General features: G+C 38.8%; 1 long non-coding RNA gene across 3 annotated transcripts; it reads right to left on the bottom strand.

The window, feature by feature from the left end:
- Nucleotides 1–50,265: 50,265 nt before the first annotated feature.
- Nucleotides 50,266–59,130, bottom strand: LOC124167114. 3 transcript variants are annotated; one of them, XR_006866614.1, is made up of 6 exons: nucleotides 58,859–59,130; nucleotides 58,190–58,402; nucleotides 57,925–58,058; nucleotides 55,675–55,838; nucleotides 55,357–55,599; nucleotides 50,266–50,717 (listed from the first exon to the last, which is right to left on the bottom strand). It is a non-coding gene; the product is annotated as an uncharacterized LOC124167114 (long non-coding RNA). The 3 variants fall into 3 exon arrangements; XR_006866616.1 differs by having other exon boundaries at nucleotides 55,357–55,573; XR_006866615.1 differs by having other exon boundaries at nucleotides 58,226–58,402.
- Nucleotides 59,131–72,089: the final 12,959 nt, after the last annotated feature.

Genomic DNA, 72,089 nt, shown 5'->3' with positions numbered 1-72,089 from the left:
AAATTTCTTTACTTTTTTTTCTCGGATGAAGCAATTTCGCTCGGCCTCCGCAGCGTTCCAGGAACGTGAGCGACTGTATCCATTTCCTTGGAATTTTTCCCCTTACCTCTGCTACGCTGTTCCAATTCCTATTCCGCCCTCGTCTACACTCAGGCCACGAGAAGTTTGGAATCGTTCTGGTTAACGACCAGACTTTGTAGTATGGAGTGCATTAAACACAGGCTTTTCTTCTTCATTTTACAATTCTCTCCGATAGTTCGTGCTGTTACCTTCCTATTCTCTGGAGACGCGAATGATTTTTTCCCACGATTAGGTCTACAATTGGGTTTAGACGCTGAAAATTTATTTAGCATTTCATGAAAGTGTGAGAACCTTGCAATTATTTTCATCTAATTGAAGTCATCTTGATGGGAGTGAGTGATACGCATGACTGTCACTTACTGGCCGCGCCGAAGGGGCGTTGATATTTACTGTACCGGTGAGTCAAATCTCACCTCAACCAGTCAGACAGAATTACAATAATACAGGCGACGTGCGCATATGTTCTGTTGTTGTTTGAAGTGTTGTTTGTGTGAAGAGGAAACTAAAAAACTAAATAATAGTGCAATTGCAAAGAGATAGTAATACAATATAATTGATTTCTTTTTTTGTATTTATTTATATATATTATTATTTTTTCAAATATATTTTTTATTAATATATACATATAAAATCAGAGGTAAGGAAAGAAAGGGATAGGAACATGGAATAGAAAAAGGACGAGGACAATGATGCTGTGGTAGAAATTTTTTACTTTTTGAAAAATTGTTCTGTAAATAACAATTGATATTCATTTTTATTTTTTTTATGTTTTTTTCACAATAAGCTCATGCATAATTGCTTGTATTTTTAGACAGAGGGCGTCCATATTGAATATCCATTCCGCACCCGTCTCATTCAATCAGTGGGCTTATTTCGACCGTCCTAAAACCAGGGATGGCAAGTGAAACGAAACGAAAGTCAAAACCAGTAAAATTTCAATAGTTTCGTTCCAGGGAGTGGAATGTGTAAACAAAACTAAATGGGTTTAAACACAGAGAGCTAAACTAAGGATTGAAACGGAATCGGAGTGAAAACTACTTCGGGTCGAAACTAAACTAAAACTCTGGGACGAAACGAAACGTAGAATATGTTTCACACCGCAGGGACCACGTGCTTCACCTCCGAACAGTTTAGTTTCGACGCACACACCGAGTACGAAGTATGATTGAATGAAGTAGAGGTTCGGCCTACCGGCATTAGATGGATGGGGCACACATATATTTACCACTAACAGGAGAATGGTGAACGCAAACTGGCCATTCGATTTTTTGCTCAATGTTTTAACCTCTCCACTTGTGTGTCGAAACTATTCCCTCTTGTCCCCCTCTACTCAACTTCTGGGATCGAAACTTAATTACGAGTATTGGATTTTCGATTAATTTAGTTTAGTTTAGATTCCCGGAAGTTGAGTTTCGTCCCGGGTCGAAACTAAACTCCTTGGTGATTTTAATTTCGTGCGGGAGTGAAACTAAACCTAGGCCTAAAGGCCTCTCATTTTCATTTCCCTTCGGATCGAAACGAATCATTTTCGTTTCGTTTCACTTTCAAACCCTGATTAAAAATAAACTAATAATTGGATGAAGTTATTGCAAGCTTCCGCAACATATTTGCGACAGTTTAATAGCAAAAAGGAGTGCGGTTTTTTTTCAAGAACCTCATGTTCTCAGAGTGGTGGGATGTAGCCCTATTGTAATGGCTGGGAAGTATTTTAACAAATACGTATTTTAAACACGTTTTTAATTTGTATTCGTATTTAAAATACACGACCTGAATGTATCTTGTATTTCAAATACAGATTTTTGGTACATTCCCATTCTAAAATAAAAAAAAAAAATTCTATAATACTTTTGAAGTTTCTGTTATTACTTCTGTAGCATAATGCTTGAGAGATTACTTCGTTTTCGTTATAATCGTTTTCTTCATGTTTGTAACTATTCATAACGTGTTAAGGTAGGTTATATTTTTTAAATATCTATTTTTTCCGTGCAAATGTATTTTGCACTTTAAAAGCTATCGAAAATACTATTTAGTAGTTTGTTTTTCAAGTAACCAAGTCAATGGCATTTTGTATTTTGCATGCCAAATATTCCTCGGCCTGTATTTTACCTTGACCTGCGTATAGCTACCGCGGACGGAAATGGGTCAACGTAAAAAATCCTCGTTTCCAGATGGTAAAAACTCATGTCACTACGTTCTTGTGCTTCTGAGGAAGGGGAGTCAGGCGTCGTCCAAATTTGCATAGGTTTGATTGTGAGGGAAGGAGATCACGAGGGTAGGACGATTAACTGTTTGCAATGTCGTCTCCTCTCTTACCTGTCTCCGCGGAATCAACGAACTCATGGGAATCTGATCGTGAGCTCCCGATAAGTACGCCTTGAGCGCAAGATCCCCACGAGGATAGACACTAGGAGCGTCACGGTGCTCACTCCTAATCTTGCTTCCTTCCCCACTTAGGACCTCTTCAAGACGAACTAGTTCAAACACTCTTAGGCAAGCAGATTTTAAGCTAGTAGGGTTTGGCATTCATTCGGCTGCTCCCTCGTTTCGCTGCTGGCACGTTTAAGTGACTTCATTCCACCGCTAAAGTGTTAATTGCACGATCAATTCAGGTGCCTACCTACCTTCCAAATGCTAAAGGCATTTCAGTGTCATACAATTGAACCAGTGAATGCTCCGCAAATGGAAACGGAAATTATCTCTATGATTATGCTGTGCAATTAAGTTCACTCGATCCGAAGTGCATTGGAATCGATTTTACATGTCAACGTGGTACGGGCCCCCCTAAACCCCCCAAAATGAGGAATACAATGAAAATTTAAGTACCGTAGAGTGGGAAAAGTAAAATTATGTATCGAATAAAAGAAGCAAGGTCTTCTTTTGACATTTATATCATGCTCAAGACCTTGATTTTTACATAAGTGACGAAACCAGGGTCAGTAATAGTTGTCATTGTGGAGCGTAATAAGAGAATTTTATTTTCATTTATCGTGGTTCCACAAAGCTTGGCTATACCTAAACATGTAACAATATTCGAGTCTGGATGAGTTGAATGAATCACGTGTGGAGACATGTCCGCGATGCGCAGTCATATGTAATATATGTATATAATAAATCACGCCTTTGTAAATATAGGATATCGTAGGGTTCTCTTCCTAGAAAAAAAGTTGTTTTAGCCTTAGATTGATATTGACCCCGCTCCTCAAGATAAAATCAATGTACACCACTCCCATCTACTACTCTCACGTCTTGCAAATTCACCCCTGAATCATCATGACACATGTTTTCTTCATGCCAATCAATTAGAATTCCCCATGGTGTCATTCCTCAAAAAAAGGAGTCTTCTTAAGGCTGAAAATGTTAGCGTTGAAATCACGAAGCAGTCCATTAAGGCTTACATATGGTCCATGCTTTTTTATGGTAGTGAGGGAAGGATGATGACAGCAGTGGAGATATGAAAGAGATAAGATTTCGTAATGTGGTGCTATAGAAGAATGATGAAATGGATAGACCTTGTGAGCAATGGGGATGTTACGAGGAGAGTAGGAGAGAAGCCTTTTGAAAAAATTGGGTAGATAATGGGAGAATTTTATAGGCCATATCATGAAACACGACGATCTTATAAAAAGTATCGTTTATGGAGAGGTGGAAGGGTAGAACGGCTAAGTGAGGCTTCACGATCGAAACACGTGTTGTAAGCTGTTATTTTAAAAACAGTGGGCAATTTGATACCTTTTATCATGCGATATACTGTTCCACGACATCTCCCCGCGAAAAGTTGACTTTAATATACAAAAGTTGAAATCATGACTTCATGTACCGGAATCTATGTTTCTGAGCCGTGTAGTGACACACTCCATAAGAAACCATTAAAAAACCTTTCCCTGCTACCCTACATACAAGATTAAATCATCATGTAAAAAATATAATTGTTTTGGAGATGATTTTAAAAATAGCCGCGAGTTTTTCCAAGGAAGCCTAATTGGTTTGAGACTACGGTATCATGTTGTTCTGTAGAGATGGAATTTCCATGATTGTTTCCGTAAAGAGGGGCAGCTTATCTCCCGTATGGATTTTCTGAGGCGTTCATATCCAACCTGCTGAACTTGGCCAGACAAACTTGGTCTCCTCCTACAATTTTTCCTATGTATGTTCCTATGTAGATACCGCCCGAGTCCACTCGACTGCTGTTGGTAGGAATTGTTTTCATAAAAATACCTATACATATATAAAGATTTGTCATTCAATAAATCAATTTATAACCAGTTAGCCATTTTTTTCTTTAAGCATGTAATCTGATCCTTGATGAAGCGAACATAATATGAGCGAAATGTTGGCAAAGGAGTGGTAATTATGATTACTCATAACAAAAGCTCGAGAAAAATTTCCTTTATTATAAATTGGTAATTTCATTCGTATTACAGTAATCCTAAGATTAGTCTATTGTAGCTCTCCATTTATCATTTTCCAAGCTAACTCCTTCGGTCCCCTGATGTTCTCCTTCCCTATCTGCACCAAATAATTATCTCCTAGTATTACTGGGGTTTCTGTTATTTTGAGATTTCCCTCTATTATACTTCCTTGTTTTCACCGACAAAAGTTGACACTGCCAAAAGAAAATTAGATATGTGACTTAAAGACAGACTTTGTTTTCTCCACAACTGAAGTTAATTCATTCATCGTATGCCAAGGAATGCAATGCCAATGTCAATATATACAATGTCTAAAAACTGATTTTAACGTTAACAAATCTTAAGATTTGTAATCTCTGAGTATCTCTATCACAACCCAAATCCCACAATCAACCGTCTTCTTTTTCAACAACCTATTCGCAATAGCAAATATACCCGTACAATGGCAAATGCAAAGTATTTAAGTATACCGGGACTAGCCACGGTGGTAACTTTACGGGAGTCACCCGCAATGCACAATTGTGCGAAAAATCCACAGAGAGAAAATCATTCGCCTTGACCGGGATTCGAACCCGGATCCCTCGATTTCCGGCCGAGTGCTTTAGCCAGTTAAGCTACCGAGGCGTCATTCTTCCTTGTGGAATGGAATGCTCGGCAGTCCATACCACCATGTCCGGTATAGTCCACAAATTTCCACAGGGAAGAATGACGCCTCGGTAGCTTAACTGGCTAAAGCACTCGGCCGGAAATCGAGGGATCCGGGTTCGAATCTCGGTCAAGGCGAATGATTTTCTCTCTGTGGATTTTTCGCACAAATGCAAAGTATTCAGACAAAATACCGCAAATAAAAACAATATAAAAAAAAACAATTTTTTACTAAAATCAAAAGTTTTTCGGACGATAGTGTCAATACCGTAAAAAAATTGAGGGGGTGACAAGTACGGTGTTTGCAAATGCGAGGAATAATATTGAAAAGTTAAGAATTTGATAGATCACATTATAATGTATGTAAATTTCGATGTATGATCTTAGGTTTTCCCGGCGTATCAGGTGCAGAAAAGTTTCTCGGGTTTTCCGCCAATTGATGTTTTCCACACCTCCCGACATTTCGAGCAGCGACTTGCTGATTATCCTCAGGGCATCTTCCGAATGCCGTTCTTCGAAATTTGTCCAGTATATATATACCCCATCCGTGGTCAGTTGTAACATGATTGGTTCACGCGTGTTGTGCTTTTCTCGCCATGTTTGTTGTGTGTGAGGGACTTCATTATTGTTCTCCAAGTATTGCTTATTTGGAACCGTGTCTTTGTTGATGTTGTTGCGGTTGATGTGGATCTGAATGGCTTCCTTAACTAGGCGGTCCCAGTAGCCATGTGCTCAACATAGCAGTTTCCTCTCCTTCCATTGTATGGCAAGGTCCTCACTGATGCTATATATACTGGACAAATTTCGAAGAACGGCATTCGGAAGATCCCCTGAGGATGATCAGCAAGTCGCTGCTCGAAACGTCGGGAGACATGGACGACATCAACCGGTGGAAAACCCGAGAAATTTTTTCTATATAAGTTTCGGTTTACACCCCTAATTATACCTAATTTCTCCATGAAACTTGGATTACTTTGTCCGTCGGCGACGCATGTGGTGACTTCCGTAAACATTTTTAATTCGCGGTGAGTGACAACACATTCAGAGGCTTACTCCTCTATTGAGAATCCTCTATTGTAACATTCGTGATTTCTTCTATCAATCTATGTACCTCACTCTGTTTCCAAAAAAATCACTTGTATTCCTTGGCTTCTCATCCTCTCAATTCATGTCACCAGATTAGAGGTATCAGCCAGTGGCGCAGCGAGGGGGGGTTTTGGGGGATAAAACCCCCCCAGAGCTCAGAGAAATTTTTAAGTTTAATCTATTTTACTTATTTGCACTAACATTACTTGTAGAATACTGTAAGGATCAATAAAATATCCCTCAGAAAGCCGTAAAACTCGCCATTTTGAACCATTTATCTAAAAACTTTTTGGAGGAGGGCCCCTGCACCTCCCGCTTACCCTGATGGGTATGCAATACCCCCAGGCTCCCCAGAATTAATTGAGCCGGAAACCCCCCCAACTTGAATTCCTAGCTGCGCCCCTGGTATCAGCGTCGTGTTGATATGAGAGTCGATCGCCACTGGCGACGCAGAATGAGGACTGTTTTGGACCGTAACGATAGCAACATGCACTGAGGGGAAGGACAAAGGTCCTGGAGGCCTAAGAGCGGGAGCAGAGGTTATGCGGAACGAGAAATGAATGCGGGAAGTGTTTACGCTCGCAAGGAAGGAAGGTATGGGGTTCAGCGTCGAGGGGACTAATTGGAATGGGTAAGGATTGGATTGGGAAGGAATGCGGTTGGAGTGGAGCGAAATGGGTCAAGTGAAGACGTGTGTTGAATGGGAGGCAGGAGTACTCGCAGGGATGGGTGCGTTGGCACGTTTTGTTTTAAGAGCCAACACATCGGTTAGAGCATGGCTCTCACAAGTACGGCCCGCGGGCCATACGCGGCCCGCGGGTTCCTCACATGCGGCCCACGTTGACCACTTTTATGCAGAAATCTAACTGGTAACTCGTGCGAATATTTCGCACTTTCTCGCTATCGGAGGATAAATATAGTTTTCGCAGGTATTTTAAGGAAACGGTGTAATTGGATTTTAAATAGGTAAGAGGGTGTATTATGAAGTCCTTTATTAATACTTTTTTCTTGAAAAAATATACAAAACATACGAATAAAATAAAGAAAAAAGAGTTTGGTACCAGTATAGATTGTTATTGAATAATGGCACGCAATTTACAACACTTCTTTCAAAAAGACAATATTATAGGTAAAATTATTGTCGTCTGTAGCCTTTTAGCTCTGAGTTTCTTAACACAAAAATAAATATCACGGAAAGTGCGCACTCCAGAAAATGCTACAGTGCATTTCGTACTATTTTCATTTTTTGTTGTCAATTCCTTCGTTTATAATAACTCTAGAATATTTTGAACAACATATTTTCATTTATTCTTGATACACGTTGGTTTTTTAAGTTCCTTATATACGAGGTCTCTTTTAGAGAAAATTTAGCTTTATTCATACTTCTTATAGGCACCTATTTTATTTTCTAACATGCTTATACTTATGTTATGTTTCTTAGGTTTAGTTTTGTATTTAACGGGTTTTTAAACCTTTTTTAAATTTAGAATAAAAAAATTATCGTAAGCCAACTTGTAATATAGATAAAAACATGAGCGAAACGTAGAAAATAAAAAAGTGGACACTTGCATCCTTTCCATCTGCGTAGACGTAACTCCGTATAGTGTTCAAAAAGTAACTCTTCAGGAAAGCATACCGTGCGAGCGGGAGGTAACCATGAAACCGATTCTTCGCATTCCATTCTACCATCCAAAACAAGGAATCGGCCATGATTAGAGCGTCTTTTCCATCATAGGTGGCAGTGGGAGTGATGCATCCTCTTAAGGGGAGTTTCTCATAAGTGGACCAACCACTCCCAGTTGGACCGGACATTTTGGCGACGAATTGCTTGTTTTAGACTTGCATTATCATCTCGAAGTTTTCAGTGTGTATAATGATAAATCTTATTCAAATTTTCCTGTATCTCAATTTCAAAATTTTTCTTATTTTTTTTCTCATATTCAAAATTTGTTACATTTGAGATGCAGGCAGGTGTTCACAAAGACGTCATCTCCATTATAAGAACATCAGGACGATAGACTAAGTTAAGTATAAACGTGTGAGTCGTTGCAGAAAAAGAAAAAAGAAATACGCCCTGTTGAGGAGGGAGGGTGGTGCGTTCTCGCCAACCTGGTGTTGGTGCGCTTACTTTATTACTTAACTCTAAGGAAATGATAGGAATTAATACTGTGATTTTCAATGCGGCAGTGTTTCCCCCAAGTCATGTGTACTGATTTAAAACTCACATTTTAGCTAGTGTTTGGAGAACTGTGACCTGATGTGCAGCGGAATTGCGAAATATGATTTGAAGATAAATAAATGAACAAGGAACGCGGAGAACTCTTGATAAATTACCTGGAGTGTCGAAGGTTCTTTACAATTTAATTTATATTTTTAATTCAATTCATAAATTAAGTACATTTACACTGACAATGAGATTAAATTTTTGCCCACATTTCACCTTTTGCGGCTGGAAAAATTGTCAAGGTTGACACACTTTTTGTGGTTTTTGAAGGACTGTGACATGTTTACAAAGATTTGTAGTGAACTCAAATTTCTTATTACTAATTAATGAAAATGATAGAAAACCGCTTCAAAATAAAGAAATTTCCTTGAATCTAGCCGTATTATTGTCAAAATAATAGGTGTTGGACAATTGACAACTTACGACTAACTCTCTAGGGTATGGCAATTTTTGGTGTTTTCTATGGCTATAACTTAATGAAAAATTAACATAGAAAGGTCATTAACTTTAAAGTGGCGAATTCGAAAATCATTAATATAGGCCTAAAACAAATATACTCGAGAAATGTCCACGATGATGACTTCACACCACTTGATTAAATTTAATGGAGAGGAATAAAATCCCAAGACTCAAGCGTGATGGAATAGAATGCCTCCACACTGAAATAATATTTGCGTTTTTTCACGAAGCAATCATGGAAATTTGCAAATATATTTTTTTAAACTAATGGAACGGTCCCTTATCAATTTCGTTTCGAAACTTGCAAATTCGTCCATCATTCGAGTGCTGGAGCGAAGTGGGAGCAGGTAATCTAGAGGACTCCGGGTTCAGCCAGGGTCGCTCCCATTGGCACAAGTCCTCGAGTGGACAGCCCTCCGTGTTTAGAATTCCTTGTCCTACCCCACCTTGGCCCCTTGACCAGTCCTACCCCGTCGCCAGTGCTCTTGTAAGCTCAAGTAGACCTCCCATTCGAGCTCTCGAGGGGCGAGACCAGTGTTGTGGAATGATACCGTATTGTTGCGGGTTCGATGGGTTTTGGAGTGTCCTGGTGGAGAGGTCCCCGAAGATAGTAGGGCAGCCCACAGAATGCAGAAACGGGGGCAGAGAAAGGTGTGCTGGACATTCATCGTAACGCCCTCTTGCAGGGACCTGGAAAGAACATATTTCACCCAAAGTGCTCGGCGAACATGTCGTTTTTTTTCGCTTCTGCCCGTGATTTTCATCGCAGAAATCCTCTTTAAAAAGAGGGTTGGTGGCATAAATTTGCGGCCATTGAATGTCTCTCAAATTCTAACTCTTATGGGCTGAGAATTTGTGGCGTCGCTATAGGGGGGATGAGGGGAATAAAACTCAACAAAACCCTATGAGTAAATAAATAAAAATATACGTAAAGCACTGCAAAAACAAGCGACTTTGTACGCAGTCACGCACACGGATGTAAATTTAAATACACCACAGGTAGAACCCATCCCGAAGTTTGCTCTGAGAAAATGGCTTGGTGGTGCAACTGGCTAACAAAGTTGATCGGCAATAGGAAGATCCGGGTTCGAATCCCGACTGTGAAATATTTTTATGGCGAACTTCATCCTTTAGTGTATTTAAAAGTATACGCATGAAAGCAATTCAAATCGTTTGAATTTCATGAATAAAATATTTTAATTTTAATGTAGACTATGTAATGTATTAAAATTTGTATTTTATTTTTATAATCAACGAATTGTTACAAATTTCATCGATTAATACACCTATTATGAGACTAAAGTCCCCGTTGTGTTATTTATATAAGTGTATATGTGTGTTATGTACCTATTATTTCCCGGCGAGGTGTGCCCTTCAATCTGACCCCCCCTAGCCGAAAACCAAGTCCCAGTTACGCCACTGCTGAGAGTCAACCATTAACTGTGAGATAACTTTGGTTATTTTGCGATCACTCCATCCAGTGAGGCCCAGCAAGAATTAGGTGCCAATCCCTACCCACGATTTTCTTTGACCTTTCTATTCCTGCCCTACAATGTAGTCTGAGGATTCGGTGAACATCAGAAAGGAAGGTAAAGGTATAAAAATTTTTAATATTTTGATTATTAATTAAAATAAATAATTTGCTGAGCCTTATTGTTACGCCGGCATAGATGAATCGAATGGAAAGAAAAAGGATAATGTGTACTATGATTTTTTTATACCTTTTTTTTCCCGGCGGACAATGACAGTGAAGTCTCACACCGGGTATTATTCTCCACATCTCCTTCCGACGTTTCGATGTGCAACTCGCCCATCGTCCTCAAGGATTTAGAAATTCAATACAATTTTTAATTGGATTCCTGAATCCCCGAGGACAATGAGCAAGTTGCACATCGAAACTTCGGAAGAAGATATCGAGGACCATACTCGGTGAGAGGCCTGAGAAATCTTCACCGAGCAGTGAGGTGCATATCCCTAGTTACGCCCCAATTTCCTTGTTGCTTTTATGTAATATACTATTATTATTATTTACCTAGTAAATTCGACGGATCTCAGCGTTATACATGTTAAAAATGGCGATAGGATCTGAGTGTGTTTAAGTAATGGTATGCAAAAGAGCATGTTCGGATTATCTTCCTCCCATACAGGATAATTAATACAGGATAACAGGATTCCCTGTAATATGGAGAGTGATTACATAAGGAACCTCAACAATTGCACGGAAATAGCTTAAATCAAGTCCTTATTAGGATAGAATGATTGCTAATGTATGTTGTAGTAGCGCCACGACGTGACATATATTTGAAAAATAAGCGGAAATAGTGCTTCGTAGGGAAGATTTACGATGATATAAAACATGAACTACGTAGCAAATGGATTCATAGTTTCCTTGAAAATTCAGTGACTATGTAATTATAACAACATTTCATTTTATAAATTATGACTAACGATACCTTCCACGGGAAATGACCATTCGTCAAAATCCTTAAACTTCGAAAGAAGCATAAAAATTATATGATACCCATTTTGTGAAGGTGGTAGCTGCATACTCCCTGTCTATACATTAGGAATTTTACAGTTTTAATTATTTTATGATGCGATAAATTTATGTTTTTAGTGGAAATGTTGTTTGCAGTCATATTTGCCCCTTCAAAAAATCAGGGCCGGATGATCAGGGCCACATATCACTGAACTTGACTCTTTGTCGACGACGTTAACCAACATCATGCTTTGAAATAGATACTCAGGTAAGTCACAGAGAATGCTGTAGTGTTACTTGTACGTTAACTCTGCAAAACGATATTCCTATCCAGGTGACGATGACGGCGATGAGCGATTACACTAATTAGTGGATAAATTTGAGAAAATACTTCACCAGATGTGCGCTACGTCTTTGAGAATATAATTTTTAGAAGAGAACAAAAAAAAAAAAAAAAAAAAGAATTAGCTATATGATCATAACATAACAAGGTTCTTTCACATTATTAACCTACGGCTGAGTTTAATTATTCCCATAAACTTCGTCCATAATCTTATATCGTTAATCATTTGTTTTCAATACGGTCGTGGTGGAAGAACGAGTTTTTTAGTGTAGTATATTTAAATGCTGTATAAGAAATACACAGTATTTATATAAGTGAACAATCTTTGGAGCTACTTGTCCCTTTCTTCTCCAACCGAAGAACCTCATGAACCAGCGGTTCGTACTGATCGTAGGTTTAAATGCTCAGATGCTCCAACTCGCTGGTAGGACCGTAGGTTTGGTTTTCACGTAGCGAACATCATTTGGTAAGGAAGAGGAAAAAATGCTATACTTATAGTGCCTGATAGTGTTTCAAAGGGCAATAATAAATAAGATAATAAATAATAATAAACATAATAAATAATAAATAAATACTGAGAAATAATATATATTGAATATTCAACATTGAACATTCAAGTTTATGGGAATAATTACATTCAGCCGCAGGTTAATAATGTGAAAGAACCTTGTTATGTTATAATCATGTAGCTCATTACATTTTTTTTAGTTCTTTGCTAAAAATTATATTCTCAGAGACGTAGCGCACATCTGTTGAAGTATTTTCTCAATATAAATAATATATATCATTATTATTGCAATAATAATGATAGCGCAAAAAGTGGTAGCACTGATGCTTCAGCTAGATTAACTAGGCCAGCTAGTTCCATGTATCGATGTGCGGGGCGTTGAAATTTCCAAGGTCGCAGAAACCCCCTGCGGGCCTCGAAAAACATTCGCTGATAGCTGAGGCGTTGGAATTACTTGGGACATAAAGTCACGCAAGCCATGCGGCTCGTCGCTGTGGGAACTCTGGAGATTTCCCCCTTGCACGCTGTCTCCTGTGCCTTTTGACTCCCGAAATTCAGCGCCCTGTTTGACGGACAGTTCACCGATGTGAATCGTGGCCGAGAGGGGCGCAAAGACACGTGTATTAGTTGTTGGTGGAAAGTGGCCGTGGACGCATCGTCACGTTTACGGAGAGCTTCGGGAAACAGCCGGTTGATGTTACCAGTACTTGGCGGTCGATTGAGTTTTCAACCACTGTTAAGTGTACGCTTTAAATCACTCTTATGTACGTGTATAATCGGCGGAAACAGGTTGGATACTTTATTTACATATTTATAGCTTGGAAGGCGGAGGATGAATAGCTTAAGATAAAAGTGTAATCGGTGAGGTTCTTGTGAAATTAGTGTCTGCAATTATCCACCCATGAGGAACAAATACGTATTACGTCGGAAATGTAATGATTCAAGCATATATTCTAACGTTGGTGTTGATGCAACAAAAAGGCGTTCACGGGCGTTGGAGCTATTTCGAAGCAGCTATGGGTTCGGTAAGTACTTTTCGCATGATTATATATTTGTTTTATGATGTTTTTATGCTTTGGGTGACTCTTTTGTTATTTTACATTTGCGGAGTAAGACATGCCCTTCTCCATCTCCGGTCACTGATTTGAGTCTGCGCGTTGAATGTTCAATTAATCTGTTACCGATTGTATTCGTGTAAAAGAAATATTTTTGTTTAATTTTATGGTCTAAGAAATCTTCTCTTATTGATATCGGTGTGCCAATTTTTTAGTCTTCTCAATGCTGATGCTTATATCCCGTATCCACTTCTGCGTCACGTCCAAGGTTGTTGTTTTCCTCAAAAGTCACCTCTGCTTAGACGCCATGACGGTAGGGAAGGATAGTAACGGGAGTGTTTGAAAGAGAATGAGGGCTCAAGGGGAGCCCTTCGAGGATACAACTCACCGGGGCCGGGAACCAAGTCAGAGACTCATACGCCCGATCAACCGGGGAGGCGGAGGAGAGGAGGGAATAAGGAAAGAGGCGCCGCCGCGATAGGAGTCAACGACACCTCTGGGGTAGGGAACGGGTTGGAAGGAACGGGACGGGGAAAAACATCTTAACGCTATAGAAGCGTAGAGGGCCCAACTAAATAGCGAAACCAGGCAAAGCCATTAATGTGCCAGCGATTTTAGAGGATTATCCTATAAGGAAGAATAATCCAACGATCAAATCGCTAAATGGAGTGTTTGAAAATGAATTCTCATGCATTTCAGTGATTGAGGTGGTGATATACAAGGCCGGTTTAAGCGGTAAGCTAAGTACACGGCCGCGTAGGACGCCAAGCAAAAGGGGGCGCATAAGCGCTCAGTCCAACGTTCAGTACTAACCAAATAAGGAGAGTTAAGGTTGAGGGTTGATTCACTCCTCATGCCTCACTAATGTCTCGTTCACATTACGATTGTCCGAGCGATCGTCCTAACGATAGTTGGCCGAACTAGCTGCGTGAATGCATGTCCTGACAATAGTTCACGTAGTTCCGAACGTTGCCACTTTACGATGGTTAGGCGCTGGGAGACCGGAAAAGAAAGCGACAAGAGAAAGACGAAAAGCTCGTGAAGCTCTCTTCGCTCAATTTTTAAATGGATTTATCCTAGGAGAGAAGAATATGGGCGGAAGAAATATTATTCGGTAAATACACGTTGAACACAGTAATATCTTGTCCCTGCATACCTCAATAGCTTTGCGAACCAACAATTTCCCGTTCGATTTAGATATCAGCACTAGAGCGCAGCACAGATTTTAACCATCGTCGTGTGAATGCACTATAGTTCCGATCGTAATGTGAATGAGGCATTAGAATATGGACCCTTATGAAGTAGGACTAATAGCTGAAATCAATCGAGTACAGCGCAGGGCGGCCAGTTTTGTGATGAGTCGTTACGACAAAAAGTGCAGCGTTTCCAGCATGTTACACGATTTACGATGGGAATATTTACAGGAGCGTAGATCGAAGTATAGGCTTAATGTACCTAGGAAATTCGAAGATGATGTTTTCTCAGACGACGGGAATCATATACTTCGTTTACCATCGTACTATGTAGGTACGTAGACGTGATCACGAGAAGAAAATAAAAGAAATAGACTGCAAAACAGAGAGATTTAAAATGTCAATCTTCCCAGGTACTATTAAGGATAGCAACGTTGTCTCAATGGATAGGATTAATGGCGTCACTCGCTAGGATAACTCATTGCATGTTTTTTTCCATAGTTCTAACCTTGCATGTGTTTGCTCTAGGAATTACTGACCATTAGCAAGTTTTTTAAATGAACAAGCATGTATATTTTGCTAGTATGCGTAATATTTCTATGACCGTGCGGTGTGCATGTGGCAGTCCTCCTGCATGCTGCATGTTGGTGATTGGTCACCCACTGCCAAACACCCTAGAGGTGGTTTGCAGGGTATTATTTAGATGTATTATTGCTGTATTACGAATATATCGTCAAGTATAGATACCCATGTCCCCACTACTCAGGTTATACTTTTTCCCAAATGGACTCGTCCAGACCTCCGTCGCTTTGTCATTAATTCGTAACAGTACTCTGAATTTTTATATATTATTGGTTTTTAAGCTCTAAAAATATCACATTCAATATATAAAGGGAAGGAATTTATAAGTTCACGCTGATATACGCTTAAGTCTCGCCCCTTATTCCTAAAGTATTTCAATTTATTCAAAAAAAACATATCCAGAGAAAATCCCTAGCACCTCAAATGTTATTTTTTTAGGGAAGGGGCGGAATGTTGTTCGCTTAGATTAGAAAATTATGTAGAACCAGCCCTGGGAGTATATTTAACAAAATTTGGTGCCCTCGGCTCGGCCTCATAATGGGGTCCTCCTTACCGGGGGATCCGTCCCCCAAAAATTTTAGGAAATTTTATTTCTGGAAACGGATTGTGACACTATTCTGGCTCTTAAGAACTAGATAAAATTTAAAAAATAGCAATTTCGCAAGAAAAAACTAAATGCACGGTCGAATATTTCTCTTTTATTAAAGAAAATATTATATTGCTTTGTGTCCAGAGAAAATCCCTAGCACCTCCCATGTTATTTTTTTAGGGAAGGGGCGGAATGTTGTTCGCTTAGATTAGAAAATTATGTAGAACCAGCCCTGGGAGTATATTTAACAAAATTTGGTGCCCTCGGCTCGGCCTCATAATGGGGTCCTCCTTACCGGGGGATCCGTCCCCCAAAAATTTTAGGAAATTTTATTTCTGGAAACGGATTGTGACACTATTCTGGCTCTTAAGAACTAGATAAAATTTAAAAAATAGCAATTTCGCAAGAAAAAACTAAATGCACGGTCGAATATTTCTCTTTTATTAAAGAAAATATTATATTGCTTTGTGTTGCAAGAAAAAACTAAATGCACGGTCGAATATTTCTCTTTTATTAAAGAAAATATTATATTGCTTTGTGTTGCAAGAAAAAACTAAATGCACGGTCGAATATTTCTCTTTTATTAAAGAAAATATTATATTGCTTTGTGTTGATAGCCTTCATAGATGACTTAATAAATAGTTGGGTTGTTTTTCACCCAGAGCCACAGCCTGTCAACATGAATACTGGCAGCAACACCCATAATCCTCCTGGTTTGCCATTTTCACTTGTCACGAAAACAACATCTGGACGATACTAACAACCTACTAATTTCGCCTGTCGCTATCACTGCACGGTACGTGGCTGCGATCTTCGCGTATACGCAGAACGATCTGTCTGAAGCCTTTTTCCTCACGGACGAAAACTGAGGAGGCAGTACAAAGCTCTGTGCGGCGCTGCTTCGGCTTGCCGTGTCCGATGCGGAGTGCGGCACCTCCATTCAAAGCAATGCAAACCACGTCGCACAAGGCGCCATTAGGCAAAACACCAGGCCATATCCGCTGTGTGTCCGGCCTTACTCTCATTTTACTATTGGGGACAAATTTTAGATACAAGTTTATATTAAGTGTTTTGAAATTCTTTGAAAGAAGAACCTGAAAGAAATTAGACAGAAATATTAGAACTTAGCGTTTTATTTTCAACTTTATAAGCTGTATTGATTTTCATAATATTCCGCCTATGATTTTGCATTAAATTTGAATATCTCTACGTAATTTTGATGTATAGAATAAATAAAAACGGAATCACAAGTTAAAACAGTCTTAGTAATTGGGGGCATCTATTAATTACTTTAGGCGTTCATGGGGGAAGGGGTTCAAGTTGATTCTCACGTGGGGTAGAGTGGGGGTTTTGGCATGAAAATCGTAACTATTTTTGCGCAATGAAAAGTGTAGTAGTGACTCTTGAGACCGTATATGAGTCCTCGTGGACTTAATTAGAATGAATGACCTTTTACCATATTGTGCGAAAAATCCACTGAGGAAAAATCATTCGCGTTGACCGGGATTCGAACCCGGATCCTTATGACGCCTCAGTAGCTTAACTGGCTAAAGCACTCGACCGGAAACCGAGGGATCCGGGTTCGAATCCCGGTCAAGGTGAATGATTTTTCCTCTGTGGAGTTTTCGCACAGTATGTGCATTGCGGGTGACTCCGTAAAAGTTATCACCGTGGCTAGTCCTGGTATACTTAAACAACCTTTTGCCAATTTCAGTAGTGTGGCGGAACATGAAAACGCCACCTATTTTACTGGGTGGGGAGGGCATCAATGGTCCCGAGTACGGAATGATCGAACGATTATTGAGTACTTTGAGACATAAAAAAAAATATATTTTCCACTTCAGACATAGCATACACACACACTTATCGAAATTAAATACCCTGATGAGAATGAGGTGAACGAAAAGTGCACAAGATGATATGGTTCAATTGCCCCCCCTCCAAAAGAAATACAAAAAGCAACAATTTGTGATTGGTAGAATTCGTGGGCCGAGTTTACAATTTGCCCAAATTAAGTTTTTAGGCTGCTCTCGTGGTAACACTGAATCAGATTTCTGACAAGGAGTCAACAGTTTGGTGATTACATACGGCGCACCGGGATAGAGAGAAAGAACCCAAATATTTTGGCTACACAGTTTGGGGATTAAATCGGGTCTGGGCGAACGAGCACGGGGACGGGTCGCTGACTGCGACGTTCTTACGGTTTCGTCGGAGCCTTGAGCAGTAGGAGCCGTCGATGATGCGACACGTTGGACCCCAAATGTCCGTGGGATCGGGGGCTGTCTTCCTCCCGACCTCTGGGCGTTGGTCCTGCCTGTCGCTCGTCTGCAATCTTGCTCTCCGCTGCTGGCTACCTCCGTAGACAATCTCGTCTCGCTAACAGCACTCTTTGGGTACACCCAGAAAAATGACGACCAATCTGGCACGTCATCAATCCCTTTCTGCGTCGATCAGGATAGCGTTTCTCGCCCGTCGACCAAACTAGCATTTCTCGCCAGGAGGCTCTCTCCGTCCGCCGCTTTATAGTGATATTGGAGGGGGATGATACACAGGGGATGGGTTTTTTGGGACAAGAGGGGTTACACTTGGGCCTCACTGTTGGGTGGGGCAACCACCGGTCCGAGCTGACCAAACACTGAACATTTGTGAGTCACTTGTACCTCATGCCCGGGGCATGACACACTATTACGCACACACTCAGACATACCCACGCTCATCCACACATATGTGATCATCCCCTACTCGGGTCATTACATAACGAGAGAAAATACGTGACATATGGTCGGTATGTCACAACTTAAACAACCTTTTGCCAATTTCAGTAGTTCTCGTTTAAGTATTTTTCTGTTCGCTTTTTTTGCTGTGATTTTAGACTCCGATATTAGTATTATGAAATACTAGTCTTAACTACTTTTAAATAAAAATAATTAAATGATTTTTTCAATAATTCCAACGCAATGAAGCATAGATTAACGTACTAACACTAAAAATATGAATTTTGAACGATATCACGTCAGATTAGAGTTAGAGAAGGTGACCAAATCTCACGATATCTCACTGTGGGGTGAGGGGGTTGTACAAAAATCGCCAAAATCACCTCTCGTAATTAATGAACACCGCGCCCCCATTACAGAATATCCGCTGGACAATAGTGAGCTCATCACTATGGAGGCATTGAATGCATATGGTCACTCATTTTGGTACAGGCTTACCCACACTGCAGAATGAGAAAGTATTTTGTGTGCAAAAACGTAAGCGCTGCCACCGGACGTTTTCCTTGGGGAGAATCACCATGGTGATCGCATGGGTCGGTATTTATAATAATGATTTACCTGGGTAATTATTTGAGGGCAGCGTGGCCTAGGGTCAGTGTCCCGTGGAGTGCGGAGGGATTTATGACACCGGAATGGCACCGCCTCTTGCGAGAGGCAAGTCAACTTGCATAACCATGCCAACCTCCAATTGGACGCACTCAGGGTTTACACACGCTGTCCTCACTAATTTTTGGGATGGATTTTTGTTTTATTTTCATTTTTTATCCTTTGACAACATGAACGAGTCCTTGATATTCAATATGGAGGTCACCGGTTCGAAGCCTGATGATGACTGGAAATTTTTTTCTTGCATTTCTTTTTTTGAACATTATTGACGGTGTTGCCTTTAAAATTTTTCATGTAATCTTTTTTCGTGGACAATTGCTCTTTAATTTCATTTAGGGTATTTTTGAAACACTCTTGAAATGAAAATACGAATATCCCAACGTACGTGAATCTGTATATAAACTCTCACTGTGCAGTGATGTCGATTGCGTATTTGTACTGGAACCACTGTCCTTGTTCAGCCAAGCAGCCGAGTTAAAAAAATATTATTAACATCTAAGAGTTTTTTCTTCTTCTCATTTATTTTCTGCGCACCACTTTTGAAAACACGTTTCTTGTTAATACTTCAAAGAACATAGAACTCTCTAACTAACCGATCCAGCAATAATTAAACTATGTTGGATTTTGCGATCTATAAGAGAGAAAATGCAGAATAGTTGCGCCGTGCGCGCGCATCTTCCCCCTCAAGAATCAAATCAAAGACGACAAGTGAGATGCGTAATGGTACCCATACAGTGGCGGATCTATGGGGGGGCCCGAGGGGGCTTGGGTATCCAATTTACACTAGATAGAATTGAATTTTGTTCGGGCCCCCACTACTGCCGAATTTCAACCCCCATTTTGCCCCCCCCCCCTTGTTCCTATCCTGGATCCACCACTGTACCCATACGTTGTAGTCTGATATTGTTTCTCAGTGACCTAATTGGGGTCTCAACTACTCATATTCATTCGTAGCTCTGATGAAGGTATATAAATATACCGATACTTTGGCAAAAAATTCAATTTTTATTCTTCAAGACGAATACTTCAAGACAATAATCAACGTTATATATACTGGTCAAGAGAAAGGAAAAAAGCGTAATTCTTGGCGTTAACACGGTGCAATTTCAATTGTTAATAGGTTCATGCATCCAGCTGTGCACATAAATGTATTGTGAAAACACTACTTAAAAGTTTGAATTGTCCATTGTTCATATGTATGGGGAGTTTTTAGAATTGAACTGTCGTGTAAAACATGTATAATGCTATAGTTCATGGTTAAGCGTTGAAAAGGAACGTAAATACTTTATTTCTAGGCCGCATAGGGTTCGTATTTCAATTTTTTCACGATTTATAACACATTTAAAACGTGAGTCATCATATTGAATTTTTTTCTGGGCACTAAAGAGTCAACCAATATCTGTATTTCAAATGTAATAATCTAACAGTTAAGGAAATTGTTTCGATTTTGAGGTATAGTAAAATGCTGAAAAGGGTTCATTTTACATGATCTGAACATTTCAAGACTATTCCATTCGTTTCAGAGCAGTACGTCATGAATGAAAGATATACAGTAGAAGGAAGGAAAGATGAATAAAGAGAGCGACGCGAGAATGAAGGAGTTCCTTAATTATCGGTAAAAAATAGTGGTCTGGTGTATGATTCTTTTTCAAATTACTTTGGCATACTCTTCAAGATGGGTCGCCTTTTCCACTTGCCTGTATCTCAGGGTGGAGGAACAACAGTGGTTGGTACTTCTTACTTCTCAGTCAGCATCAAGCTGTAGATGCCTTGAAGAAAATGTATAGCTTTTCTCATTCCAATGCGGTTCGATGCAAATAAGGTTTGATTTTAGTGATAGTAATGGAAAAGACAGCAATTAGACACTTTTTCAACATTTCATTAAATCACATTTTTATTCGTCGATACTAATACCAATTTTTATGACCCATCCCTCGTAGAATAATGAATCCTCTGTTATTGTAGTGTAATCGCCCTTTGAGTTTTTTTTTTAACGTTTCAATCCTCGAGCTTTTTAATGACTTTATTCATCTCGTTCATTTCCCATTGATTCCGCTGGGCACCAGCTGAACTCGCTGTCCCTTGGCAGAATGCCTTCATTATTGGAAAATCAGAGTAAGTGGCTTGCTGAGCTTCCCCATGCCAGCGGTGATCACTCTCCCGCATAAATCTTTCGCCTGAAGCAAAGAGCCTTCCCATTAAACAAAGCGCTTACCCTTAGTAAGTTGTAACCAGGAATTTCCACGGTCGAACATCTTATGTCTACAAACGAGCTTATATTCTATATGAATCTGTATTTATAAATGTATATTTTTATATCTGGCTGTCATTTATAAACATAATAATTATATTATTCTCATTTGCTTAGTTTGACATTTTCTGTGGGCGAATTAATTATTAAATCTAATCTAAAGCATCCGACTTTAAAGAATTCAAAGAAGTGGTAGAGAACAGCCGCGAAAGTAGCGGGGTGAGGTAACCATTTTGTTTTATCCAACTCATCGATTTCAATTTGAAGTAGACATAACCGCGCAATATATAAAGAATGAATTCGGGAAGATAAACTCACCGTGGAATAAAATCTTTCCGCTCTGGCGTACTGCAATTGGTCTTAAATTCCACTCGATTCTGAAGATTGTGGGAATTGATTTAAAAATTATACTTGGGTTCCGAAGAAAATGCGTATTCTCGTAATGGGGACTATGCATGATTCAAAGACTTGTGGTGGCGAAAATATCGTGTTCAATAGTGACTATAACATATTAGAAAAAGAGATAACGTGGTCTAGAAAACTGTTATTATATGAGTAGTATTTTTTACCGAAAGAAATGGTTGCAATCGCGCTTAAAATCCTCTCCGTAACGACGTCTCAATTTTGTTCATTTGTATTTTTCACAATATGCTTCAACGAGAAGTAAGTATTTCATCTTTTAATGGCGCGTGGCTCAGTGAAACGTAGTTATTTATATGCAGTCGCGCAGCTAGGGAGGTTTTAGGGGATAAAACCCCCCAGAGGTCAGACTGTTTTAAAGAGTTTTATCTATTTTATCAAACTGGATGAATAATTCTTATAGAATAATGTAAATATTTATAAGATATCCCTCAGAAAGCCGTAAAGCACACCATTTTGAACCATTTACCTTTCTGGGGGATGGCCCCCGCACTTACCCCCCAGACTCCCCTCTATTAGTTGCAGCTAAATTCCCCACTAGCCTTAATCCCTAGATGCGCCCCTGTTTATATGTATGTTTTGTGAAATGTAACAGCTTACATTGAGACTCGTTTATTCAATATTAATTTCCTCCTCCATGCATCACCCGGCTACGTCATTTACGCATTAAATTCCTTTTTATGCGTAATATATTCACCAGTCATTCTCAAATATTCTCTACCCCCCTGTTTCGTTCATTCAGAGCTTGTTTGACTCAACGGGAGGACCTATCATGAAATTTAATTCGTCCAAAAATGTGACCGGTAACTCCTTTTTTACCTGAAGACAAAAGTTTCCGAACCAGCGTCCAAACCTTTTTCCTCCCTCCTTCCCACTTTCTGAGGGAAAAAAATGCATAAGAAAATACTTTAAAATTAAGAAAAAACTGATCCTTAAAAGTTGGTGAAGAGGCAAGGAAATCGAATAAGGAAGAAAACTCGGCTGAGGCCAAGGAAAAATTCCTCCCCCACAAAAAGGGATTAACCTAACGAGTGAGAATGTAGGAGGGAAAAAATGTAAGATTTTAGTTAAAATAAAAAAAATACAAGTGAGGAGGAATGGGATGAATGGATGAGGAAAGTGATTTCGGGGATGAATAAGTAGTGGATGTTAGGGGGAGGGGGAGGGGCGGTTGCCATGGAAGAGGGAGAGGGGATGGGATTTGGCAAGATGGTGGATTTCTGGAGGCAAGGATTTGGAAGAAGGGAAAAGCCGGGCCGGGATAAATGGGGCCAGAGATTAAGGCAATTAACATGGCGAGAGGCGGAGGAGGAGGTAGTGGGATAAAGGGATCCCCAAGAGAAGATGGCAGTGCGGCCGCGAAAAGCATCCCAGAGGGCGCCAGTTGTATCTGACTGACACTCCAACGATGCTAGACGACGAGGACAGTTGTAGCGTATGAGTGGGTGGACCACGAATATTAAATTAGAGCATTATACGTAATATTATTCTTTTCCCCTGCGGAGTTATGTTGACTCAAGGAAATTTTAGGAGCTTTATTGTGGGGGTCGGGGTTCAAATCCCCATGAAGTAAATAATTTTTTTGTGAAATTTTGCCCCCCCGAGGTTCAAGGTGGTTAAGGGAAAGGTACTCATTCTAATTCGAATATTTGAATTTCACACGCCTGCGGTTAAGCCCTGGGGACTAAGTTTAAGGCCCTGGTTGAGCTCTACCCCCGCCTATCCAAACGAACTTTCGGGTTGATTCATTAAGGGAGTGACTTAAAAGTAAACAACACTTTTAAAAGTTAAACATCGTATATGGTGATGGTGAAAGCAGGGGGTAGCCAGGAATTTCGTTCGGGGGTACAAAGCAAGGATGGAAAATTTTTGAAAAACGGAATTATGTAGAGGGTTTTAAACTACCTAATTTTAGCACTTTTCACTATCGGAAAAACTTCATTTGCCAAGGAAATCTTTTGTAAATTCATGATTTTTCAATGTTTTGTTTTCTTTTGGGAAGGAAAGGAATTGTGTTTCTATATTTCGGGGGCGGGGGTCCGGACCCCCCCTCGCTACGCCACTGGGCGAAAGAATATTTAAGTAATTTTCATTTAACTAGCATTATGTCTTTACGACCGGTAATCATCATTGGTGACTAAGTTTAAGCCCAGTATTTAAAGGTTAAACGTTTAAGAATATTTAAAGTTTCATAGTCGTTTATTTCGCTCTAAAATTTTACTTTTTCCTAACTTAGAAGTCATCATCATTAGTCGACAATTCTAAGATTTGACACAGCTATCTTTTCGTTTCTAGAGATTCATGTCCACTAGAATTTTCATGGCGACGTATTCCTTCTCTTTTGCATCCTCAACAACGTGTCCTATGTAAGTCATTCAGGGCCGTCCCTTGCCCTTCTCCCCTTCCACTTGTAACTTAGATCTACTGAACTAAAATCTCCGTTGTTTTCCAGTTTATATCTATCATGTAATCATTGAAGGTTTGGAATGGCAAATGTAGTCTAATGTTCATGCTGATTCTGTTTTATGATTCGGAAGTTCAGTTTCCCCTGAGAACGATTTGTGTCTTGGGCATTTTTTTTTTAAATAAGTTAGCCTGACTCACTTTTAGTATTGAATCATGAAATACCGTTTTCCGTAAATTTGCTGCACACAATAATAATTTGCACACAAGAGAAGCGTCAATGATTAATGATCTTTACGGAAAATTTCTCGTAGCTAAAGGAAATTAAAGAGAAAATTTCTTCACTCAGCTCTCGGGATTCTTGGTGGAAAGTTTCCCTAGTTTTAATGAGATATGCACCAGTTGGCTGATTTTAAAATGAGGGATGATTTGCAATTGCTAGAGGAAAAAAAAATCACCTGTCGAAAGCAGGGATGGCGGCTCAGTACTGGTTACAAAGACGCTTCAGATAAGTAAGGCTAATTTATCTCACAAAAGGTTTTCGAGATGTGCATTACGAATGCCAAAAAAGCAATTCCTTTGCTAAGAATATATGGTGGAGGGAGAAAAGAACTTGCGAACCAATTAGAGATAGGGGCCCAATAACCTCAAATAAGCTGAGGATGAAAGCTACAGCCAGGTCGATAAATCATAACGACGCTTCACTGCAGGGGAATACTTATTCGTAATGAATTCCAATTTTCCGTGTTATCTCTTGAATGAATTATTCATAAACACTTAGATTTGAAAGAGCTTGAATCTTGAGTTTGCTCGTTGAGTTGCAGTTTCCCAGAGGAAAACAAGGAAAAATAAAATTGGCGAGCCTTGAAATTTTACTGGAAATAAATTTGTGGGCACTTTTTTTTGCAAAATTTTAATGCGCTTTCCATGTTGTTGTGACCGCAGAGCCGGGGGTGAAAGAAATTTAGTAGAAAATAAAAAAGGGTTACTGAATAGTGAATTTTCTTCATGGGAAAGTTGTCCTAAAAATCGATGGTTTAGCATAAGAGGATTCTCAAGACATCAGCTAGAATTTTTGTCGTACTTCGCGCATTTCAAAATTGCCACTCGCGGCGCTACCAGTCAATAATATCAATTTTTCACGAGGTAATACACGGTAATAATGCGTTACTGAGGCAATAAATCATATAAACCACTCATGTAACGCATGACAGACGATTGTTTAGTAAAAAGGACCACTTTCACTACGTTTAATGACGAATGTCACATTAAACAAGGTATCTATGCCTAGTGGCGCCGCCCAATAGAATGCTAAACTATGTTCTTGAGCCTCATTTAATGGGTGATTTTTTTATGGGTGCACAAGATGCGTACATATGAATTGATATAATTCTACATTGCGGTCAAACCTTCTAAATTCAGAATGTAATTGATTTCCCTTTTAAGAATATGTTTTATCATAAAGATTTATCACGGGAAGTTGACTTATGAGCTGACAAGCAATGATTAAGTACAGCCAAACCTGCGTACAGCGATTACAGAGGCCTGCGGGTATAAATATACTTAAATAGTAACCGAAAAGTTCACTAAGCCTATCAAAATCAAAGTAGTTTCTTTGCACGTCAAGGTAGAATTTCCCGAAAGCTATAAAACGTTTTCTTTTCCTGAAATGCTTACTACGTTGTTCAAAACTCGATATTCATGGTTTGTTTCACTTACACCTTGGAGAGAATACTGTTCTTTATTTATCCAATTCGTAAAGTAGGTACTTATGTATCAAAGTCAGTTTTTGATCTCTTCCTCTCAAATTTTCGATTTTATGCGTGGTAACTTTAATTATAAAATTTTTATTTATGTATAAAAGATATATCATGTATCAACCAATTCCGAGAAAAATTAAATTATTGCACTATCGTTTCCAATAATATTTAGACACGACCCTCACTAAACTGAAGTGGTCCGGTGGGTAAATAATTGTTAGGTTGGCACATGAGGTAACCTGTACCTATCCCTCAACCGTACGCCACCAAAGGCCGTTTTACATGGTACACGGAATTGCGCAGGTTATAGCTGCATTAATTTCTAAAATGGCGTGGAATTGCGCGAATGCATGAACGAAATTAGAACATGGGCTATTTTGCCGTCTCGCGTCCACGCATTCTCGCATGTGTTCTAGCAATTCACCGCTTTACACGACGCAATTTTGATTGAGCCTTCGCACGTACGTCAGATTGCGCAATTCCGTGTACCGTGTAAAACAGCCTCAAGAGCCGACGTGGACGACGGGTGGGCGATTGGGCTAGCGAGACAGGAGTCAAGAACTCCAGGCGCCAATACCCAAGCGGATGGAATGCACCGAGGAAATTCACGTTAACGCACACTTTTTGGTCGTCGCGGTGTTTTCATTCGGGCTCCTTGGCGAGGTTGTTTCTCTATTTCGAATTATATCTGGACTCAACGTTTACAAGTGAGGTAGGTGTGGCTCCGTAGCTGAGTATGCTTGTTTAACGCGCATTTGTTGCGTTTAAGTCTTGGTAAGGTTCGACCCTAAGTAGTGATATTTTTGTCATTTTGTAAAAGTATCATTGCCGCATTTTTTTGAGCGACAAAATTTATTAAAATAATGGCTATCCACGTTGACACATTTATTTCTAAGCAGTTTCTTTTGTCGAGAGAAAATAAGCGGAGGAATTGGCAAGGGCATCTTCGTGTTCTTTCGGCTAATTGCTGTCCAATCTCGGTTGAGAAAAACTCCTATTCACATTAACTACTACTCTTACTAAATAACCAGATACATTCATATATAGTTAAAGTCATTTAGATAATCCTAAAGTTAGAAAAATAATTATAATTCGATTTATAGTCATAGTTTTCAAATTTATAATACTTGATCACGAAAAAATGTGGGAATTTACGTGAATGAAAGCACAAACGCCCTCCCAACAGTGGGCGTTCAACAACAATTTCTACCATTCTACCCCGAAAAAAATACACCACTGTAAAATCACGGATTACCTTGGATACTAGAAGACAGAGGTGACCATTGTTTCAGTCTTAAACATATAATTTTTAATAGTAGTTGGATAAAGTAGAGTTAAGAGTTCATTTTCCAATTTATTTATGCTTATATCCACTCCGTGAATGAATCTGTTCAGAAATGAATGTGTTAACGTAGACAAAGTCATCATTTTAATAATTTAATCATGTAAAATAATGGACATAAACTTTTTCTTGAGTTATCTGCATACAGTATGATGATATTAAGAATTCCTCATTTAAAAAATGAATAAAGTAGGATTAGTTCGGACTCGAACTCTCCCAGAACTTCACCACATCTGCCGCGCACAGAAGAGACCTTATCGTCTTCGGAGCTACGTACTAGTGACTCTCCTCTCTGGTATTAGTGAGACATAAATGGTGAGTCCAAGTATGAATCTAAAGAGAGGAAAAACCTCGCCATTGAGCCTGAAATAAAATACTCCGACGGGTTGTGTACGTGAGTATCCTCAGTGCATTCCATCCGCTAATTTGAAATTCGCTGGGCCTTTTTTTGGAGCTTGACTGCATCTTCGGTGGCTAAGTCGCGTCCGCGTCCGTCGTCGTCGGCTCTTGGTGCCGTGTAGGCAAAGGATGCAGGCTGCTTCATTTGCCGACCTTCGAAGTTTTCACCAACCCGGCCCCGTCAGTTAACTGAGACTCGTAGGTATCTACATATCACTGAAAACGTTAGCACTTAATATGTTGTAGCCAGGAAATTCTCAATGTTTTTATAATTGTTAAATTGATTCCATAGAGGTGCTCTTTTTAATTTGCATTAAAATCATTGTATCTGATTTTGATTTCTATATTGAGCTCTATATTTTCTCTATATCAATTTCTATATTTTCCGAGTTTTCCGAGTCAAGCTTTTTTCATTGTTGACCAACATTTTTTATCTCATTTTACACCAATAGTTTGTAATTAGTTATTGACCGTGAAATAGCATTTTGAGGTGCCAATATTTTGGCATTTTGTATATGGGGGAACTCTCCCTTCATCCCCATAGCTACGCCAATGGTTCTCATAGTGACTGACATGCATAATTAAGTTTTACCCCGAAGTGACCTCTATATTCTAGAAGAAACCTTAATTTTTTCTATTTGGTGGTAAGCATTGCCACTAGTTCCTATACATATTGCAGTTTTTTAAAGAGCAATGCCCAGAAATATAGGAGCGAGACCCCTTGTTTTCTTTTACCAACAATCATTAGCATATTAATAAGAGAGCCCATTTTGCTAACATAATAAGAATTACATGTATGGTATCTAATCATTGCAAGGCCTTTGCCAATTTTGTATATTTTTGGACCTAAGAATCAGCCGTGTTAACTTATTGGACGGTGTCTGTTGGATTTCTAGTACCTACCTATTTGTATTAATTGTCATTGTAAATCTGGCTGTGTGGATTGTTTTCAAGTCTCATTAAGGTTTTAGCAATCTGCCCCATTTCTCTTCTAACTTCATATTCTTTTTTTCCTCACATTTTGCCTTCTCGCATATTAGTGTTGTTTATATAACTGCATTTCCTATCCTCTGTCCGGCCACTATATGAGTTCCCTTAAACCTATCGCGTAATGGAAGCATTAGTTATATTTTAACTTGGAGAATTTATTTATTCGAAAGCTAATTATCTGCAACAAATTATATCCAATCAAACCTCCGTCATTATTTTTTATTTTTGTGTTACTTTTCAAATTCTTTTCGTAAAATAATTTGAATTTACGTTCTGAATATTTTTTTAGTTCGTTTTTGTCCTCACCAGCCTATTTTTAATACCAATGCTCTCTCAAAAAATGGCAAGGGCTTTCAATCAATATTAACACGTTAAATGCCCATTCATCTGTTTCCGGATCACGTACCTTGGATTTGATACATTGCATGTAATTCTTAGTACAGCGCAATCATTGGATTTTGCTGTGCTTTTTTTAAGGCTTCAAATATCAGGAGATTATTGGAAAGTTACTTGTTAGTAATTAGCGATCGCTTTTCAGTGAATGTGATCCCATTTTGTCCTGCTCCGTTCGTGGAACGGTCTCATTCTACGAACTGTATCTTTACAACCTTAGCAGGCACGTGCAGCCTCCACTTTCCTCATATTGGTTAAATAGGTATGATTTTTCGAAAGAAACCTATGATTTTCTATGTATGTTACGGTATATACCAATTTATTGTTGGTAGTTGAATGTTCTTGGAACGTCAAGGAGTCAAACTGTGAGTGCTTTAGCCAGTTAAGCTACCGAGGCGTCATTCTTCTCTGTGGATATTTTTTTCCTCGGTAGCTTAACTGGCTAAAGCACTCGACCGGAAATCGGGGGATCCGGGTTCGAATCCCGGTCAAGGCGAATGATTTTTTCTCTGTGGATCTTTCGCACGATTGTGCATTGCGGGTGACTCCCGTATAAGTTATCACCGCGGCTAGTCCCGGTATACTTTAAACGAGTCAAACTGAGTCTCCAATATAATATTCAGTCCATTTTACGGTGACCCTATTTTATTCTTATCCGTGCTCCATAATTTTTTCTCTCCGTATTCATAAATTACTGGAGAATTCCGGGAATTTAACGGAGAACTTGCTCTGTATCTAGTTCATAGAAAAAATGCCCAAGGACAAGGAGGACTCTTATAAAATCTTAAGGAATTTTAATAAATATCGTAAAAATTCTTTCGAAAATCTATGAAAACATTTCCGAGGAATTTAAAACTTCACTGATTTGTAGCCTTTAGTTGGGATGTAATAATAAATGTCAAAATAGTTGTCATTTAAACGAAACGGTCGTCGTTCCCAATAATTAATTTTTAGTAGCTTCTTCTCTTTTTCACCATTCATTCATTTCATGTGAAAATTCTGGTAGAAATGCCTTTAAAAGCTCTGATTTGATCACCACTAAGACTAGAAAGTAAAAACAAATTAAAGATATAAAAACTTGATTTTCCAGAACCAGAATAAAAAGCATTAAAAAGTAAGCCTTTCGTCAATTAAAGAATAAATCTTGGGATCCAATAAGGTTTGGATATCTACATTGCGTGCCAATCCTTTCTCATCTATCAATCTCTTCTACATTCATTTCAAGTAAACCTAAATACCACCCACACTCTATTCTCCGGGAGATGAAAAGCTTACAATTTATGGTACGGTATTTGAAGGAGTTGACCGACAGCTTAGGTCATTTGCGCAGTTAGGGAAGGGTAGGTAAGGAAGGGTGGAGCGAAACCCGGCGTCGGCATTAGCCTGCTCTTAACGAAAGGCGCCAAGGGGACCGCGGCTTAACGTCCCATCCGACGGACTGAGTGGTCTTTGAAATGTCCTCCACACATCATTCAAGCAGGGATCAGGCAGTCTCTGAAAATTATCTGCCACCGTCGGGATTCGAACCCGAGCCCACAGGGTGGGAAGCCAAAACTCTAGCCACCATACCAACTCTATCCCTCTTACAATTTATTTGAGTGCATATTGTGCTCTTTTTTTTTGGAAAAAGCATGTTTATTTATTATTTTTTATTTCTTTTCAATGGCGGTTAGTTGCTGGATAAGTGGTCGAATGAAAGTTGTTCATAATGTTCTCAATAAAATGCAGTGAAACTCCATCATCCAGATGGAAACCTTGTACTTATACAACAATTGTACATCGTGGTGTAGTAATTGCTAAAATAGTTCCAAATTATGGAGGGTTACTCGAGAATTACACTGGGTTCGGTTCTCTAACTCCATCTCGGCCGAAGTTTCGATATACGAGTAGTCCATCCCAGTAGGTATCGAAACGTCGGCCGAGATGGAGTTGGAGAACCTGATCCAATGGAATTCCCGAATAACCTTCCACGATTCTATACGCCTGGAAAGCCTGCGTTCATAGTTCCAAATTAAGTTCTACTTTGCGTAACCAATGACTATTTTTGTACCTCGATCGAAAGAGGTTTTGTGCCTGGAGTTAACCGGATACACATCTTCAGTTAATTCTGTTCTCACCATTCAGTAATCAAGATCTCTATTACGAAGTTGAACAGAGAACATTAATCTATTCCCTGATAGAGAAATCTCGCGATGAAAAGCAATGAAATACCAAGATGAAAAAAGTCAAATCGGCGTATGCTGAAAGAAGAAAAATTACGAGTTGCCATCATTTCCCTGGTAGATATCCGAAATTTACCCGAATAGTAATTCCAGTGTATAAAATTCCTATATCAGTTAAGGGGGGTATCAAATAAGTGGGGTAGTTCAGTGCAAAATTGATGAATAGTTGTGACCTAATCTGCAAAGAGAAGTTTTTGAGTCACCCTCTCCCGATACTCACAGTTCTAGTTTTTTTACCTAACCGTTCAGTACTATAGTTCTTTCGGAATGTTGAATAGAAGACGTCATTCATTTCCTTCATGAAGAATATTCATTATTATGAGCAATTTAATCGCAAGCACGAAAAGGTTCTCCATGAAGGGGGCGATGAGGAGGTTAGTGGGGCGGAAAAAGCGGGCAGGGATTGGTGGGAAAATAGGAAAAAGCGAGAATTGAAAAGATGAAAGAGAACGAGGTACATTGTTGAGGAAAGAGAGAAAGATGGGATGGATGTTCCGAGAAAAAAAAAACATATATAAATTGAAGCCTACCGATGGGGATGATATTTTTAATTTTCTTTCTTGACTTGGAAAAAAGCTTGAATCAAAGGGAAGTGAGTGATGCACTTCATTTTTGGCGCAATGAGAGGAAACATTTTCTCCTGGAAAGCCGAATGATTTGCGCACATTAACGATGGGCCATTTTTCTTTTTTCCCTTTTTAGTATTTTGTTTTTGCGAAGTCACAATGACTGCGTAATTAGGCACTCCGCGTTTAAGCTCTCTCCATCTCATCTTTTTTCTCCCTCTCGTTTCTCTTCATTCGTTTTCGTGTGTTAAGTTCGTCATTTTTTTATTTTCAGCCAGCACGGCACAGAACGCCGCACCGGTTGTGCTGCACCAACCTACTTTAGTAATATTTCTGGAAATTTCGCCCATAGGGCCCCGGTGATTTAAGTGCTTCAGCTTCGCTGAACTCCGTTGAGGGCCGCGAGTTAAAAGTTCTTTGAGAAATGAGGGATGGGAACGTTTTTGGGGGAGTCATCTCTTGATTTAATTATTCCGGTTTTGAGTGGCTGAGTTTTGGAGCGCGGGCAGAGGATTCAATTCTACCGGTTTAATGCCAGAAATGCCATGCACGTAAATAAGGTGAAAGGTATGACTGTGTTGAGTTTATTGCAGCATAATTTGGAATGGAATACTCGCACGAAAATTACTATTCTATTTGATTTTGCATAGTTAGTAAATAATTCATTGCTCTGAGTGCAGGAACAAAATAATTAAGAAATAATCGTCAGGCAAATCACTGCTACCGTTAATTTATCAAAACTACGGTAAAAGAATGTAATAAGTTAAATTTTTAACCGGTTCATTTTTAGCGTGAAATATAATTAAGGGCTAATTTTTCTTCTTAGTTGGTCTTCTTCAATTTGCACAATGCTTGAATAAAATGAATTGCCCTGGTGAACTCTATTTTTAACGTACGGTACATAATAAATTGTAGAGCCTATGTCAGATGATGAAAAATTTTACTTCGCCTTTTTTCGGAATTTTATTTCTCCGCTTTCGGTATTTAATATGCTGATTACATTTCCAAAACCTTCGTTCAATCAAAATTATCATCATTAGACAAAATGCACTATAACTATAAATATCTTTTGACTTTGTGATTCGGAGAAAATGGATTGTATGTTTTTTTCTATATAATATTCCCATTCGCTGCATGGAATCAATTTCTTCTTTCCTTTCTAGACTAACAATTATTTGGCACGGTTAATTACTGTCATTAGATTCAGATGCTTGTTGATATAACGATAAAATGATGCGATGAAAAAATGAAAAAAATACTCAGCTCGCCTTTTAGACGTTACTCTGTGAAGTATCGAATAGGTATTTCATACTTCACAGGGTATCACAAATCAGATATTTCTTTTGTGTGGCGCATAAAATTCTTTGGCGGTCCATAAACGAGGTCTATAGGGCTAAAATGCTTACAGTAGGTACAGTTCGACGACCTATATCCCCTTGTATTAAACTTCATGCATTCATAAATGGCGTAATAATATAATTTATTGGGAATTTAATTTTCCTCAAACAGTGTGTTATGTGCGTTACCTTACATCAAACGAGGAAAGTTTGCGTTGGGAATACTTCTAAGTCGCTAAAAAAATAATATTACACTTGATGTTTCAAAGCAGAATATGTAATTAGCGCGGATCATGCGTTAGTAATTAATCTGGTGATGTTTGATCTACCTCTAAATTCTCATTTGGTTGTGATAAGTGTAGTTATAAGTAAGTGTGGTAATTTTCAGCGTAAGCTCTGAAAACCTGCTCGTGAAAAAAGTCGGGCGCACATCAAACGGCAAGCTTGGCGGTGAGATAGTTTGCTCATACTAGGAGAACACAAGGAAATTGTGACCGAAATGTTAATGGATCAGGTAAATTAATTTTGGCCTTTGATTTTGAGGTTTGGAATCAGTTCAAACTCGCAAAATGTGAAGTGTTTATCGGAGCATGATTATGCTGTCATATTCCACGAGATGAGGCGTTTATAATATCTTTTGACTTTGTAATTCAGATTAAATGCATTACAGTTGTATACGAATCATATTAGCATCAATTGTTTTTGGAAAGATTTTAGGTTAGATGTAAGAGGCCAACCGTAAAATTACGTCGAATACACGTCTATTAAGGTATCTTTTCTGTTATGAAAACAATATCTACGTGCACCTTTGTAGTCTCTCGGCTCCGTGAATTACGGCTAAATATTTTTTTCCTGCTTTCAATTTACGTATTAAGCTGTTGACCTCTCATAATTTTCAGCCCTTCACAGCTTAAATATTGCATTTTATTATGCTTGTTACTGCATGTTGTTTGTTTTTCTCTTATCTTTTTTATTTTATCTCGTTAGAATAGTTATATGAATGCATTTACGATACAACAGTGATGCAAAGCCAGTTTAGTGTCATATATTCTCAGTTTTTTTTATATTTCGGAGGTTCTTCTTTGGATTTAGAATTTAATGATGTGGGGAATACCTAAACATAAGGTTTAAATGGTTTCTTAAATGGTTTCATAAATGGTTTCTTAATTTACTATTTTCCCACTGATAATGAAATCTACGGAAATGTTAACTCGGAATCATATTTGTTTCTTTTCGTAACTGCTAAGGTTTTGTTAAATGTACCAAGGTGTTTCTAGTAGACACAAATAAATCCAAACTGTGGTTAAACTGTGGAGGGGGTCATTATGAAAGAGTTTAAAGAAATGGCTAGTGAAGAGTCTGATCTGGAGTGAAGCGCTTTACGGTGCGGAGACATGGACACTTAAGAAGGAGGAAGAGAGAAGACTGGCGGCTATCGGAATGTGTGTGTGAAGAATGAAGTAGATGAAATAGATGGAGAGGAGGAGGAACTATGACCTGTTAGACATGTTGGGTGAAGAGAGGCTTACTTTATCCAACGATATGATCGCTGGGTTTAATAGGAAACTCCTCCAAAATCGTTGGCACATTAATGGCTGATGCCGGTTTCGCTAGTAAGTGTGGGCCCTTTTCGCTTCTATAGCGTTAAGGTGTTTTTCCCCGTCCTATCCCTTCCAACCCTTTCCCTATCCCAGAGACGTCGACGGGTTCCTATCGCGGCGGCGCCTTTTTCCTTGTTCCTTCCCAACCAACCCCCTCCCCGGGTGATCGGGAGTATAAGTCTCTGAGACTTGGTTCCCGGCCCCGGTGTGTTGTATCTTTCAGAGGACTCCATCGAGGATCTCTTTGAGGAGAGGCAGCTTCTAGTTGAGGTACGGAGGAGACAGAAGGTGTGAATGGAACGAGTACATAGCGGGGAGGGGATGTTGAAAACGGTGTTAGAGGGTAGAATGCTGGGTAAACGAGGTAGAGAAAGGAAGGGAATAGGATTTTTTAGATAGAATGAAAGGGTGGATTAACCCATTAGCGAATAGCGTCCTATATATCGGACGCGCTTATTTAATTTTTTTCTGGGCTCCAGTTGCCTTGTGCTACATTTTGATGCTATATTAAGTTCAAATGGATGCCTGTATTCACCGCCCTGCTAATATTTTAGTCGATTCCCTGAATTTATCGACTTGAGAAGCATAGACATGGCATAGACAAGCATTGAAAGAATTTTCAGTCACCCGCACGGGGTAAGTAAAATATTTTTTATTGTAGTATTTTGCTCAACATGTTGATAACTTTTATCTTATTTTTCTTCTAAAGGTTGATCTTTTTATTTTCAATATTATCAAGTTTTTCTGTACTATTTTGAATCTGTAATCAACACTGACAACTGAGCGTCCGATATATCGGACGAGCTGTATTATTTAAACTATTAATTGTAAAAATTTAAGAATTGCAGAAATATACTAAAATAAACCTTATTAGCCAGAATAATTACTTGCTAAATGAATATTTTACAAAAATAACTTTACGCACTAATGGGTTAAAGAGGGAAGTCCAAGACGGGACTACTGACAGCTAGAATCCTTCTTGACTTAGTCTAGCTTAGAATCCTTCTTGGTTGCGCGGCGTCTACCAGACGCCAGACCATTTTATTTATTTTTGCCCACATCATATTTTCATAGTTAGGAAACTCATATTCATTGTATCTAATTATTTTATGATTCTGAAATAGTAACCAACATTATCATGTTTTTGTTACATTTAATGAATTAATTTTGATATTTTGTTATTTTTAGAGTCTGGTAGACGCCAAGCAACAACTTATTACAATATGTTACGTGCTGATGGCTACATGATATTCATCGCTAAGTTTTTAAATACATTTAAAATTCAAACTAACAACTATTTACAGTTTATGGTGAAACAAAAACCAAGTACTGTTCCACGAACTCATTATTATTTGCTGTTAACTAGTTTCAACGTTTATACCGTCATTATCAAGACTAAAAAATCTGAAACTAGTATCAGAATTTGAAACTAGTTGACATCAAATAAAAATAAGTTTGTGGAACAGTACTTGGTTTTTGTTTCACCATGAACATTTCATCGTTCCACCAAGTAACGCCCAGATCAGTTGAACTATTTAAAGCATTAAATTTTGGATATGCGTCTTATTGCTGGGAATATTTTACTGCAATCAATTTAACACCTGAATAAAGCTATTACTAAGAAGAATTTACTACGGTTCTTACCTTATTTGGGTGAACTTTGGCATATAATGAACCGTTTTCCCCTGTGCTACATAAGTTTATGCCGGCTTATTACATTGATGCAGATGCATTACATTAACCGAAAACATACACATAACAATTTTGTGGTTGCATCGAACAACAACTTTCCAATCTCATGGGAGATATTTGATTTAATTTCAACTGAAGGCGCTATCAATATAAATTGTCTCCGAAATCAATTATACCCCCTGTAGCCAAAATTATTCGGTAGGTTATTAGAAAAATTCCGTACTATGAAAATGAGAAAAATATGTTTGCAGTTACTGTTCAAATTATAAATTTTGATATATTTTCGATCAAAGAAAAACTGTAAGAAACGTCCAAATATCCGTATTCAGTCTTTATTTAATACTAATATTTCCATCATTATTACGCATAAGTCTGTTGCCCATTCATGAAATCAAGTATTCTATGAATATTTACTGTAGAGAAAACAGTTTTTTCTACTGTCATGCATTTTGTTTAAACATTCCAAAATGGTGTCTGTGAGACGCCGAACGACAAATAGCGTTCCAAAATGTTACGCGGGGAATGTTAATTTCTCCATCGAAACCTATCTTAATTGGTAGAATACTTAAATAATAATTTATTTGTGAACATTTTATGGAATAGGTTCATGATTTATTGAACCTCATTTAATCGGGGTAACTTGCATCAGTACATAAGTTCCTATCATGTCTAGGTGTCGCGGACAGCATTCCACGTGCTCCGTAATTTCTCCCTCATGAACAGCATCGGGCGCATTCCGGGAGAGTGAGCGCTATCTCAACAGCCGTGTAATTGTCCCCTGAATGCGATAGCTATGCATTAGGTCAGTGTGGGCGTTCAGTAATTTCTCGGAGTGATATTTTCGGCCGCTACTTGCCTGAGCACTAGTCGCTGATTTGCGAGAGCTCCAGTATTACTTTAAGTATACCGGGACTAGCCACGGTGATAACCTTTTACGGAGTCACTCGCACAAATTCAGAAATCGTGCGAAAAATCCACAGAGGAAAAATCATTCTCCTTGACCGGGATTCGAACACGGATCCATCAATTTCCGAATCTCACGCCTTTGCGCCCGATGCTGTCCATGAGGTAGAAATTATGGAGCTTAACTGACCAAAGCACTCGGCCGGAAATCGAGGGAACCGGGTTCGAATCCCGGTCAAGGCGAATGATTTTCCCTCTGTGGATTTTTCGCACTCAAGTATTAGTTTTATGAGGCCAATATTGTGTTGCTATATGATTGAACATCCACTACGCAGCACCCACTGAACTTTTCCCACTGCGAGACTGAGAATGTGCTGCCAAACGGTCTGCTGCTGTTGATAAGCGAGAACTCTAAGCGTTGAAAACCTCTTAATGCGCCCATTTAGCCAAATGTGCTAATATTTAGAACCAGATAACATCCTGGAAAACAAAGCAATTCCCCTGAGAAACCTAAGAATGTAAGGGATTTTTAATTGCAACATAACGAACACCCAAAACATTCGTTCAACCCATTATAATTGTATTCTACCAGTATATTCGCTTCCGATTGCCTGTGTGTATCAAAACTTTTCACGTTATATGTGTGTGACGTACCAAAATTCTTCTTTCGTGCCAGAATCACCCCTTTGAGTAGATGGAATCCAAAATCACAGTCATCTGGGAGTGTCATAACTGGAATGCCTCGTGACTGCTCGCGTTTGTTCATTTTGAAATCCGTATGAGAGGCGACACGCGGCCAACCATATGAGGAATTTTTGGCTTGTGTTGACTTATTAAATGCACTAGATCATTGTAATAATAAAAGGCACTTCGTACTTTCCACGCTGGTTTCATTGGGTAGTTTCCCTCATCAAAGAAAACGAAAGGCATTGAATGCGATTCCTTACCCACCATTGGTGTATTCATAATATACAAATTATTTGGTTTCATAAATCCACATTTTAAGCGAATGCTAATGGTCAATTTTAACCTCATTTGAAAAATGCCAGATTGACGCCCATGCGATGCCACTCTCCGTGACGTCACAGGGACCTAGATTCCATACGAGTAGTCAGGAGTTTTACATCGTATGAGATTACCAATGCATGCATGTGGGGTTGAGCTCAGGGAAACATCTCTTAATAATAACCCATGAAAATTACCTATGGTAGGATAGTTTCCTTCGTTTAATAGGGTATTAATAATCCTTATTTAACCCAAGCGCTACCTGCTAGTAGGTTACTCTGCTACCTGCTAGCAGCCTGCATCGTATCGGCGTACATAGCCTCGCACCAAGGTCACCTCACATGGCGGGAGCCCTATATAGAATTACGTCACACGGGCTTTTCCCAGCATTCATACCTAGCCGTCGCGTTTGCGCGCGCTTAAAAATTTTCACTTTTCATTTAATCGCGAAAAATAGATATCGTCATTTAAAAATCTAAAAGCGTGAAATACGTACTCCATGATTAATAATCTTTCGTTTTATGCAATTAAAAAAAAATAGGGAACCAGCCTATTGCTCGGCAACCAATTTCGATGTTTTCTATGACATTATCGAGCACGACTGCTATTCGACTGCTGCCACTACGTATGGAGTCGTGCTTGATAATGACGTAGAATGCGTCGAAACTGGTTAACTAGGTATTAAAACAGGGTGATAAGTACAAGTGCCTTTTATTATTACTACATGACATCCAAAAAGTGAATTCACATACTATCTGTACTAACTGTAATAGTTCATACATTTGAGCAAATCGAATTAAAAATGTTTTACCGAGTTTGAGAGGTTGTTTTGCAACAGATGGTGTATTCAAACTCATGTTCCTATGTGTTAGCTCCCTCAGCTACGCATTTTCTGTCCGTCCCGCAGTTAATCGAACCAGGAAATGGTTTCTCTATTTCTATTATCTTTCTCTTCCCATAAACGTATCACTAATCAGCCAATAATCGACTCTAATCTCTAATGCTCGGTGGCAAGCTCTTGTTATTCGAGCGACAAAGGAACGAGGGAGTACATATAATATTCAGTGCTGGACGGATATTTTAACTCGTGGTTGAAATTTTCTACCTTTGTTATCGCTATTTATGACAAAATTCTGCGATGCTATAATTGAAATTTTGCTTTTGATGGAAATCGCCGATTAGTGCCGTTGTTCAAGGAAAAGAGAAAAATTTGTCAATAGCGCTGCAGATTTATTCTGAGAAATAATGCAGAAATACCTTGCAAATCGAGCGCAAAGGAGGTAGTGTTCAGGATTATTGGTGAATTGAAATCATGGCTTGATTAGATTGATTAGTTGACGTCTATAATATTACGTAGAGTGCCACCTACGACCTCTATTCTATTTTAAGCAATGAATTCCTTTGATGATGAGTAATTGGTTCTTCATTTTTCTTTGGAACTGTATTAATTAGCAAAATTAACATCATCCAATAGATGATGGTTGTAGCAGGAAGCAAGAGAATTTTTAGTGAGGAAATATGGATATCTGTGCCATTGGAGAAGCTTCGAGATGTGGACTTGGAGGAAGTCGAAACTGAGAGTCTAATAAGAGGAGATTGAATGTACCAAAGAGATGCTAAAATTTTGTTTATTTCTGTAAATTTTTGGTGAGAACTCCATGCTTCTTTTTTTTACTGTTTTCCATCTAATTAGTTTACTAATTGCCTCTGAGGCTAATATTTTGAAGGGATAAGAAATATAACGAGGAAAAATGCTTACTTTGTGAATAATTTTTTTATGTGATTCATTACCAGTCCTTTGCGAGCCTTTTAGAATTCTACTTTCACATATTGTATGTAGTAATTAACGATAGGAGAAATTGCACAATAAAATATAACAGGAAAATGGAAATGCTTTATCAGTTTTGTGGGAATGAGGTGCATAGATAGATAAAATTTTTAAAATCATTTTACGAATTTTTGGAATGCTGGTCATTTTATTAATTTACCTTGTAGTAGGGTATTATTTTTATTTCCTATAAACATAATATGCCTTGACGGAAAGCGCAAGGATCTAAAAGTAACGAAAAAAATATTCCTCAGTTTTTGAATGGAAACAATATTAAATATTTTACAGTATACAGGAACTTAAATGTTGAGTTTATTTCACATTTTTTATGCCAAAACATCATGTTGCATAGTATGTTGCAAACTAGGTTTTCTAGGCGTTGGTTTTCAATTAAAGTCTAAAGTCTATTTTTCCCAATTGTCAACAGAATACTGAATAGTTCTCTCAATGACTGCACAATTCATTCTCTCCTTTGAATATACTGGAAAGCCTAAGTAGGTTTACAAAGGAAAAAGTAATATAAAAATAAGGCATTGCTAATAAATGTAAAAATAAGGCATTGCTAAGGCCTGCTTTGACATTTTTCGATGATGAGTTGAGCATTCTCATGTATTTTATTGAGATTAGGGTTCTCCAGTTGATTAGACCGATAATCTACTCGATTTTTTCCTGTGAATATCTCGCACTTTGGTTTGTCAAGCCTAATATACCGTCTGCGACACATCTATCAAAAGTAGTACTCCTTCCCTGAAAACCATCTTTCCTTGATCCAACTCTATTATTCCCCCCATCTACGGCAGACCCTTTTATCTCGCCGTGAAATTCCTGTTCCCTTAATCTCTCCTCCTTTAGCGCCCTTTCAAACCGTCCTTCACCCTTCTCCCTCGCGACTAATATGCCCATAGCACCACGCCCAATAATCGGGCCCTGGAGGAAGGTGAGTTTGTGAAAGGATTCGCCAGCTCCCGCGGGAAGATTTCTGAAGGCAAGAGGGAGCATTCGTTGGGGGAAGAATAAAGGCTCTTTCAAAGTCTTCTTGGACGGTTTTCGGGGGGTGGTAGCGTTTCGGAAGGGTTGGAGTGGGCAGGGAAGCAAAGGGGTGATGCCGGGACGTTGCGCGCAAGAAAGGCTCTGTTGGAGTCCCCCTAGTATCCTCATCCACTGTCTGCTCATCCTATGAACGGAAGAAAACGACCTCGGAGAACTTAACGGAGTGTTTGAGGACTCATAACGAATGCGAAGCTATGCGAGGGCATGACTGTTCTCGTAGCGGACATCTACCGTGCCCTAATTCACTCTAGCAAAAAAATATATATATCTGGTATGGTATTAGGAGGAGGCGACCGAAAGCTGAGGTCATTTGCGCCATAAGAAAGGGTATGGGAGGAAGGTTGGAGAGAAACCCCGCGTCGGCATTTGCCTGCTCTCAAGGAAAGGCGACAAGGGGACCAAAGCGTAATGTTCCATCCGATTGACGGAGGGATGCGCTTGAAATATTATGCAAAAAATATTCAAGCAGGGATCGGCCAGTCTCCGAAAAATTTCTGCCACTACCGGATTTGAACCCAAACCCACGGGGTGGGAAGCCAACACTATAGCCACCACACCAACCCGATCCCCAGTCATATATCTCCCTTTAATACGAATAGAACTTTTACTCCGATACTCTGCTGTGAAGATCCACTGGACAAAATGTTATGCGGTGATTCGCTGACCCTACAGCGGTAATAGTCTAGACAGCGAGGGATTTGAAAAAGATAATGATATACATGGGAAAAGTATGGGATAAAAGTCAATCAAAAGAAAACTAAAATATCAGTAGCCTCTTCATTTTACAAGTTGATTTAATGTTTACCTTGTGAAGGTTAGCTATACTTCCTTAAAGAAGGACCCATCATCCTTGGAAGGATTGATAGAGTTAGGTACAGAAATTGATAAAAGAAATATACAAAATTTTGTGGACAAGAGTGAATCTCTGTTCTGTGCTGGCATAGAGTGGAAAATCAAATGCACCACTAAATATCAAGTTGACCTCGTTTCTTTTCTTTGCCTAATTTTTGCAACTACCTCAGTATAGAAAAAATCTCATAGCCCCATTTAAATGCGCTGCTTATGAAACACATCGAAAAGCGGACTTGAAGCTTCTATTTTGTAATATTTGTTAATTTTCTGGATTCCCCTAATGTTACATTTAAATGATGTGACGACAACGTGAGACCTCTAGGATGAAAAAATACGCGTGTGAGATTCGGGACTCAAGACTCAAACCCTTATCTGGCAACAAAGAGTATCTTCATTTGTATTGGCAAGATATGATCGTATTTTGAGTGGTATATGTTCAAGTATGTGATCGCTGTCGCAAATAAATGGTTCATGAAAGTGAAATACCGAACAATTTATTGCAAAGTAGTTGTTTAAGAATAATGTATTTAGTTTTTTTAGAAATATTTATTTAAAATTGTTTTTATTTCGTTTGAAGTTCGTTGATCATTAAAGAACATTATGCAAATAAATATTTTCTCCAGACGATCTTCTTGCTTCTCTTGTTCAGTTTAGGTGAGGCTAGGAATTTTAGTTCGGGACGGAAAATATAGATTCGCATCGCTTATGTTTGGTGTTATTTGACAGAGTGATTGGGCTCGTTCGCCATTTTTTCCAATTTATCTATTGCTATAATGTTTGAAAAATGAAAAGACGAGTGATTTCCTGCTCTTCAATCCGTCATCTTATCTACTTACTGAGCTATTTTCGTCGGTGGAACGACTGTAGTTCTTCGGAAGGATATTAAATGCATTTTGGAGGCAAATAATTTGTGGGAATATATTGTAATATCCTTTGCGCTTTTCCACATAAACATTTATTAAAAAAAGGTGTAAATATGTTCCACTGCACTGCAGCATCATTACGACTGGTGAGACTTCAGTGCAGTGAAACATGTTGACTCCTTTTTAAATAAATATTTATGTGGAAAATCGCAAAGAGTTTTAGTCCATATCTAACTTAGGAGAGATAATTTTAGGGGTAAGATTTATTTTTGATGTAACTTGTCTGCCGAATCAATTTATAGAATTTTTTCATGAATATCAAATCTGTTCAGAATGAACAGCCCCTTTCCGTTACGGAGATTTCAAGACACGTTTTCGGGGATATTTCTCTTGCGTAGCATAGCATTCAGAGTGTGACGACCTGAAGGAGAAGCCCTCTTTGTAAGGAATGCAAGGCGAGGGGAGCTGGAGGCGTCAGGGGGACTTCCTCTAAAGCTCTTCCTTGGTAGTTAGATATATCATGGAAGATAAGAGGGAGGAACTTGTGTGGGGTTGGCTACCCGTTGTTTTCCACGGGCGGCACTACATAGCGCCTCGAGTGAAAAGGGGTGGGTGGTATTGGGGGGGGGGGGTATAGGGTGGGCGTGGACAAAATAACGCCGGAGTGGAGTCGGAGGAGGGATGGGGCAAGTCGAAAGTTTGTATTGGGATGACAAAAGAAAGGGGGTTTGGGGTATGGAGTGGGGGAGGGCTGTAGACTCCTTGCGAAAGGAAAGGGTTGAAACTTGAGGTGAGAGGTAAAATTTCTTCCTTTTTGGGGGATCGGGAGCCGGAGAGCGGTGAAACTTAAGGAGGGAAATGGTATCCTTTTGGATTAGCGAGTAAAGAGAGATAGGGGGGATAGGAATAGGCTTAATTTATTTGCGACTCGATTAAGTCGTTTGATCCTCTCTAAATAAGTATTGAAAGTAAGTAGTCAGCGGCTTGAAAAAAAGAGTTAAAGAGATTGCGTGGAATGGTGTGTCACAGAGTATCCTCTTTCCAGGTATTGGTCCTTATCTCAGCGTAAGTTGGTGACTTAAATACTTTGCATAAATTATATCCTTAAGAGGAGGAAAACGCGGAGCAATAAGGGTGTGACATATGACATATTGTACCTATTAACACTAGGAGGACGGCATTTTCGCGCTACCTAGAAGGACGGCTAGGGATCATTTGACCACTAAAACGTTTTTTTTTTTAGAATAAAACGCCTCATGTTCAGCCAATATTCAGTTTTCAAGTCTGGGTGTAACCTGTCATAAAAATGAAAGAACAAAATTGAATTTACGCTAATTTATCAAAGTTTTAGACATAAATGAAGAAAGTAAAAAAGTTTAATATTTAAAAAAATTAATTTTAATTCTGAAAATGGGTCCTTCTAACTCTTCTGCCGTCTTCTTAATTGATATATTTTTTAATATGCCAACTGCTCCATAAAGTAGAAACTAAACCTCGTATACCTTTTCAAAACCTTTTGGGTACATGTGATGAGGAAAGGTAGTTTATCGATAAAAAATAAGGAATAAATGAGTTATTTAAAAATTAGAGAATGGCTTTGCGCATTTAGCCACTGAATTGGAAAATCCGATAATGGCAAAGTGCGAGAAAGTACAGAAATATGTAGCTGAGAAAATAGTAGCATATTTTTTTAGACTTGAAGAAATTCTGTGTATCAGGTGTGCAAAGTCTGTAAAAATGATGATGAAAAGATTTTTTAAGTTTATAGGATTCCTAGTGAAAATTATTGGAAGATTTCGGTGTGATGAATTTTACCGTAATAAGTTTGCGTAATGAGGCACTTCTTCTGTTGAATAATCATGCCCCATACACTACTGCTTGGGTTTCGACGTAAATCTTATCAAGTTAGCATGTATACCGTAAAACCTGCGCTATCGAAGTGTAATTTGGTTATGTTGATAGTTCATTCTTTCGCTATCTTATGTACAATAGTGTGTTTTTTCCCACTCGAGAATTTTTTTTAGTTTAACAATAGCATGAATTTAGATTTCATCCTAACGATAACGTAATAGCGTAGCGATGATAAGTTTATTATGTACCTATTACTATATACTCAAAATTTTAGACCTGCAATATTATGGTTATTTAACGACGTGATTGCCTACAACATCGAGGAGGGCACTTTGTAAGAAACTTGTATTATGACTAATTGTGAGTCTACTAACGAAGTGGAGGATATCGAGTGGTGTTGCGTCAAATCACTCAATTAGTTGCTAACAACTGATTATGCTGAAAGCGTGAAACTTAACCAGATGCACATTGTTCCTCTCATCGGGTAATAGTTGGACTTACAGGCTTCGGGTGTAGTCCAAGTTATCGAAAGGGCGGCATGAGGGAGCCGACGTGCTACCTACCAATGTGGAAGTTGTTCCTAAGCCGTGCGCTACACCCGGCCCACGCACAATACCAGCTTAACAATCTCTAAGCGGATGGAATCTAGCACCAGTGAGCAGGGACCCAGATCTTGTTAGCAATGCTTATGAGCTTAGGAGTTCGCATTGGCAGGGTTTTATCATATAAAAGGGTAAGCCTTGCCACGCATCTGCTCGAAACAGGGGGAACTAGTCGTGCAGGTTGCGAAACGCAGAATATTCGCTCTTGCTTGACCTGTTTCTTTTTTTAGGAATGTGGAGGAGACGGGAAGTGGCTTTTATAGGCACTTAAATGATAAATTTCAATAACATTTTAATAAAAGTATAATACTAATGGGCCGAGAAGCTTATGGTTAAATATTTTAATCATTATATTTTTTTATTTTAATTTTATTTTAAAGATAGGGAACCACTTACAGCATTGTGGCCATTTACAGTGGATAGGTGAAAACATACAAATTAGTGCACAAAAAAGCAATGTAAAAAGCAGAAACAAGAATTAAATTACATAAAAGACAAAAGAATACGCAAGAACAAGCTACTTTGGTTACAGATAAGATAGGGAAAGGAATAAAAAATTTCAATTGAAGTGCAAAGGAGTCAATGTGTGGAGGGATTGACTTCAATTGAGATTAGCTTAGCTTAGCTAGGTGAAAAATAATTACATCAATTTTGTGCGATTAGCATACGAGGTCTCTATAAGCCACATGGCTTGTCAGAGGGCTCCAAACATATACATTCCTTGCGGTAAATTGCAGAACGATATGCTAAAAATTTAACAACAAATTTTATTAATAAAGCCAGCAACATAACCAGTTAATTTTTTTAAATTTCTTCCAATAATAATGAATATTCCTCTTTCTTTACTTCTGTCATTCCTTTAACCCTGCAGGACTCGCGCCCCCTTTTGGAACGCGAGTACTCGCGCTGAGCCTGTCAGGCTCAATTTCCTTTTTGAAGTCCTCACCTATGAAAGTCGATTATTTTTCCTCTTTTTTTGTTTAAATCAAACTAATAATGCTGAAATGGTCCATTTTATGAAAATTAAGTCCATTTACGTCTGATAAATATGTAATTATTTCTTCATATCGATTGTGATATAAAATAGATTACCATTATTTGTGATTGATTTATTGACTCGTAAAACCACTACACAGTGTTATTATTAGGATAGAAAGAACAATATAAGGCCAAATAAGCAATGAACATTATTTTTCAAGCATGCATCATACAATAAATGTATATGCTCGAGACAAATATACTTTCCACAATTTTCGCAGACATACCAGGTAAATATATTTTTCGTGTATCCACAGTCTGCACACATTTTTCAAATTCCAGTGCACTATGGGTTTTCTGTTTTTTTAGTTGCCTTTGGTTCATCTATTTTGTTAGTCTTGATAGGCTCGTCTTATAATTAGCCCTAACTCTTTTTGGAGCGATTTTATGATTCCCCTTCTTTACGCGTGTTCATCTACTAGCCCAGCTGACATTTACCTAAATAATGCCCTCTGAGATTCTACGTCAAAGTTTTTGTTTCCGAGGTAAAAAATGTAGGAATTTACCACAGCAATATTTAGCATAGCGTAAATACTTGGCATAGGACAACGCCGTCCATTTCTTGATACATTGTTTGCCGTGCATAACTGATCTAGTGTATCTACTCCCGATTTTGTTATGTCATAAAAAGGTATCATTTCTGGCAATCTTTCATCTCCACTACATTCATCATTTTTTTGGTTATAGTTCATGGTTGATATCATAAACACAAATTTATTATTTTTTGGAGTGCATGACGCAAAAAAACAGTTATTGCAGAAATCAAATAAACTGGATTTTTTATTTTTTGTTGCAACCAAAAAAAAGTAGGCATTTCCCGCTTATTTTAGCGAATTGTTCCAATCACTGCAAGTCGGAATTTCAAGAATTCATTTACTAAACAAAAACTGGCAAATACATTGTCAAGCGTAATATTTCTATCAGTACTGCTTATGGGGAGCAAACCCTCTTCACGATATCAGAAAGGCTGTTGTTGACCGAAAACGATCCATCAGGTTGTTTACCAGCATGCAAAGCATAAGTTCTAGGTATAAAATATTCTAGCATCTACCTAGCAAGGAAAACTTTTTATTACGTATTTGTTGGGCATACTTGGGATTTACTGGTGGAATGCGCAAAGACCTCGAAAATCCACAATTTTCTCATAAATGGTTGCGTATTCACCAATAATGTAAGAACTTTTACGATTGACTGTCAAATTTTCCAAATATCTCATGAATTGCAGCTATGCTATCAATTATTTCTCTTCTTTGCTCTTATTCTTTGTATTTTCTATTATTTTCGCAAGCAAAAAGTCACTTCCAGCAAGCTAAAATAGAATATTCACGGTTTTGTGGCGGGAACTGGCGCAGTTGAAACTTCAGCGAGAAGAGGACCTCCGATATCTGTGCACTCTCTAGTCGGAATGATCGTGCCCTCCGAATTTTATGGCCGCCGAGTGGCGAAGTGAATACACTTTTCGAGAAGAGGTGTAATTATAACGAGCCGTAACTTATAATATTGTGTGAAATCAATTCAAGTACCTTACTTTGTGTCAACTATAGCGCGCTTGTAATTACATCAGGACGAGCAACAATGGCTTTTGAGACATGCTCCCATGTAAATTGTTTTGACTTTCAAAATATCAAGCCAATTTTGCTGAAAAAAACCTTTACTAGGAGTACAGTGTTAGAGGTTATCCATAACAGCCTACATTCAGTCTATACAGGCAATCAGAGAAAAAGAATAGGCTAAGAGTGAGAATCAAAAATGTAACGCGAGCACTCGCGTAGAGCCTGAGGGGCTCACACCGCGTGCATACGAAGCAAAAGTATCATATTCCAACCTTATGATAGGTTGATCGGGATATTCAGCGCATGTAAAACGTAGCCAAAAGAGTAAGGAAAAGGTAGAGTAAATCTAAGCGCATTATTGAGAATTGGTCAAGAACTATTAAGAAAATATCAACAATGTGAGCCTGTCAGGCTCAGCGCGAGTTCCGGAGGGTTAAGATCTCCAAGGTGTTTAGGAGTGAAATTAAAATGTTTGGTTCCCAGTGTTTTGCAAATTTTTACCATATAAAAGGCAGATTAATGTTTTACTAATGCATGGGAATTTATTTTTATATACAGTGTGTGTTTTTACAAGGAATCTGTTAATGTTGTTGGATATATTAAAAACTTCGATGTAGAATAGGATTTGGTATTGATACAGGAAGCTATTCAGAAATATGAATAAAAATTACGACTGAAAAACGTCAATTGGATCAGTTTCCGATCCATTTGCCTTCATTTTTTCCTAATAACTTCAGGCTTTACTTTGTGAAACCGCTCCATATTGGAAGTAAGGAAATAAAACTTTGTAAGGTTCACTGTTATTTAATTATGGGCAAGACCCGGGTTTCGTAACTTGGTTACATCGTCAGGTGACTGATCTTGCATGCATCATACATTTCACGAATATTACAATAGAGGATTCTCAAGTACGCCGCTAGAATTGTTGTCGCTCCGCGCGCTTTATATTCAGTTTCCAAATATCGCCACTGGCGGCGCCACCAGGCAAAAGTGTCTATCTTTCACGACGAAATACACGGCAGCAATACGGAACCGAGCCAGTAAATCACATTAACCACACAAGTAAAGCATGTGAGGCGATTGCCAAGTGAAATGAAACAATCTGATCACTCCTACCATCGACCAAAACGAAAAATGAGAGCTGACAATAAAGGGGGAATCTGTTATTAGCAATTTTTTGACGCTTTCACATACACGGCAGCAATACGTAACTGAGCCAGTAAATCACATTAACCACACAAGTTAAGCATGTGAGGCGATTGCCAAGTGAAATGAAACAATCTGATCACTCCTACCATCGACCAAAACGAAAAATCAGAGCTGACAATCAAGGGGGAATCTGTTATTAGCAATTTTTTGACGCATTCACATACACGGCAGCAATACTTAACTGAGCCAGTAAATCACATTAACCACACAAGTAAAGCATGTGAGGCGATTGCCAACTGAAATGAAACAATCCGACCACTTCTACCATCGACCAAAATGAAAAATCAGAGCTGACAAGCAAGGGGGAATCTGTTATTAGCAATTTTTTGACGCATTCACATACACGGCAGCAATACTTAACTGAGCCAGTAAATCACATTAACCACACAAGTAAAGCATGTGAGGCGATTGCCAACTGAAATGAAACAATCCGACCACTTCTACCATCGACCAAAATGAAAAATCAGAGCTGACAAGCAAGGGGGAATCTGTTATTAGCAATTTTTTGACGCATCCACATTTAACGCACTGGCTCTCCCCCTACTGTCTGACGTCTTGATCACGCCCAGAACTTTCACGTCGTACCATGGGCATTTCACCATCCTAAGGAGAAGCTACGGTGTCACGTCCTCCTCCAAACAAATTATTTTATATTTTGATATCCTTTATTGTGATCAATGGATCCATGGCCGTAGATGAACAACTCTCCTCAACAAAGAGGTGATACCTCCCAATCATTCCAATACTAGCACCTCAAGACTGCACAACAACCAAGACGGTATGTAATAAAGACAGCTATAACATTACTTGATGTAATTCACTTATTAGGAAAGATATGTATTATGATTTCACAGAAAATCGATACCCGTTTAATATAAAAACAGTACCCTTAGAACTTGATTCATAAAAGGAGGAATTAAGTATAAGTGAGCGGCAGGAAGTTGATGGCAATGCGAAATAATTACTGAAGATTAGTGCAACCTATCAGAACAATTTTTAAATGAATGAATCATAGTTCTTTCACTTCAAGTGAAATGCTTCTACAACACTAAGTTGCTGAAAAAAGTTAACTCATACAGAAGAGCAGAAAAAGATAGTCAAATTGAAAATCATGCTCAGTATTTATTTGACATAATAAAAGGTGGTTCAAAAGACAGTTCACAAAAATGTAGCACAAAAACTTTGACTCCACGGACACAATCAAGGTTATTCTCACCACAGCATTTTCTCATGCATTAGCCCTTCCATTTCCATATTTTTGAAGTCAGCCGTAATTAATGTACACTTTCACGGTAGAACTACAATGATATATATTCCAGAAGGAGTCAAAATACTAATCCACAATGGGCATAAGTTGTAAGAAAAGTAGTCTGTTCTGTATGTTCTTTCTTATAGATGATGTTTGGCCAATCAAAGCATATCTTTGAGCAGCTGCTGCTGGTGTAGCCTCTTGCAAAACCAGTAATGGGTGGGATGTGATTCAGTTCACCACAGCCATATGTTCAAAAAAGGTGCAGGAGTCTCACAATGCCAACGGGTGCTAGTAACATTCATCTGTAATATTGAAAATGCAAATAAGAAATGTGTACACCATGGGCATGCGTATAATGAACAGCAATTTGAAGCAATGCAAAGCAGGAGTTAGTTCACTCAAGGTAATACGAGGTAGGTTGCAAAGTTGAATAGCAATGATTAAAACCACCAAGGAGTTAAAGCACGGAAAACATAACTACCAAAGATGCACACTTCACATAATTATCACAGGTATCTATCAAGTAACAATCTGATATCATAGGTGGATCCAGGGGGGAGGAGGGGGCACGTGCCCCCCAGACCTTAAATAATATGCAAGATTTTTAATTGCGTTAATATTTTTGCCCATTATCATTGCATTCGTTCTGTATTACGAGGTATCCTTGTGCCCCCCAGAACAAAATCCTGGATCTGCCCCTGTCTGATATGCTACCACTTCACAAAAGGGTATATGAGAGTTAATCACCACTTGAATGCTCAGGAAAAGTTTTATTTTCACATATGACTGAAGGGACAGCGGCACCAATAACCACCGCCACCAACAGAGAATTAAAGACTCAAAAATTTGAATAACTCTACATACTAATGAAAACTTATGAATAAAGTCAAAACCAATACTTTTTCAAAACGTCAATGGTGAGAAATTTCCCCTCTATTGTCCATTTTACATAACCATGGCCCAAGCCTGTAAGAACCATAACAATGGCCTTCAAATGAAAAACCAGTACCACTGACTCACAGTTTGATGAAAGTTGGCAATTTTCATTCTTCCACGTAAGAATGAAACAGTGTAAAATATTTCTTGCCTATGTCTACTAGTTTTTTTTTAAAACATTTGAAGTTTGGGTGAAACTACAGTTTTTCAATGAATGCGGTCTTCAGAGGCACTTGTACTTCCAGAGGGAAATAATTTGTCTCAGCCATACTTTTCATCAAATTCTTATGAAAATTTGCATGTTTACTATTGAAGTCATGGGGATTTCAAATACTAATTAAAAGTAATGCTAAGTGATATTGAAAAACTCTCTAAACTGTTATTTTTCACAAGAATTTAGAAAATTTTTCGTCAAAAACATGGTCCTATAAAACATCAAGTTTTGACCTGAGGCAATATGTGAATCAAGCCAAATTATTTTTTCTAGTATTCCTTATGGTATGACCCACCACCTTAAAAATAAAATACATATTAGAGATAATTTTCTCTTTGTTGCTAAAAAAATTCCTTTTCACGACTGTGGAGGTCAGGGTTGGGTCTTCCTTCAAGTGTGATGAAATGTTTGTGTTCTATGTCCATGTAAATATTCATGACATGAATCTAGTACATAGCAAGTGCAAAAATTAAAACATTTTTCATGTGCAGGTTGTTTTTCTCCTGATATGAAAAATACACATAATTTTTAAAATAGAACAAAGAACAAACTACAGTGGACGTAGTTCACTCATTTTTCCATGAAAAAAAAATAATTTGGCTTGATTCACATACTGCCTCAGGTCAAAATTTGATGTTTTATGGGACCGTGTTCCAAATTCATTTAAAATTTTTGGTCCAAAAATTTTGATGCAAATTTGACCGTGGGACACCGGTTTGAGATTTGGATGAAAAGTATGACTGAGACTGCATTCATTGAAAAACTGCAGTTACACCCAAAATTCAAATGCTCAAATAATTGGATAGTTAATATAGAATAATAGAAAACTAGACCATTATGACTGTATTAGTTTTCCTGACACATTAAAACCTCTTTACATCATAGTGGAGGGGGCTAAAATTTATGCAATTTGATACAAAATGGGAGATTCACTAAAGAGAGGTTTTGGTGATATGCACAGTGGCGGTTTGCCCATAAGGACTCTCGGGCGCCGCCCCTCCCAAATATTTGAAAAAGTAAAAAAAAAAGTCCATTAATTAATAATTATACATCAAATTAATAAAAGTGTTTTTTCAATCCCATACATCGAAAGTGTTGGAAAAACACGAAAAGAAATAGCGCGAGAAAGTTCGTATTTGTAGCCGTGGGGCGCTGGCCAGAACGTCCCAATCCATTCCCATGCAGTTATATGGAGAGTGGTAGTGGTGGGGGCCGCTGGTGCTATGACGCGTCTAACGTTGTGTCTTATGGAAGTCTTGGGACGTCGTCCGAGATTGCGCAGAGCGACGAGTGAGTTGACATCGCTGCGCAGGCCGGCGGGCGTATAATCTGGCGTCTACTTGGTGCTGCCACAGTAAAGGGACCTATGGAATCAGGATGGTCACTGTACTGGGTGTAGTTATACGATTTTAATTTTTAATTACTGGTGGGTATTGCTACAGATAATAAATTATCACATTATGCGTGCGTTTTCGGGTGTTTGAATTCCGGAACACATAAAATCCAACCAGTTAAAGGCCATGGTGACACAGGAAAACTATTGTTTAGTATTTGCCACAGTTCTGTTATGATTACTAATTTCAAGAACCTTGGGGAAACTAATATTATAATATTTAGGCCTTAACAATATATTCATATCTTCCCGATGATTAGAAATGCGGAACCTATTTTTCAGATAAATTTATCAAAAGACCTGCAGTATTGGGAAAAATCAGTTAATATTCCCCACTGATTTATAATTTAAGAAATAGGTGCGTGCGTGATAGGGTGAAGGTTTGAACATGATTTAACCCGTAAAACGTGACTTTAAAAAGAGTCATTCAATGAATGTCAAGAAGTGCCGCGTACAATGCACCTTTTGTGTGTAGGTTCATCATTTTTCTAGCCGTCCTTGTTGTATTAGTTCATGTTCACCTAATTCCTCAGCGGCAGAGCGGTAGCTTTCTGACGGAAAATGTCCACTTGGGTCTGATTTAAGTGGCTTCGAAGAGTTCATATCAGTGCGAAGATCCTTACAGCTCCTATCTGTGGCTCAGAGTCGTCTTCTTTTACGATCTAGAATTTATTTTCTATTATATCATGGCAATGATTTCGAAGACATGGTTATTCCAAATGCGACCCGTTGGCGTCTCGTGTGTTTACCACATATGAATCTTAGACTCAAGGAGATGGTCCGTGACGTACTTCGTTTGCTTGAATGCCTTTGCTGACCTTAAATTCGTCCCTCAGCTGAATCAGCATTAGTGGACCACGGCTTCTATCTCCCTTGAGTCGTCCTTATAGTAACGGCAAGACTCTCGGAAAGAACGGAGTGAAATGAGTTCAGACATCATTTTCGAGGAGTTAACTGTGCGTAATTGCCGATTAAGAAGTTTCTTAGTGCTGTGTGTACATTCAAGAAGACAATTTTGAATTAATCAACAGTGCTCGTTTTTTTTGGGAAATATAGGGAAAAATTGTCCCAATTCTGTGTCCAGGCACCTTGTTCTTTTTGGTCGAATTTTTCGTCGGCCTATTTTGTGTCGTCCCTTGTTTATTTATAGACTAGTGCCCTTGCCATGTGTTCAATTGGAAAGAAATTGTTGTCCGGCGCTGATTTCAACGAACGTGTAATTGATCACTTTGCTGGAAAAAAGGAAAGAAGGATGGACTTCTGCAATATAACTAAAGGCATGTGAGTATTTCAGATTTTGTTAAAAATGTGTGAGAAATGTTTAATTATTGATTTTAAATCATACTGTATTCAAGAAGCTGCGCGAACACCGTCATCAAAGTTTACATCTGCCATAGCAAAGCGCGCGCATTCTAGTAGTGTTTGTTGCCTAGTGGAAGTCAGTGACACTCCCCTCCCTCCTCAGGTGTTAAAAGTGTCATTGCTTCCTAAATCATTGCAAATGTTGTATAGATTTGATAAATAACGCATCATGATTTCAAAACGAACAACAGAAGTGTATTGCGGGCATATCCGCACGAAGAATGTAGGCGCTAAAACCTAAAGTTACGTATTTTCGTTTGTATTTGCAAAATTTCGCAGCAAATATATTTTTATTCTTCAATATCATTGATCAGTATAATCGAGAGTCCGGATTAAAGCGATCCGTATGACCGAGAGTCTACTGCATTTAGTATTTATTAATCAAGCTTTATTAGGAAAACTAGGTATTTTTGTTGGAAAAAACGGAATATAAGGCATCACAAAATTTAATTCCTAGATTGCCGTAAAAACTTAATAAAATACACGAAATATTAAAAAATTATGACTCCCGGTGGAGTGCGCCCCCCCTAGCATTTGACTCACGAGCCGCCACTGGATATGCACCATTTTTTCATATCCTTTGGAAATGAAAGGCACTACTGTCTTTTAAACCATTAAATTTATGCATTTAATTAAACATGAATGCATTAGTAAACATATATTTATTGGTTTAATGATAACACAAAGTGAGCGCCATCACGTTATTTTTACCACGATTAGAAAGAAAACGATGTGATCTCTCTCAATTCAACAGTCACTTAAAATGATTAGGATAGTTGGATATCTTTTTTCTTATATTTACTGTTAGGTATGCTCTCATATGGAACAAAATGGCTATAACTAATGGTTAACGTGAAAACTATGACATAATAAAGGTTTATAAGAAAAAAAGGGTGAAAAATGTATCCCTGAAAATGTCAATCCATATACATAATTGTAGCTGCATTAATGGTTTTACTGTAGCGCTATAGACTTGGTTTGATCATAATCAATTTAAAAAATCAAAAGTAGAAGTCTCAACAAAATTTCAACTTACAATCAAAGTGCAATTGATGAGGCAGCTTTAGCAGAGCAATATTTGCCTGAAGAGTGGTTTTATTAAAAATTTCACTGCTCATTTTTTCATTGAACATATTTCTTAGTTGCTACCATAACCTGCCTTGACCTCACATCTCCATGTACCTGAACAACACTAGCATAGATGGTGAATCTTTGTCCTTTGAAATGTTTCGGAGTAGTGTTTCATGAATATGCTTCATACCAAATGAAATAAATACACCTGAAATAAAGAGAAATAGATATAAGATGGAATGACAAGATATTTAGAGCACCAAAACAAAGAATGCACACATACCATCAACCCTGACATCCAATAGCTTAAATGCCAAATAGAAGGAACAGCAGACTATTATAATCCATTATCAATTGAAACAACTATGAGGGGCAATAGCTGATGCGTTCAAATAAATAGTAGATGTACCGCATGACTCCATTTCGTGCCAAATGAAAGAGATAAACCTGAAATAAAAAGAAATAGATACTAGACAGAACTGAATGAATGACGAGATTTTAGGAGCACCAAAACAAAGAATCCGCACATATCATCAACCCTAACATGTCATAACTTAAATGTAGTATCATATATTATATGATGACATACAAATTCTAATTTCTACACACATTACCATGGCCTTCACAGACAACACTTGCATTCACTGTGAATGAGCTGGTTCAGTGAGACATAAGTCAAAGGACATAAGCCATAAGGAGCCAAAATAGAATTCCACGATGGACTTCAGCCATAAAAAAGATGGACAATGTTCATCTTTATGGCATACAGTTAGCCAATAAGAGCACATGCTGGAAACCAATGTGATCACCGCAGTACCACACCTAACTGAACGCAGGTGGTAAGAATTTCAGTTAACTGTAGCCTTATGTCTACATAATAAACACTGAGAAAATGGTGAAGGCATAGAGTATATGAAATGCATAAAAAAACAATGGTGTCCATGGGAATATATGTTCAGCCTTCACAGAGGGCAATATTTCATAACTTAATGAATTTTAATGAAATTAACACATAAGAAGGAAAAAATATCATCATCCTGAGCAGATAACACTGAAAATACTTGTGTCATGCCACTTAAAGTGAAAAGCATTGAAACTAATAGTTGGTATGTAGTTATGAAGAGAATATAACAAGAGCATTAATAGAGTGGAATACTTACATTCACAAAAAGTAACTCTGCAAACTTCTGTATCATGAAAAAAAGGCACTATGAAAACACAAGCATTCAGTGTCAGACATAATACAGGCACTCAAATTTTAACTGTTTCCCTCTTATGGTTAAGTCTGTGAATGGAAACAAGAAATGACTAACAGCTTATATCCCATTGTAAACCAGGCCTAAGTCATGATATTGATTGCTGAAATTTGTTGGAAATGTTGGAAAAAATTCGTGAAATATGATAAGGCCAATAGGGTGGTTTCCTTCATCAAAGAAAACGAAAGGCATTGATTGCGATTCGTTACCCACCATTAGTGTATTCATAATATACAAATTATTTTGTTTTAGAAATACCGGGTTAGACGAATGGCAATGGTCCATTTTTATCCTCATTTGAAAAGGGCCAGATTGGCACCCATGCGATGCCACTCCACGTGACGTCACAGGGACCTAGTTTCTATACGAGAAGATAGGAGTTATACGCCGTCTGAGGTTACCATTGCATGCATAAGGCGCAGAGCTCAGGGAAACATGTCTTAACAATCACTTATTAAAACTGGCTAAGGTCGGAAAATTTTCCTCATTTGATAAGTTATTAATAATCCTTATTTAAGCCAAGCGCTATCAGTCAGCAGGGTACTAGGCTAGCCGCTAGCAGCCTGTGTCGTATCACCGCTAAGCCTCGCCTCAAGGTCACCTCGCAGGGCGGGAGGGGGAACCAGAAATACGTCACGCGGAGAGATTTCCCGGCATTCATACTTACCCGCCGCGTTTTCACGCGCCTGAAAATTTTCACTTTTCAATTAATCGCGAAAAATAGATATCGTTATTTAAAAATCTAAAAGCGTGAAATACGTACTCCAGGAGTAATAATCTTTCGATTTAGGCAATAAAAAAATAATAGGAAACCACCCTATTATCATATCATGTGCATCGCATTTCACACACCTAAGGCAAACAAAATCAAGTAATTTCGCCCCACCCATCAACAGGCTACTGAGTATTGCCTTCATCCTCCCACATAAAAATAAATTTGACATTAGAAGGGAAGAAACATAATCTACAATAGATTATATTTCTTCTATTACAATAAGAAATTTATTTCTTCACCAGCTCCATTACTTCATGAATATTTACTAAGATGATTTAAAAGGATATAAGAGGCAAGAAAGGAATAGGACAAATGACGCCACATTAGTAAATCCAACGTCGACTGCATGGTACACCAGAAGAATCAGTGAGTATAGCATAACAAATGTAGACCAGAACTAGGACACTCCAACAGTATTAAATTCATCAAAAGTGAAAGAGTATTTTTGAAACTGCCCACTTAATTACTACACTATAGTAAACAAATACAGTAATATGATTACCTTTCACCATTGACGGCTTGAACAGACAGACCAGTACACATCTGTTACTCATTCACATGATCAAGGAGACGAGAAACAGCGAGGTTAAAAATTTTGAGTCCAGGAATAGACATCTCTCTTCCATAGAATAACACCTGAAAAAATCCCATAAAAATATATTGACTCAAAGCACAGCTTGCGATTGCACAGGCACTACATGTATATATTGCATTAAGCACACTTCATAGGCGGAAAACCACAAATCAGCGACAAACGAAGACTTCACCTTAACTTTTAGGAGAGCGCTGCTCTCATTTATTACCACTGTTTTTTCGCACTGGACCCCGGCCACTTGATGATGGAACCGTCTTAAAGGTTAATGTCGGTACACCGCTTAATTGATCCCTCTGGAAAGTGGTCCTAAAAGCCAACATCTCGTTCCGATAACTCCCTGTTCACGTGGTATCACCCGCCACCATTTATGCATTTGGGCAACATTCTGAAAAAAATTCATCCAATAATAGCTCCGATTAAATAACACAAGTACATAACTCCAAAGCTCACGCGCAAATTAATAGTAATCCTGCCACAACGCAAGACGACCAACGACGCCATTAGCATATTACGAATGGCAGAATCTAGACCTCGTGAGTTTCAACATAATAATTCCTAATAATGAGCAGTATTATAATATAATCACAGCTTTTTTAAAAGATAAAACCAATTTCTGTGCATTCTCCTGGTCTTTGAAAGCATATTCTTAAAGGAACATTGTAATCATGCCGGCATCCACACACAGCGACCAAGACACGCCGCTACATTGCATTTCTACCCAAAGCTTCACGGTACAATCACTTGTTGGACTCATGGAATTAACCTTGAGTCCGGTAATAAATAATAGTTTCAATTTTTAATAATTTCATCAAAATCTACCAAAAATAGGTGATTTACTTACCCTTGCTTGGAAGAGGCTTTCGTTGCGTACTCCCAGCTCCTTACTACGTCTCTTTTGGCAATAGTAGCCTCCTTTCCACCCAGGGACACAGCAACGTCGGTCAGGCCCCATTGCTAAAGCCGAATAAAACTGAATCTACGACTCTCACTACAAAAATTACTGCAAAAATCCGATTAAAGACGGAGCGCGTCGCCCCACTTCCATTAGGCTTAATGGCGAAAATTACACTGACACAGATCTCAATGCCTAGTGGCGCCGCTGTACGGCCAATGTTGGCGATCGAATAAAATGCGCGCCAAACGGCAACAGGTTAAAGGCTTACCATTGGCCCTTCTGGAGACTCCTGTAATGGAGTCCCCTTGATACATTTATACACAAAGTACTCAAGTGATAGTGAGGACATCTATCGGAAGGGAAAGGAATGGTTGAGGGCGGGGGTGAGGGTTAAACACGGAATGGAATAGTGAGGGGGGGGGGGGTTAAGGGGGAAAGGGGCAGCCTTGATTTGGGTTTTTCCTGTGAGGATAGGTATCTGACCAGCCAGGGGAGGGCGGGGTTAAAGTGCCTTACAAAGTTTTATTTCCTTACTTTATTGTTTTCAATTGAACTCAGTGATAATATGTGTGGTTAAACACCCTTAAGCATAGGTTTTAATTTAAATGTCTTTGGATAAACGCAGGGCCGGCCTTAGGGCGGGGCGACCGGGGTGACCGCCCCGGGCCCCGCGTTCGTGAAAAAAAAATTAAAATATACGATAGTTTTGAAAACGTAATTTCAACTATTACTGCATTGTTAAGTCCGTGCTAGACAAAAAATAATATTATGAAAAAGGAATAATAATGCAGTAATTTTTATTGTGCAATTGCGTTTGTCACATACTTAGCCAGAGAGTGGTAGGGATTCAAAATGCTCAAGTTTGTAGATGGGGTATAGAGTTTAATATTTTAAGTGAAGGGCCCCGCACTGAAGGTTCGCCCCTAGCCCCGCACCTGCTAGGGCCGGCCCTGGATAAACGCCTCCGGCAGTTGCTGGGAATGGACTACTCCCCAAGGCTTTGGCAAGGTCGAGGAAAAAGAAATATCATTTTTTAAACTAAAAAGTCTTTAAAAAATTGTCTGTCTCTCCAGAGTAGGATATTCTGGGTCGTCAATTTGGTGGATAAGAGGTAACCTCTTGAATTTGTGCTTATTTAGAATCCTTCTCACGCATAAAGTTTTGCGCTCAAAGCGAGAACCCAATTAAAGCTATTAGAACGGAACGGGTAAGGCGAGCTTACTAGGGCTCCCCGGCAATTATTCAGCTCCCAAATTACTCCGTCCAAACCTAAGTCGGAGTAGCGTGCGAAGAAATACTTTTAGCTCTAACTACTTCGCTGTAAAGATCGAATGTCGAAATTAATGAGTGTTTAGGTAATTACCTCACTTGTGAAAAAACTCAGATGAGGAATGGAAACTTAAGTCGAATGGAATTCACGGCGAAATATTGACATGTAAAATTATTTTTCTATGTGCATTTAATGTCATAAGTGTTTGCTTCTTGCTGTGTCGTAATGAATGTTGGGAGGCTTATTTTTTCTCTTATTCTGACCCAAGTGTAAATAATTTAATTGTAATGAATGCCCTTTTTGTGGATGTATACGTAATTGTAACAATCTCTTCACATTACACAGGGTTGGGTTCAGATAGTAAAATCTGATTTTACGGCTGCTTACACCTTACGGTTGACGATTAAGACCAACAAATCTCCTTCTCCAAAAAAACTTTCTCCGCCCTAATGAAAGTATCGAATCAAAAACTTATGATGAAAATAAGTAGGTAGGTTACTAGTTAAGGGATGCTGGAGGTTAAAACATAAGACCTATTATGAAGTCATTCTTTATAGTGAATTAACTGTGTGAAGTGTTCTCTGGATTTTCATTGGTTTAATTTGTTGTACATCCAACGTTTCAACATACGATTCATCCATCGTAATCATAGTGGAAGAATAATTTAGACTGAAAAAAGTTGAGATATAGCATTAAACAATAAAAAAAATAGGTTACTGATGATCAGCCGGAAAGATCAAATGCCTCGTTCAGATTACGATTGTCCGAGCGATCGTCGTAACGATAGTTGGCCGAACTAGGAGTGTGAATGCATGTCCTCTCAATGGTTACCGTAGTTCCGAACGTTGCCACTTTACGATGGTTAGGCGGTGGGAGACCGGATAAGGAAGCGACAAGAGAGAGACGAAAAGTTCGTGAAGCTCCCTTCTCTCTATTTTTCATGGATTTGTCCAAGCAAGGAAGAATATGGAAGAAAAAATATTCGTCAAATACACGTTGGGCACCGTAATTTCTTGGCCCTGCATATCTCAACAGCTTTGCTAACCCTCAATTTCTCGTTCACTTCAGATGTCAGCGCTAGAGCGCAGCACGGGTTTTAACCATCGTTGTGTGAATGCATGATAGTTCCAACGATTGCTGAATTAATCGTAATGTGAACGAGGCATTAGCAATTCCGGTCGATTAGGAGTAACCTGATTGTTTTAACCCTTAGCCACACGTGACCGCGAGGACAGCGCCAGAGCACGCTTGCGGCTTTTTTGCCGCACTTTAATATTTTTGATTTTCCTAACTATACATTAAAATGCTATGGTATTTAACGCATTAGGATAACTTATGATATAAAAAGCATTTTAAATATATTTGTATTAAAATAAAAATAAAGCATATTGATGTACCAATTTTTTCATAAATACTTCAAATTATTTCTTAAGGATTTAAAGACGATAAAGTTCTTGGTCGAGGAAAAAGTGCAGAAAATAGAATGCCAAAGTGTGACACCAATGATCTGTAATATACATTAAAATGCTAGGGTATTTGACGCATTTGGATAACTTATAATATACAAAGCATTTTAAATATATTTGTATTGAAATAAAAATAAAGCATATTAATATACCAATTTTTTCATAAATACTTCAAACTATTTCTTAAGGATTTAAAGACGATAATGTTCTTGGTCGAGGAAAAAGTGCAGGAAATAGAATGCCAAAGTGTGGCACCAATGATCTGTAAACACGCTATTTCGAATTTACGAAAAATGCGGCGAATTCCCGCTTAGCGTGTAACTAAGGGTTAAATTGTCATGGAGTGTCATCGACACTCCAAAGAAAATATTTTTTTCTCTTTCCTTGGAGTGACATGCCGGCCTGGGTGGCGCCGGGGTAAAGTCCCCGGCTGCTAACCTAAAGGTCGCGGGTTCGAATCCCGCCTGGGTGGTTTGACCACCATCCAGGGCATGGATGTATGTGATAGTCAAACAAGTTAATTGTAAGAGAGGACTATATAGTCCTAAATTCACTTGTAAAATAAAGACGACATTACATTACATTACATTACATAGTTATGCTGTTTTCTTTTTTAAATAGGCCCATCGAATTAAATTGATACTAATTATTATTTTTATTAAATAAAGAAGAACTATGGGGTGATATACACCCCGGGCGCCCTTTCCCGGGTTCCCTTGAAGCAATTAGGAGAGAGAAAACATTAATGAACGAGGCCAATGTTGAGGGGTGTTGACTTTCGCCATTTTTGTCACTTACTGATGGTTTCCGTTAGCAGACGAGTAACTGTAAACTATTGACCAACTTCGAGCAGTACATTTGTAATTGCGGCAAAATATTGGTACCAGAATCAGTACTTATTCATGATGAGACTTGAGGAGCTTTCCCTTGACCACTAGCGCGCTATTGCGCCGAACTCCTACCCGAAGATACCAGCTGAAACCATGTCCATGAAATGGGCTCCTGAGGCGGAAATGTGACGTCAGTAGTCCGGGATGTTATTTGGATCAGGTGTTTCAGTAGTAAAATAGTTAAGTAAAGGGGGTATCTGTTGACGTTATTCATCGAAGTTGCTCAACATTATCGATCGAAAGTTTTGTATCCTACGACTGCCAGGCATGTGGAAAGTTGCATCTTGTCGATCCATTGAGCAAACAATCAATCCTACTCGTCTCCATCGAAGTCATTCTCTCTATTCCCCCAATATATTTAATGGTATTTTTTATGAGAACCTCCTTTTTTCTTCAACTTTACATAGTTTTAATTATATAGACCTGTAATAATCAATAATAATCTAAGGTGAAAGGGAAGGAATAGTTAGAGAAGACATTAGTGTGACTGTCTGAGAGACTAGTTGCGGTCGTGGGGTTTGTACTTTAGTTGACTCAAAGGGCGCATTTCTGCTCATTCCGAATCGAGACGATCGCGATGAAATCAGAGGAAGCGAAGTGCATAAAGAGTTGTGGGAGTGGCACTGAGGTGCGACCCAACAGGATTGGTTTGGAAAGGGGAGAGAGGGGGATCAGGAATCGTGGAAGGGAATAACTGCTTTGTAAGCGGAAATTTCTCTCTTCCTTGCCTTTTGCGACTGAATATGGGAGAAGGATTGGGAAGACAACGAAATGCTAGGGAGGAGCTGGAGTTCTTTGCAGTCCCTCTTGGATGTGGGATCCTTTTTACTTCTCAAGATTTTGATTCACCCTCTCAACCCAGTTTTTCTTTCCTCGTTTTCAAATCTCAGTCCATCTCCTTCCTCTTTTCTGGTTAGTTTTACACTGCATTTATACTTAAAACGAAAAGGAAAATATAATTGTGTGATTGTACTGCATTTTAAGGTCAGACAAAAACGATAAAATGAGAGAAATGTTTTACCCGGACTAATAGCTTTAGAAATACGTTTTTCCACCAAGAGTAATGACATTTAATGGATGCTAGTTTGAAGTTATGCGGCGGGATCTCTCAAAACCACGCAAACGAAAGTAATGATTTTAAACTATGTTCTGTGGTAGTTAACTTTAATAGTTTTATACTATGATGCAAATAAAGCTTATAATTTTGTGTCCTTAGCAGTCTCCTAGTTTCTGGTCTGACCACGTGTTATTGTCCTCTGTGCTAAACAGGTGTCCGGCAAGCGAGCGCGTAGCTGATGAAGGTAATGATGAGAGGAGAGCTACATGCCTGGAGTGGAATCACCCCATACCACATACTCTGGTGTTATCATTACGGGTACCTCGTTGATATGGGGTTGGCTCGCATTTATCGTGAGGCGTATATGAAAGGTGAAATAAAAAAATACACATGATTTGAAGCCCAAGCCTTTTTGCAATTATATAATTATGCATTTACATTTGCTGATTTATTTACTATGTACTCGCTGTAAAAAGATTATGTAAAAATTGATATAATAAAGGTCTCAGAAGATAAATGAGTATCTGATGCTTTTTGGAAGTGCACAAAGATTATTGCAGTGGCTTTTTAGATTTCAGTGCCCTTTCAAGGACCAAATTCACTAAGTGGAAAATAGGACCGTAACACATTATTAAATTTTATAATATGTGATGGTCACTTTTCATAGTATTTTTTCTTTCGTAATTGCTAATTTTTATTAACTTTTACCTAGTTTATAATAGCCAAAATAGTGTCAAAATCCATTTCCGGGCATACAACTGTAATTTTTTCCCGGAGTAGGACCCCCGAATTTCCCTGTAAGGAGGGCCCCACCGTGAGCCTGCCAAGCACCCCAGGCCACCCCTGCCGGGACCCTTCAGACACCAGCCTAATACTAAACCCACATTGTTACCACGCTCGCCAAAACATAAATAACTGTTCATATTGAAACGAATTAACTAACTATACATCATAGATTTAATTTTAAAAGTGAAAAAGCACTACCTGAATATGAATATCTGATAAATCGGAAAGTAAAAGAGTATATAAATAAATCCATATATCAGAATTTAAGTTTTAGTAAAGCATGTTCAGGAGGAATGTTAGAGATTAACATGAGAGTACCTTAATACTAAAAATACAAGCATTAAAATCATAATTCAACAAAATTTAGCTAAAAAAGGTGCGAATAATTTGAGGTTTAAAAAAGTAATTAAATAAATCCACTGCTCTGTCTAAAATTTAATTTTTAGTTAAGAATGAAGCTTATGTGGAATGATAGAGATTAAAAGGAGACTACCTAATAAGTTACCAAAACATAAAAGCATTAAAGTGATACCTTAACAGACTCTAACGTTGTTTAACATTATTAAGATTCGTAATTTCATAGGACCAAAAAATACTATGATAAAGTAAGGGGTTTTCGGCGATACTTTGCGGAATTTGCTGAACATTGTGAATGAGAAAATTAAACTTTATTTTTCCTCAGAAATGTTTACATTTTTAATATGTAAAAGAATGTACATACACAATGAGATTGCAATATACACAATGTTTACATGCACAGTGTTTTAACATAAAATATTAATATAAAATTCTGTAGAAAACAAATTTTAATTTATTCCTTCAAAAAATCACCAGGTGATTAAAAATATTTTCGCGAATCGATCAATTGATTCTCATCTCCGGAAGTAGCACCGGCGTCACACAAGACTCAAACCCCATGGCTTTTAAGCTATAGCATCGGAGTAGAGGCATGTCCTTGAGCGAAGCGTCGGGCAAACAGATAATATAATCCATCCCTTTTGTAACCTTCGAGCAAAAAGGGGAGTAGGGCAAGAGGCTATGACGGGAGACGAGGAAACTACCAAGGGTACAAGTAGGGGGAATGAGGTTGCTTTTCACCCCGTGAATACCCTCGAAAAGTGTGGATCACACCTTTAGGAAACCCTTGAACTTTGAAAATAGAACACTTCATCCTCTCTTGCCAACCTCCTACGCCGTTCGGTAGGGGCGCATATTCCAACCCCTGAATCAAACCCCATACCTTCATCCTTTCCACTCAACCCTTAAAAAACTCACTCCATTCACTCACACCATCATCCAACGTCTTCTCAGCCCGAATCCATTGAAGCGTACTGCTTCCAGTTTTCAGCATCCTTCATCCTACCCTACCTCCACGCCCCTATGATCTCGTTGGCCCTTTTAACTCTTTAAAAACCCCTTAATCTCCTTCCTCCGTCTTCCATTCTGCTCCCTTTCACAAAACCGTTCCTCCCCTCTTTCAAACCCTCCTCCCCTTTGCACACTTTCCAACTTTAGCAACTTTTTCGCGAGACACTGCGGGAGTTTAGAGAGGGCGTATCGGAAATTCTTAAGTTCATCCCCTTTCAGGGAAAGTGTTACGGCGGGAGGAGGATTCGATAGCTTTTGCCCGAAATGTTCATTTTTTCCCAAAAAAAGGCGCAAACAAATTCATTGAAAATTTGAAAAAAAAACGTCGATAGAATGCGGCGAAATGGGGAGTTTTGGTAAAAAAGAAAATAAATCCCAAAATAATGCGGGAAAATTGATAAAAAATTGTTATAAATAAAGAGTAGGCATACCCAAAATAGTTGAATAAAATGAGCTTGCACAGAGTTGAAAGATAAATGAAATACTGAGAAGGGTCAGTCCGAGGTGTAACGGAAATACGCGATGGACTGGGACTTAGTTCTATGATCGTTGAGGAGGCATATTGTTCGCGGTAAAGAAATTGCATTCTGTTTCTTTCGTGCAAAAATCATTAGTTTTTTTAAGGAGAATAAATCACTGCTACTTAGCCGGTTTTGGAAATAAACAGAGATAAATATACGATTCAAGGTTGTATTGGCGAGGTTTAAAGTTTATATAATAGAATTTTTTGCTTTTGCGGTGAGTGAGAATGATCAACAAATATTGAGAGCATGCAACACGCATGCCACCTAAATTATCTGACTGGGGTGGTGCGCGCTCACTCTCGGTGCGATATCTGGGGAACCGAACGGCAGAAATGAAAGAAATTTGGGATGATACTCTGAAAATGTCTAATGAGTCGTAGTAGAAGACGAAAAGGTGATAGAATAATCCGAAAGCGGCATCATCTTCAGTTATGTCCGAAAAACACCCAAAAATACCAAAATTTCAAAACTTAAAGTGCGATGCGACACGTTTTCCCGGTATCCGATTGCAAAAATAATTTTCACGATTTATTTTCTCACTAAATGAACAAAGTGAGGGGCGTGCAAAAGGATATTCGAAAATAAGGACCACCCCAATATACAGCATGTACAACAGAGAAATCAAAAATGATATCGAGGGATTTTTTGCGATAACAAGTATTAATAATTCAGTATCAATCGGATAAAATTTTTTAAAATACATGCAAATAAGTGGTCTTGAAAAGCAAAGCGTAGGCATCCAACAACCCGATTACGGAACACTTTTGATGAGCAAAGAAATCCACCAATGAATATAGCAATTATCAAATAGCTTAACCGTGAAACTTTGTGGTCCATCGACATACCATACTCATTTGTCTTCGTGTTCTTTTTTGGCTAAGTATCTCTTCTCGGCGTCATTACTTGATTCTCAACTCAAAAAAAAACAGTGACTCACGTTATTTGAAATAGGACAGGAAAATAAGATCGAGTTTTTCAATTTTCCTAATCGATAGGTGTGCAAGGGTCACTCCATAACTAATGCAGCCAAATTTCCCGACACCTCGCCCTTTATTCTTGACACTTACAGTTTTTATAGTGTATTTACCCATCCTTTAGGAACACCATGTCAACATAATCTCCGTCCTTGTATTCTCCGGCGCATGCCTCTTCGAGAAGCAAATATTTCTGCCTCGTATAATATTTAGACTGTGTTGTAAGGCATGTGGAAGAGATATACCAGAGACTACTGGCTATGTAGTAATGCCCAGTGTGTGGCAGAAAAAACGTTGCGAATTTCTCGAACGGACCGCAATTCATAGAGGTAGTTCTTTTAAGTCTAGGATCTGACGAAAGCCATTGTTTGTGTTGGCGATTCAAACTTTTTAATTAGAAGAAGTTCCGCTTTTTGGAATTCTGATGAATTTTCATTAATGGGTCATGAGAGGGGTTCAATTTGCAAAAATGCGTCTCATCGCTCTCGAGCCGCTCAGAGTCGTGAATGACGACGTTTTCTCCACTGGTAAAGAGGTGCGTAATTAGAGCAACGTGTGAGGATTTCATTAAAACTCTCGGAGAAAAAGTCCAAGTGACTTTTCTCTCATGACTGCTTTATAAAGTGAATCGGAGTAGGCATCTACTGGATTGAGAGAAAGAGCTATTCTACACCTGCGATGAAACTTTACCAATTAGGACGCTCTTCAAAATCTCGGCGCAAAAATTATGCCACTAAGACAGTCAAGAGCAAAGGGATGCGGTGTTTCTTTCTCTGTGAGGTTCAATATCGACCGTCCTTGAACTAGATACCTTTGATGTCGCCACTGTTTTATCATGTAGAATATGATATTATTAGGAGTTTTAATATTATAATACCATCTCAAAGAGAGCACCCAAATGTAGTATTGCTCTCTTATTCGTGTGTATTTGAAAATTTAGTTTTACTTTTTCCAGGAAATAGGCACTTAGCCAGGAATGGTACTACGGTGGCTTCACCAGCTATGAATTTTTTTCAACTTTCCCATTAATATTATGCTTCACAAACAGTCTGTCAGCATTTAGGCATGTGTGTAAAAACTGTTTATAATTTCACCTTTCCATAATTTCGCGTAAATCAACCAATATGGTGGCCTATAAATCTTGTAACAATATCAGTTTTTATATAAATGACCATACGCTGACTTACGTGGTTTTAAGCCCAGTAATATTAAGAAATTTAAAAAACCTCAGGGTTGCTGCTTGTCTGCATATATGTGAAGGTGGACACATCGGCAAATTTAAACATAAAAGTCAGGAAACAGTATATCAGAACTTATATTTGGAGCATGTTTCTCTGCGGAAGTAAGGCATGGAAAATGACAGCAGTGGATAAATCAAGGGTCGAAGCTTTAAAAATGTGGTGCTACACATGAATGATGAGGATAAAATAGATCGACCGAGTTAGTAATGAGTGAGTCCTAAGAAGAGAAGGAGAGAAGAGAAGCCTCATGAAAACCTCGATAAGACCGTATAGGCCTTATCTTGAGACATGATGGCCTGATGAAGACGATTGCCGAGAAACAAGTAGATGGAAAGAATAGAAAAGGAAGTACTCGAATGAAATGCATGTCGGACAAAATATATGGAACAGGTAGAGAATGTGAAAGATGAGGAATACGTAGGTGCGAAAAGATATGCTGATGGGAGAATTGAGTGGATAGCTACGACATACCAATCTTAGGATTATTGACCAGTGACGATAATGATGAGCTATGAATACTATTTCTAGAAATTTGATTCGTCCTTTCGGATTAAAATCAAAGTGATATATAATTTATAGATTAAAGCGAATGATGATTGCAGTACCTTGTTAATCCCGCTTTATTTTTTTAACCATATTTAAGTCATTTATCTCTATTGCGACTTGCTTGTTGTATGTTTTTTTCAGCTGTGCGTCATACTGCGAAGGAAGTCATTATTTAATACAATGGTTAAACGAAAAACTTGAGTATCACTAAGCTATCCCTTCAGATGCCACTTGGTAGGCATAGGCGCAGATTTAAACCAAAGTACATTTTACAAGCTCGATATGCCATCTCATCGGACTCCTCCCATACATTAACTTGATTCATGAGCAGAAGGGATCATAAATGTATTAATACTGGTATGTATGCGTGACATTTAACCAAATTATTAATAATACTGAGCTGCGTCATACTCGGTCATACCAATCTTAGGATTGTTGACCAATGATGACAGGGTGGTTTCCTATTTTTTTTATTGCCTAAATCGAAAGATTATTACTCCTGGAGTACGTATTTCACGCTTTTAGGTTTTTAAATGACAATATCTATTTTTCGCGATTTAATGAAAAGTGAAAATTTTCAGGCGCGAAAAAACCCGTTTGATGTCTGGCTGCTGCTGTGTAAGGCCACCTGGGTGCGAGGCCATGCACACCGCTACCATGCAGGTTGCTTGCTGCTGAGCAGCCGACATCGTAGCGTAGAGTACCCTGCTAGTTGGTAGCGCTTGGCGTGAATAAGGATTATTAATACCTTATAAAGCGAAGGAAACTTTTCGACCATAGGTAATTTTATATAGGTGATTATTAAGAGATGCTTCCCTGAGCTCTGTGCCTCATGCATGCATTGGTAATCTCAGACGATGCAAAACTCAAAATCTACTCGTCTAGGTCCCTGTGACATCACGTGGATTGTCATCGCATGGGCGCCAATCTGGCCTTTTGAGGTTAAAATTGATCTTTAACATTCGTCTAAACTGAGATTTCGAAAACCAAATAATTTATATATTATGAATGCACTTATGGTGGGTAACGAATCGCAATCAATGCGTTTCGTTTTCTTTATAAGAAAATATTAATACGTGAGTACGGCATTTTTCCTATCAGTTGCAAGGACGAAGGCGATGGCAAAGGATATCTAGTCGACAGAATGAGCTCGAGCGCAAAGCGCCGCGGAGGAAAAGCGAAATGGAGCAAGAAAGAGGGAAGAATGGTGACCATGGCGCGGTGGGCGGGTTGCGGAGTAGAGACTATGCAGTTTTGACGTAATTAATCGCTAGTGGGGAGGATGGGCTGGGCTTAAAGGGGGCGTAGATGGGGGCCGCGGTGGGACCTATTTCGGCGGGGAGGAGGTCGGTGAACGAGGTGAGTGGCGGGGGGTGTTTTACCGCATTGTATTGTATACCAGGGCGTCGACAAATTGTTTGGACCAAGTGGTGCTCTAAGCTGGAGTGGCTTTAGGAATGATGGCGGGGGAGGGAAAGGAGGGGTGGGGGAGTTTATGTCGAGCATATGGGGAAGTGGTGTGGGGAGGGTGGCGTTGGGTCGGCCCAGGCTTCAGGAAAAGCGAAGATTTGGTGGACTGGGGTTTTGCGGTGAGCCCAGCCGGTAGTATGGGGTGGAGTATATATGTATGTGTGTATTCGGGGGTTGGGGCATTTGTTCCTCGCCGTGGGGGGTGTTCCCGTGTTTAGATCTGAGGGATTGCTTGGTCGGAGGGCGTTGGGAGGGGTGGGTTCCCGTCGGAATGTCCCATTCTCTCTCTCTCTTGCATGTGTGTATGGGAGAGCCGGTGTTTGTGTTATGTGAGCCGGTTGCCTCCGCGTGGGGACGTTTAAAAGACTGATCGCTGTGCGAATAAGGACAAGGGAGACGGTTGACACGAGGCTGGTGGGTGGAAGGGTGCTGGGTTGTCCTGGCGGGGAGGCTGTGACCAGGAGTACGTGGATGAGGATGATTGGAATGGTGCTAGTTTTAGCCTCGAACCCTATCCTGTCTCTGAGAAACTGTTCTGGTGTTAAACATTTGGTCAAGTTGAAAATGTCCCGAAGGCTGGAATTCTTTTGTCCATAACACGTATTTATTTATTTATTTTATTTATCACATTCCCAGTACACAGCACATGACGGCCTTTTAAACGAGGTTTTCCAACATTAACAAAGTACAACACAAACATCCATGCCCTGGACAAGGATCACCTACCCTGGGCGGGATTCGAACCCACGACCTACGGTTTGGTAGGCGAGGACTTTACCCCACTGCCACGGACAAAAAATTAGAGGATAACTGCGAATCATTTTGAGATAGAATGAAACCAGGAGTTCTACGGAATCTATCACCAAGGAAATGTAAATAATAATTTTTATTGATTGATATTTTAACTTTGTGAAATCATTTATTGCAGCTGAGCTTAAAGCCACCGACTGAGTTCACTCAGTTGTGAACGGAGGGTCGATCTCTATATGTGGGGGTTAGCTGCGACATAAGTGAGTTTACTCGTAGAATAATCAGTGGTGGACAAAAAGCGACGGTATTCTGAGGTGGTAGGGGTGTTTCCCTGTGTGGTATAGTTAATATTTTTTTAATTTTTTAAAAATATTTTATTTTATTCTCAAACCACCGAATACAGCTCATATTGGCCATTAAATCGGGGTATTAAACAAATTTAACAAGTAAACGTACACGAAAAACCATACCCTGGACAGAGGAAACCTACCCATGCGTGACTCGAACCCGCGACTTGTTTGACAGGCGAGGACGTTACCCCGCCGCCAACGAGGCCGGCTATAAATTATACTGACTGTGAAGACGCCGTGATTTGGCAACGAGAGGCCGCCAAAAATTATGCCTCACATCACCCGGTGGAAAGGGCAGCATCTATTCTTTTAATGAGTGAAGATAGAGACTGTAGTGCTCGGTAGAGCGACACTTATTTCACTGCAGGCATAATACCATTTACTTTAACTGCTGATGTACATGTGGAAGGCAGGAAGAAAATGTTATATTTATAAATATTAGGTTGGGCCGAAATTTGAATTTTTTTGGGATGAAATTTTCCCTA

Source organism: Ischnura elegans, chromosome 10, assembly GCF_921293095.1.
Source record: "Ischnura elegans chromosome 10, ioIscEleg1.1, whole genome shotgun sequence".
Taxonomy (NCBI): Eukaryota; Metazoa; Arthropoda; class Insecta; order Odonata; family Coenagrionidae; genus Ischnura; species Ischnura elegans.
This window is presented reverse-complemented; position numbering and strand designations above follow the sequence as displayed.